This window comes from Panicum hallii, chromosome 8, assembly GCF_002211085.1.
Source record: "Panicum hallii strain FIL2 chromosome 8, PHallii_v3.1, whole genome shotgun sequence".
NCBI classification, from domain to species: Eukaryota; Viridiplantae; Streptophyta; class Magnoliopsida; order Poales; family Poaceae; genus Panicum; species Panicum hallii.
Window position 1 is genome coordinate 13,990,046 of NC_038049.1, and position 71,532 is coordinate 14,061,577.

The 71,532-nt window shown below is 46.1% G+C and overlaps 3 protein-coding genes across 5 annotated transcripts; 2 read left to right on the forward strand and 1 right to left on the reverse strand.

The window, feature by feature from the left end:
- Window positions 1-17,217: 17,217 nt before the first annotated feature.
- LOC112902769 (dehydrogenase/reductase SDR family member 7) lies at window positions 17,218-22,773 on the reverse strand. The gene is made up of 12 exons (XM_025971940.1): window positions 22,504-22,773; window positions 22,295-22,350; window positions 22,158-22,191; window positions 21,422-21,520; window positions 21,175-21,323; window positions 20,962-21,000; window positions 20,801-20,893; window positions 20,620-20,718; window positions 20,370-20,471; window positions 19,780-19,863; window positions 18,305-18,370; window positions 17,218-17,609 (listed from the first exon to the last, which is right to left on the reverse strand). Exons 1-12 carry the CDS (start codon window positions 22,580-22,582, stop codon window positions 17,523-17,525), a joined length of 987 nt encoding a protein of 328 aa, XP_025827725.1. The 5' UTR covers window positions 22,583-22,773; the 3' UTR covers window positions 17,218-17,522.
- Window positions 22,774-37,534: 14,761 nt separating this feature from the next.
- Window positions 37,535-42,160, forward strand: LOC112872433 (cycloartenol-C-24-methyltransferase 1-like). 2 transcript variants are annotated; one of them, XM_025935502.1, is made up of 13 exons: window positions 37,546-37,710; window positions 37,873-37,965; window positions 39,571-39,637; window positions 39,742-39,815; window positions 39,947-40,031; window positions 40,503-40,558; window positions 40,665-40,719; window positions 40,812-40,859; window positions 40,961-41,044; window positions 41,140-41,340; window positions 41,428-41,553; window positions 41,656-41,753; window positions 41,876-42,160. In XM_025935502.1, the coding sequence occupies exons 2-13, from the start codon at window positions 37,880-37,882 to the stop codon at window positions 41,940-41,942; spliced, it is 1,047 nt and encodes a 348-aa protein (XP_025791287.1). In that variant the 5' UTR covers window positions 37,546-37,710; window positions 37,873-37,879; the 3' UTR covers window positions 41,943-42,160. The 2 variants fall into 2 exon arrangements, with proteins under 2 accessions (XP_025791288.1, XP_025791287.1); XM_025935503.1 differs by lacking the exon at window positions 40,961-41,044 and having other exon boundaries at window positions 37,535-37,710.
- A 1,465-nt stretch (window positions 42,161-43,625) lies between these two features.
- Window positions 43,626-47,308, forward strand: LOC112902936. Of its 2 annotated transcripts, XM_025972134.1 has the most exons (5): window positions 43,626-44,178; window positions 45,435-45,719; window positions 45,825-45,916; window positions 46,046-46,636; window positions 46,771-47,308. In XM_025972134.1, exons 1-4 carry the CDS (start codon window positions 43,744-43,746, stop codon window positions 46,611-46,613), a joined length of 1,380 nt encoding a protein of 459 aa, XP_025827919.1. In that variant the 5' UTR covers window positions 43,626-43,743; the 3' UTR covers window positions 46,614-46,636; window positions 46,771-47,308. The 2 variants fall into 2 exon arrangements, with proteins under 2 accessions (XP_025827919.1, XP_025827918.1); XM_025972133.1 differs by lacking the exon at window positions 46,771-47,308 and having other exon boundaries at window positions 46,046-46,698.
- Window positions 47,309-71,532: the final 24,224 nt, after the last annotated feature.

A 71,532-nucleotide genomic window follows, 5' to 3' on the forward strand; every position in this document is an offset into this window, starting at 1 on the left:
CACAACTTATACCAATAGATCATTCCTAACAACTCCTTGAAGAATAATTTTTCAGCACAACTTTAATACATAGTTTTTTCTCAAATAATTTGTAGAGGATAAATTTTTAGCACTTCTATGAGTTGTTATTGTTCTCAGGAAGATTTATCGCACAATCTTTTTACGCACAAGTTCATGGTATAACTTCTAAGTACAGTTCTTGGTGTAGTACGATTTTTATAAAAAAATTGTTAAGAGAACTTCAAACATAATACAAGGTAAGAAGCAAACCCTGAGAAGGAAAAGAAATGATAGCACCTGCTATTACGAACGTAATGGGAAAAATATAGAAATAAAAAGAGAAAAATTTGAATATCTAGTCCGTCAGCCCGTCACGTTGGTGGGGGAGGGCTGCTGTCACGTCGCGTGCCAGGAAGCGCTCTAGCGCGCGAGCGCAGAATTGGATTCAGATCTTGTCGGCCGCACAGAATCTGGGCTTACGAGGCTGCGGGCCTATTGGATCCGGAGACGGGCCCCACCTAGGAGACCAGAGGACCATAGGAGGCCGAGTGTTACAACTGGCCCACTAACCCGTTCCGTGAAACCCGGTCCGACCTGCGGGTCCCAGTTTGGCAGAGAGAGGAGGGAGGCTGACCAGTGGACCCCACGTAGCCTGGTGACCGTTGACCTCGCCAACGTCAACAGTTACATCATCTATGATAGCGACGTTTGCTCATTATACTAATTTTGGCTAAACCAATTGATGGATAGGGTAGCTCACTGACTGATTGGGCGATAACGCCCTGATGAAATACCCTGCCGGAGGCAAAAACAAAAACAAATCTCCAAAGAATGGCCGCGAACTGTCAGCCTTCACGATTTCTGGCACTACATCATGCATCCAGCGACAGCATGCCCTTTGTCACTTAACCACAGCTGTAACACCATAATTTTCAAATTAAAAATCTAAATAAATTTTGCTATAATTTTCAAATTAAAAATCTAAATTTTGCTAGAATTCTTTTAGGATCCATAAAATTTTTATTCCATCATTTTGATTTTAGAGCATTTATCGTAAATTAATATTAATTTACTTAACCATAAAAAAATATATAAGGGAATATAGTTTTTTTTGCATTTCATGCCCATTGCATTATTTTATTATTTATCTTTTATTTGAATTTAAGTTTCAAATTTAAATTCAAATGCATTTGAATGTAATTCGTTTTCTCCCTCTTTTTCTAATCGGTCCCGGCCCACTCTCTCTTTTCTTTTTCCCTCTCTCTTTTCTTCCTTGCAGCCCGGCCCAACCTGGCCTTTCTCCTTCCCTCTTCCCCCCCGCACAGCCTAGCTCCTCCTCCCCGGCCCAGCTCGCTCGCGCGCCCGCTCTCTTCCTCCTCTCGCTCTTTCTCACGCTGACGGGTGGGACCCGCCTGTCAGGGCCGTCCCCGACCTCGAGCCAGACTCGGGCTCGAGACCGAGTCCGGCCGTGACACGGCACAGCCGCCCCGCTGCGCATCGCCCGAGCCCGCACGCCAAGGCCGCAGCCGCCTTATTTAAAGCTCCGCCCTGTGCCCTAGGTTCCGCAAAACTCACAGTCGCCGCATCCCACGTCACGAAGCCCTAGCCGCCGTCGCCATTGCCGCCGCGCCTCGGCCGTTCGCCGCTCCGCCGCTTCTCTGCCGCCGCCGTGGGGTAAGGATCGTCACCGGCCGGTTATCCCCTGTTTCCCCGCCTTCCCATACGCGCCAATCGCTTGTTGTTGCCCCGAGCCGCGTTTCACCGCCGGCCGCCATCTCCGGCCACCGTCGCCTCTTCCTAAGCCGCTAGATGCGCTCCTCTCATCGCTCTCTTGCTCCCAGGCCAAACCCGAGCCTAAACCGAGGCCGGAGTCACGTTTACACGAAACTCCGACGAGCTGCCGCCAGCGGCGGCATCCCACACCGCCGCCCCGCAGCGTCAGCCGCCCCACAGCCGTTAGATCCCGATCCAACGGATTAGATTAGATCTAACCCGAGTCAAGTAAACCAAATACCGGTCAACCCGAGACAATTTTGCACTTTAGCCCTTGAGTTTCATAGAAATCAACCTGCAGTCCACGGTAGTTCAAAAGTATTCACGAATAGATCCTTTTTGTTTTGTTTAGACCCGAGCCTAAACCAAGGCCGGAGTCGCGTTTACGCAAAACTCCGACGAGCCGCCGCCGCTGTCGGCATCCCGCGCCGCCGCCCCGCAGCGTCAACCGCCCCGTAGCCGTTAGATCCCAATCCAACAGATTAGATTAGATCTAACCCGAGTCAAGTAAGCCAGATACCGGTCAACCTAAGACAAATTTGCACTTTAGCCCCTGAGTTTCATAGAAATCAACCCGCAGTCCATGGCAGTTCAAAAATATTCACGAATAGATCCTTTATCTTCTGTTTAGACCCCTATCTTTTCAAAAAATAGAACCCACCATCATTAGCCCTTCTGTTTTGCAATCTAAACCCTAGATCTAAGGTTTAATTATGTTCTAGCCCTCGGTCTCTTTATCCAGAGCCCTTCTAGTTTCAAATCTTCTACAAATAAGCCCCTAGAATCATGTTTAGCCTTAACTTCTCCGTTTTAACTCCGTTTTCATCAATTCTCGCGCTCACGCGACCCTTGCGACATATACAGTAGCTTTATAACATTATTTTGCTCTGTTTATATTGTTTGGCATACTGCTTCTTCTTTATTGTATTATTTGGTTGTATCTACTTGTGTGTTACGATAGACGGTGCGCAGTTCGAGGGTCCGCAAGAGCAAAGCTTTGAAGACGTTCCCGAGCAGCAGCAGTTCTTTGATGAAGGCAAGTGGTCCAGGATCATACTTCAGTCCCAATAACATTATAAATACACACATTTACTATATATGCATGCATGTGTCTAGAATATGATGGATCCCAAACTAAAGATGTGCCTAGTTTCTTTTGAACTTTCTTGATTAATCCTGGATTATTATTTTTATGTTGTAGCTACGCTAGTTGCTATTACTTAGACTTTGGTTGGATAACCTGAAATTATGCTACACTGCTTTACTCATGTTTTGAAATAATTTTATGGTGATAATTAAGATCATTGCATTAATTGGAACATGGAGAACCACCCAGGAAAACAGTGCAACTACAATACTACATGGCTCTGGTCTTGGCTAATTAATTAGAAACTTTAGCTTATGATAATCTTACCAAAAGAGCAAGAGGGATTGCATCGTCGGGGTATAGCTCGGTCCTATTGAGGGTGTGATATGGTCCAGGTTAAGGCGTCTGCCTCATTAGGGAGAGTTATGACCGCTTTGACTTGAAACCTTAGCGGATTGTCATAAGTTAGGGAATCTTTATAAAGGCTTTGTAGTGAATCTCTACCACTCACCTCGGAAGTATTTAAGGGCCTTGCAAACCCGGGCATCGAGGGAAACACGAATTATGGGTAAAGTATACAACCTCTACAGAGTAAAAACTGATATATTAGCCGTGCTCACGGTTACGAGCGGTTTGGACCCTCACATGATAATTGAACTTTAACCTGATCTAAATTTATATTCTTTATTTATTGTTGTTATCATATATCTTTTATTTATTTAAATGTTGGTATATACTTACATTTAGTTAATGCTTGCTAAATAAAATATGACCAACTAAAAATGCTTATCGCAGTCAAACCATGTCAGCTTATCCTTGATTTTGGCCTTGCATGTCATATAATTTACTCCATTTGCTGAGTACCAACCATAAGTGTACTCACGCTTGCTTTATTAAAACCAATGCTGCTCAGAACAAGATAATTGTCCAGAGTTCCCTGAAGATTTCGAAGAGTACTAGGCGTATGTCTTCCAGTCATCTGCCTGTGAAGTTGAAGTCTGCTGCTAGTTATAAACGTTTATTTATTCGCTTAAGATTAAGACTTTCGGTCATATAATAAAGTACTATGATACTCTATTTCGTTAATGCATTGTTTCGGGTATATACTTGTGACGTCTATCATATGTGTGGAACTTGATCCTTACGCACATATGAGATGCATTTGGTTCCCTTTTCAAAACCGGATGTGACAGAAGTGGTATCAGAGCAGTGTTGACTGTAGGACGCTAGCCTAGTTAATAATGGTCGAATTTTAAGGCTATCTTGCTTAGTAACCTAACTTCTGCTTGCTTGCTTTTAAAAAATTACTTAGTTCTTGATTATATCACTATTATCTCATCCTTGACTTCATGGTTGTCTTTCAAGTGTGTTGATATTTTCCAAACTCACTCTTGCTTTAAGGTCACCTATAGCATTTTATAAATATCCTCTATTTTTCGCTATCCTCACTTTTGCTACAAATGGCCAGAACCAGGCAGACCGCCCGCAAGAGCACCCATGGACTGCCTCATCCGATCCATCATCCTCAGGAAGTGCCCGAACAGGAGGAGCCGGAGCAGCCGGAGTACTTGCCCGAGTTCGTGATAGTCGAAAATGACGATGACAACTACTACGGCTACCATGAAGGAGGCTGGGTGGACACTAACACTGAGGAGGAGCTCATGGAGCTGCCTAAGGACCACCTCGATGCCACCAGTGATAGCAATGAGGATGCTGTAGGAGAAGACGGTGCCGAATCAGGTGCCGCAGGAGGGGACAATGCTGAAGATGGTGGTGACGAGGACCCAGATGATGATCCAGAGCCAGCCATTGCAGCAGATCCACCACCACCTGATCCCCACTACGAGAAGTAGATACATCGCCTGGACTTTGCTGAAGGTCCATTCCCAGCACTTCTCTGGAGGGCCATGCAGAGAATCGGGTTCCCACTGATGCCACGTTATGAAGCTTGCTTGTACAAGAATGCTCAGCAGGAGGAGGAGTGGTTAGTGGCAGTGGTGATCAGTGTTCTGAATGAGAAGTATGGCAGCCGGATGGAGTACTACAAGCACTTCGATGACGTGCCCAGAAGCACTTTGGATGCAGGGACTAGTGAAGCTGCTAGGAGAGCGCTCTACTATCTCTGCCATGCTTACCGGGATGAACTTCAGGGCACTGAGTTTCAGCAGTTTCCACGGTGCATGAAGGGTGCCACTTGTGCGCAGATTCCTGCCCCGCCCCCTAGGGAAGGAAGCTTGCTCATGGACACCACACAAGAGTTGGTCGCCGCTCTCAGCACAGACTTGGATGCTGCTGGAGCAGAGATCCAGGAGGTCAAGAGGAAGCTGAGGAAGACTATCAGGGAGAAGGCGATTCTGGAAGCTCAGCTGAGGGGAGATCCAGAGGTACTCTCGAAGTACGACAGCAACGAGTCCATTGAGTACCTGCCAGAGTCATCGCCTCGCAAGCGCGTTCACTACGGAGAGCCCATCTACCGCACCCGCTATTGTTAGAGATGATAGGTCTAGAAGTTAAGTTAGGAGTGTTTCTAAGATAGGAGTTTCTCTAAGAGTCTTTTTGTAATCGCTAGTTCGAACGGTCTTTATAGTTTGTTTAATCTAGTTAATGTGCTTGTGTGCTTGGTTTTGTGAGAACAATATGATTTGGATCTTTGTAATGATTGCGATAAATTGTGGAGTGATGACCACAATTATATCAAGTTTATAATAAAGATAGATAGTTTAATAAAGTTTGGGGTTGTCTATTTTCTTTACTATCTTTATCTTATCCTTGCTCCTATCCTTTTTTGCATGATTAATTTCATGAGTTTCATTTTTCTAACCGATCAGATGGTGAACACTAGGTCCGGGTCAGGAGTTGATCAGCCTGCAGTGCCACGATAGGGAACGAGCAACAGTACCAACCCCGATCCTCAGCAGAGTCAACAGCATCAGGCGCCACCTGCAGGGATGGAGCAGTTTCTCGCCGCCCAGACTCAGCTGCTTACCAACATGGCGAACACTATTGCCAACATGCATGCTCAGATGAACCAAGCTCCACCACTGCCAGCAAGAGACACGCACAGGGAGTTCATGAGCCATAAACCTCACTCATTTTCTCACTCTCCTGATCCTCTGCAAGCTGATGACTAGATCAAGACGGTGGAGAAGATGCTGAACATCGTCCAGTGTACTAATAGGGAGAAGGTCCTTTATGCTTCAGGCAGATTGGAAGGAACCGCTGCAGATCGGTGGGATGCTTACACCGCAGCTCATGACACCCCCAACACCATCACATGGCAGGAGTTCAGGAACAAATTCAGGGAGCAACACATACCCAAGGGTCTAATGAAGCTGAAGAAGCAAGAGTTCCTTGCGCTGAAATAGGGATCAATGTCTATGAGTGAGTACCGGGACAAGTTCATCCAGTTGTCATGCTACGCTCCCGCAAATGTGGCAGATGACGCAGAGAAGCAGGATCACTTTAGGGATGGTCTGATTGGTCCTATCAAATATCAGCTGATGGTGCACACTTTTGAGAACTTCCAGAAGATGGTGGACAATGCCATCATGGTGGAGCATGCTCGCAAGGAGATGGTTGAGCAGAAGAGAAAGTTTGAGTCATCAGGGCAGTTCAGCAGCAACTCCCGCCCTCGTTTCGCACCCCTGCAATGAACACCTTTCCGCACAGGAGGACAGGGTGTCAACTTTGGGCAGAATCAGTACCAGCACCCCAACCAATAGAGTCAGCACCAGCAAGCTCAGCATGCCGGTCAGACGGTGCAACGTCCCAACTTTCCACAGAATCGCCAGAACACCCATATGGGAACACCTGTGAGGAACAATACCCCTGTTTCCACTGGTGGTAACACGTGCTTCCGATGTGGTGAAGCGGGACACTATACCAACCGTTGTCCTAAGGGAAATGCCCAGAACACTCCAGGCCAATTCAACAACAGTGGATAGAGGCAGACTCCGCAGCAGCAACAGCCCAGAAATAACAACAAGACGCCGCAGAACAACAAGGGTCAGCCAAACTTCGTCCGTGGGCGTGTGAATCATGTGGCCGCGGAGACCGCTCAGGAGGCTCAGGACGTTGTGTTCGGTATGTTCCTCGTCAACTCAGCCCCTGCATCAGTTTTATTTGATTCTGGAGCATCGCATACATTCATCTTGCCGAGTACGTTGCTAAGTACTCCATTCCCCTATGTAGTTCCATGCTAGTAAATTCACCTAGGGGAAATATGAGGGCTGTGTATCAGTATCTTGGGGTGAAAATACAGATTATGGGAAGGGAATTCTGTGCGAATCCAATAGTCTTGCAGTCCAGTGGTATTGATATCATTCTCGGAATGGGATGGTTGATGAAGTACGACGCAGTCATTCATTGTTCCAAGCGATCTGTGATTCTCACTAGCTCAGAAGGTGAACGTTTTGAGTTCGTTGCAACACTTCTGTTGGCAGTAGACTGTGCAGGGAATCAGTTGAAGACAGATTCGATTGAGGATATCAGAGTTGTGTGTGATTACCCGGACGTCTTCTCCGATGATTTGCCAGGTATGCCACCTGAACGCGACATTGAATTCATCATAGATCTTTTACCTGGTACTGCACCTATTGCTAAGAGGCCATATAGAATGTCAGTTGGTGAACTAGAGGAACTTAAGAAACAAGTAAAAGAATCGTTAGATAAGCAGTTCATTCATCCTAGTTCTTCACCTTAGGGAGCACCCGTGATATTCGTTAAAAATAAAGATGGTACACAGAGGATGTGTGTTGATTATAGAGCCTTGAATGAGGTTACCATCAAGAATAAGTATCCGTTGCCTCGTATAGAAGACCTATTTGATCAGTTGAAGGGAGCTAGAGTATTCTCCAAGATTGATTTGAGGTCAGGATATCATCAGCTGAGGATACGACCCTCAGATATTGCCAAGACAGTTTTCACTACCACATACGGGCTTTATGAATACACAGTCATGTCATTTGGGTTGGCTAATGCTCTAGCCTACTTCATGTATATGATGAATAAAGTGTTCATGGAGTATCTTGACAAGCTCGTGGTGGTATTCATTAATGATATTCTGGTGTACTCCAGGAATGAGGAGGAACACGAGGGACATTTGAGGCTTGTTCTGCAGAAACTCAAAGATAATTAGTTGTATGCTAAGTTCAACAAATGTGCATTCTGGTTGAAAGAGGTCTCATTCCTTGGTCATGTTATCATAGGTGGAGGTATTGTAGTGGATCCAGGAAAGGTCAGAGAAGTGTTGAATTGGGAACCGCCAACGACAGTGTCAGAGATCCGAAGTTTCTTAGGATTCGCGGGATACTACAGGAGATTTATAGAAGGCTTCTCTAAGATAGTGAAACCCTTTACATCACTACTGGAGAAATATAAGAAGTTTATATAGTCAGAGGCATGTTAGAACAGATTTGATGAGTTGAGAAAAAGGTTGACTACCGCGCCAGTATTGGCTATGCTTGATATTTATAAGAGTTTCGACATCTACTGTGATGCTTCTAAACAAGGTCTTGGTTGTGTATTAATGCAAGAGGGACACGTGATTGCATATGCATCCCGTCAGTTGAGGAAACATGAGCAGAACTATCCTACACACGACTTGGAGTTAGCAGCAGTGGTACATGCTCTGAAGATATGGAGGCACTATTTGTTGGGTCACAGATGTCAGATATATACCAATCACAAGAGTCTGAAGTACATTTTCACTCAGAATGACCTCAACTTAAGACAGCGAAGATAGTTAGAACTGATAAAGGATTAGGACCTGAAGATATACTATTGGCCAGGGAAGGCAAATGTGGTTGCTGATGCATTGAGTCACAACAGTTATGTGAACACGACAATGGTTAGCCAGATGCCTCGGGAGTTATATAAAGAGTTTGAATGACTCTCGAGCAAGAGATACGGAAAGATCAACTTGAGGATCTTAAGATCCAGGAGATAAAGGAGATGATAGAAGCAGGCAAAGCACCTGACTTCACAAAAGATGGACATGGAACTGTGTGGTTCCGAAAGAGGATATGTGTGCCCGATGTGGATCATCTTTGTGGCAGAACCGCCTGAATTATTCTGGCTCAAGTGCGCTAGTCATCGATGTACAGCCGATACTAACTCAACGCACTTCAGACGGAACGGCTCATTGGTCTGTCAGGTCTCCGCCCGATACAACCATGGTTCAACAGGATCGATGTAGGTTTACCTCGCACGTAGGCTAGTTTACAATCACACAACAGCTCACCAAAGTTTAAACCACAGAATATTAAATATTATTACAAACCATTTCAAACTTAAGGTAAACTTATACAAACATTGTTTAAAAACCACAAGCTATGCAAGCTTGTGTAGAGTCACAGCGGAAGAAAATAACACGCGACTATATATGTCGCGAAAGTTGACACCAAGTTCAGCCTGAAACATAGTGTCATTCCGGAGGGTCACTGCCAGCCGGGGACGGATCCCACTTCACGGACTAGCCAAACAGAACAGAAAATGGCCAGGCTGGGCCATCCGTTGGGTTCTCACAGGCTATACCTGAAAAGTAGACTAGCAAGACTGAGTATACTAATACTCAGCAAGACTTATCCGAGATCGGGTATACTTAGCCCATAACTAGACCATGGAGGACTGTGAGGTTTTGGCTTTCTTTTTGCTGAAAAGCAACAGAGAGTATGATCTACTTGCATATTTTAACTTTCAAATTCTAGTTGCATTAACCATTCTAGGTAAGCACCTATACTAAATAAGCAAGGTAGAGATTAACATCCATCACGATTATTCCAGCAATAGTTACTGTTCTTACTCTATGTGGCAGAAGGAATAAGCAGTCTCAATTTCCGCGAGAAACGGACGATTCTGCATCGAGTTTCATAACCTTGCAAGGGTAAACCTAACTCACACGCTTGGAACATCCAACGATCGTTCCAAAGCAACCGTTTGCCTTTCATTCCGACTCGTGGATCAGGGCCACCACAAGCGACTGTAGGACCATACGCACATCCAATGTGTAGGATATACGTCTATCGCGGGACTACATGACCGTACTCCTGTCCGCTGCGCGGAACATACTCCCGCACGTCGGTGCGTGTGAAAAACCAAATTACGAGTGGTGGGAGGTATGTCCACTCCTCGGGCTGATTGGTTACTAGGCTTACCGCTTTCCATATTTCATGGCATGTGGCTAGTACTTTCAAACGCTTAACCACCACTACCACACACCACGACCTTATCAACTTTTATTAACACAGACGGGGTAAATTTCCAAGTCATGATACTGCACATGACCCCGTCCATCATCCTTATAGTGATTGCAGAATAGTAAACATTCAATTCTTATATCGCGCGAGTGATAAGAAATCACCTGACTTCTGCCGGTCCTATTAGCAGAGCATCTACTTGATAAGGACCTAGGCTCAACACATAGGTTCCTAATATCCATGCATCTAGGATTTCATTTCAACTCCTAGACTTAATGCATAATATAGATATATAAGGATAAAACCGTATAAGTGTAGTAATTTCAAATACTGGGTTTGCATTGGGGCTTGCCTTCTTGAGCGGGGCTAGGGTCAAGAATGTCAAAAACTTCCAAACTTTGGTTCGGGGCTTCAGTTATAATCTCGGCGACGTTCGCAGGATCTTCAGAAATCCCTTGTTCGGTTTCCGGGACTAGCTCGTAGTCTCCGTCGTCGAGTGTCGTTGACTCTACATGATATGCAATGATTTAAATTAGATGGTTCTTGAGTTAAGAATTTTATTTTATGATAAAGTTGCAATCCAACCAATTGATAAACATATTTTCATAAAGCAGGAAGTTTGAATTTAAACCCACTAGGTGTACTTTGATTCAATCATCAAATTAATTGATTTACTTAAATTAAGTTAACAAGTTTGATTTTTATTTTTAAAACCACAAAGGCTAGGGTCCTAAATTTTTGTGGGTAAGCTTATTCCTAATGGATGAGCTTACAATGAATTTTTCATAATTTTCTGAAAACAAACACTAAAGCATTTGAATTTAATTGAATTGTCAAGTTTAAATTCAAATCTTAAGCAAAACAGTGTTATAAATTTTTGAAAGATTTACTATGAACTACTCTATTGCAGAAGATCACATGGTAAAAAGATCTAAGCATGAAACCCTTAGTAGCATGCTTAAATAAATTTAATCCATTCCAAACTTGATTTGCATAAGTTTCAATTAATTCAAGCTAGGGTTCAGTACTGCAGGTGAAATTTTTACACAAGCTCATTCATACCCTAAACAGGCTACTCACCAAAATTCACAAATAATAGAACTAATATGCATAAGTTATACTCAAGATACCCTTTTGCTAAACTTTAAAATAACTTTAAAAACATTTTGTTTCATACTGCACTTCAATAACAAAAGTTGTAGAGCTAAAATTCTGGAACACAACAAAACTGGTTTGGTAATTTTGGATTTTTCTACAAATTCCTATGGATTTTACAAGTTGGCTGATTTGAATTAATGGGGGTACTGATTTCCTACAGAAAGGCCCCTGAAAAGATTTAAATCTTTGCAATCGGGTCCTTGGCTCATCGGAACAGAGAGGCTGAGATGTGCCGGCCAAATTCCGGCGACGGCGGTCACCGGCGGCGAGGGGGAACCGGCCAGGAAGGTTCAGGGGACTAGGGCGATCCTAGCTAGGGGTGATGTGCAGGTCGGGGTTGGCCGGAGGGGGTGGAACGGCGGTGGACCGAGGTGGTGGCGATGGAGCTCAACCATGGCGGCGGTGTTCTGGCGTGGCGGCGCACTGGCGGTGGATCGAAGGTTGGGCAGGAGCTCAAGGGAAGCAAGATGGTTCGGTTAAGCACCTTGGCGAGGTTTGGGGTGGTCGGGAAGGTAGATCTCCACGGTAGACCGAGGTGGCGGCGGAGAGGTTGACGATGACGGCGGTGCTCCGGTGATCGATGGCGGCAAAGGTCCTGCACATGAGCATCAGTGAGCCATGAGGGATGCATTGCCACATACAATTGAAGCTAACAGCTACAGGCAGGAGGTGACCCACGGCGACCGTGACGACGGCGGAGGAGAAGAACACCGGCGAGCGTAGGGAAGGTGAAATTGGAGGTCAAAAGTAGTCGAGTGGAAGGCGGTGAGCTTCACAGGATCATGGCGAAGCTGGAGGAGGGGCTGTCGTGGATCGGGAGGAGCTATGGTGGTCTGCCCACGGTGAGCAGACAGGTCGCCGGAGAAGAACTCAAGTGGCGACGGTGGATTAGAACCTCGGTGGGAAATGCGAGTGCAAGAGAGAGCGAAATGGAGGGAGGGGAAGCTACTGAGCATTTTAAACCAGCAAAGAAGGGTGGGGAAGCACGCACGGGCGCTAGGCACGACAGCGGCAAGGTGGCGGCCGGGCAGAACTCGAGCAGAGGCGGGGCGACGTGGAGCGCATGGGAGAAAGCCAGAGGGAAGGAGCTAGAGCGGCGGCCGGCCTGGAGGCAACACGTACGAGCTGCAAGAGCAGGAGGTGGCGCCGGCAGGTCTGCAGCGACGGTGAGCGGCGGCGGATGAGCAGCTCGGGCGGGTTGCAGAACGACGTGGCGAGGCGAGGAGAGGCCAGCGCAGGTCGGGTGTGCGGCGGGCGGGGTGCAGGAGGGGCATGTGGCGTGAAGAGAGGCGGCGCGGGGGCAGCTGGAGCTCGGCACATGGCCGGCGAGGGCGGCGGGGTCGGGCAGAGAGGAAAACAGAGCAGGGGGACTGGAGGTAGATGAAGGCGGACTGATCTGCAATTTGTCAAAAGTGCAGGGACTTCACTGTAAAGCCAGGTTAACTTTCAAACCATAGCTCAAATGAAAATATGCCCAAAAACAAAAGTGTACAGTTTAACAAGATATACAACTTTGCTTTAAGGTTCAGTTTCAAAAGAGCTAAGGATTTGAATTTACTTTATACTAGAAATCCTATTTAAAATCTACACTACACTTGCATCCTTTGGGTAGTTTTATCTCTATTTGTGGTTTAAAAGTAAGTTCTTGACTTTTGCGAAACAACCTTCATATGTTTTGATTTTACCTCCCATTCTCACTCATTTTGCACCAAAGGACCTAAATTTTCCAGAATTATAAAAAGATTCTTTTCCCTCTACATTAAAGTTTTAGCACACAAACAAAAGATCAAACATACACACTTTATACTAGAATCTAGTGTGTTTTAATCCTAAGTACCTGAATGTCACAATCTTCGTGAGCAAATTTTGCAAGAAGCTCATGACTCAGCTCATTCTATCCATCGGGGGCAGTAGCAAGATGTATCATTTGATCTGAAGTAGAGATATTGGTGGTATGGCATGAAGCGTGATGTTGCAGCTCATGTGGCACTGTGTGATGTGTGTCAGAGGGTCAAGGCAGAACATCAGAGAACTGTCGGTTTGTTACAGCCATTGAAGGTTCCAGAATGAAAATGGGAAGAAATTGGTATGGATTTCATCGTGGGATTGCCACGCACACGAGATGGTTATGGTTCCATATGAGTTATAGTGGATCATTTGACCAAAGTAGCTCACTTCATACTGGTGAAGACTACCTATATAGGAGCACGATTAGCAGAGTTATATATCTCCCGAATTATGTGTTTGCATGGGGTACCTAAGAAGATAGTGTCAGACAGAGGCACTCAGTTCACATTTCGGTTTTGGCAGAAGTTGCACGAGTCGATGGACACGAAGTTGAATTTTAGCTCCGCTTATCATCCGCAGACTGATGGGCAGACAGAAAGGACCAACCAAATATTGGAAGATATGCTTAGGGCTTGTGCCCTAAAACACGGAGGCAGTTGGGATAAGAGTTTGCCATTTGCAGAGTTCTCCTACAACAACAGTTATCAGGCCAGTTTGAAGATGGCACCGTTTGAGGCACTGTATGGCAGGAAGTGCAGAACTCCGTTGTATTGGAGTGAGACAGGTGAAAGTCAGTTGTTCGGGGCTCAGATCATTAAAGAGGCCGAACGACACGTACAGGTTGTCCGTAAGAATCTGAAAGTGGCTCAGTCGAGACAGAAAAGTTATACAGATACTCGACGACGAGAGTTGACTTTTGAAGAAGGAGACTTTGTGTATCTGAAAGTGTCACCTATCAGAGGTTTGCGCAGATTCAAGGTCAAAGGAAAGTTGTTACCTCATTACATTGGCCCGTTCAAGATCTTGGAACGGAAAGGCGAGGTAGCTTACCAGCTAGAGCTACCTGCGCGACTATCAGATGTGCACAATATGTTCCACATATCACAGTTGAACAAGTGTTTGAGGGTACCAGAGGAATAGTTGCCACTGGAGGAGTTGAATGTACAGGATGATTTGACTAAGAGGATACGGATGTGTAAGGTTCAGTGGAGTCACCATGCAGAGGATGAGGCTACTTGGGAACGAGTGAACGAGTTATAGGTAGAATTTCCTCAGCTCTTTGCTAGCCCAGCCGAACCTCGAGGACGAGATTTCTATTAAGGGGGTAGGTTTGTAACACCTAATTTTCAAATTAGAAACCTAAATAAATTTTGCTAGAATTCTTTTAGGATCCATAAATTTTTTGTTCCATCATTTTGATTTTAGAGCATTTACCGTGAATTAATAGTAATTTACTTAACCATAAAAAGAAATATAAGGGAATATAGATTTTTATGCATTTCATGCCCCATTGCATTGTTTTATTGTTTGTATTTCATTTGAATTTAAGTTTAAAATTCAAATTTAAATGTATTTAAATGCAATTCTTTTTCTCCCTCTTTTTCTAATTGGGCCCGACCCACACTCTCTTTTCTTTTTCCCTCTCTCTTTTCTTCCTTGCAGCCCGACCCAACCTGGCCTTTCTCCTTCCCTCTTCCCCCCGCGTGGCCCAGCTCCTCCTTCTCCCCAACCCAGCTCTCTCGCGCGCCCGCAGTCTTCCTCCTCTCGCTCTCTCTCACGCTGGCGGGTGGGACCCGCCTGACGGGGCCGTCCCCGACCTCGAGCCAGACTCGGGCTCGAGCCCGAGTCCGGCCGCGACACGGCACATCCACCCCTCCGCGTGTCGCCTGGGCCCGCACGCCAAGGCCGCAGCCGCCCTATTGAAAGCGCCGCCCAGTGCCATAGGTTCCGTAGAACTCGCAGCCGCCGCCTCCCGCCTCACGAAGCCCTAGCCACCGCCGCCATTGCCGCCGTGCCTCGGCCGTTCGCCGCTCCGCCATTCCGCCGCTTCTCTGCCGCCGCAAGCCGCCGCCGGAGCTCCGTCGCGGGGTAAGGATCGTCACCGGCTGGTTATCCCTGTTTCCCCGCCTTCCCATGCGTGCCAATCGCTCGTCGTCGCACCGAGCCGCGTTTCGCCGCCGGCCGCTGTCTCCGTCCACCGTCGCCTCTTCTCGAGCCTCTAGATGCGCTCCTCTCATTGCTCTCTTGCTCCCAGGTCAAAGCCGAGCCTAAACCGAGCCCGGAGTCGTGTTTACGCGAAACTTTGACGAGCCGCTATCGTGAAATCCCGCCGCCGGCATCCCGCACCGCCGACTCGCAGCGTCAGCCACCCCACAGCAGTTAGATCCTGTTCCAACGGGTTAGATTAGATCTAAGTAGAGTCAAGTAAACCAGATATCGGTCAACCTAAGGCAATTTTGCACTTTAGCCCCTGAGTTTCATAGAAATCAACCCACAGTCCACGGCAGTTCAAAAATATTCACAAATAGATCCTTTTTCTTCTATTTATACCCCTATCTTTTCCAAAAATAGAACCCGCCATTCTTAGCCCTTCTTTTTTGCAAACTAAACCCTAGATCTAAGGTTTAATTATGTTCTAGCCCTCGGTTTCTTTATCCAGAGTCCTTCTAGTTTCAAATCTTCTACAAATAAGACCCTAGAATCATGTTTTAGCCGTAACTTCTTCGTTTTAACTCCATTTTCATCGATTCTCGCGCTCACGCGACCCTTGCGACATATACAATAGCTTTATAATATTATTTTGCTCTGTTTATGTTGTTTGGTGTACTGTTTCTTATTTATTGTATTATTTGGTTGTATGCACTTATGTGTTACGATAGACGGTGCGCAGTTCGAGGGTCCGCAAGAGCAAAGCTTTGAAGATGTTCCCGAGCAGCAGCAGTTCTTTGACGAAGGCAAGTGATCCTTGATCATACTTCAGTCCCAATAACATTATAAATACACACATTTACTATATATGCATGCATGTGTCTAGAATATGATGGATCCCAAACTAAGGATGTACCTAGTTTTTTTAAAATTCCTTGATTAAACCTGGGTTATTATTTTTATGTTGTAGCTATGCTAGTTGCTATTACTTAGACTTCGGTTGGATAACCTGAAATCATACTACACTGGTTTACTCATGTTCTGGAATACTTTTATGGTGATAATTAAGATCATTGCATTAATTGGAACATGGAGAACCATCTAGGAAAACAGTGCAACTACAATACTACATGGCTCTGGTCTTGACTAATTAATTAGAAATTTTAGCTTATGATAATCTTACCGAAAGGGCAGGAGGGGTTGCATCGTCGGGGTATAGCTCGGTCCTTTTGAGGGTGTGATATGATCCTGGTTAAGGCGTCTGCCTTATTAGGGAGAGTTATGACCACTTTGACTTGAAACCTTAGCGGATTGTCATAAGTTAGGGAATCTTTATAAAGACCTCGTCGTGAATCCCTATCATTCACCTCGGAAGTGTTTAAGGACCTTGCAAACCCAGACATCAAGGGAAACACGAATTATGGGTAAAGTGTACAACCTTTATTGAATGAAAACTGATATATCAGCCGTGCTCACGGTTACGAGCGGCTTACGAGCGGCTTGGACCCTCACATGATAATTGAACTTAAAGCTGATCTAAATTGATGTTCTTTGTTTATTGTTATTATCATATATCTTTTATTTATTTAAGGGTTGGTATATACTTACACTTAGTTAATGCTTGCTAAATAAAATATGACCAACTAAAAATGCTTATCGTAGTCAAACCATGTCAGCTTATCCTTGATTTTAGCCTTGCATGTCATATAATTTACTCCATTTGCTGAGTACCAACTATAAGTGTATTAACCTTTGCTTTATTAAAACCAATGCTGCTCAGAACAAGATAATTGTTCAGAGTTCTCTGAAGATTTCAAAGAGTACTAGGCATATATCTCCCAATCATCTGTCTGTGAAGTTAAAGTCCGCTGCTAGTTATAAACGTTTATTTTTTCGCTTAAGATTAAAACTTTCATTTCGGTCATATAATAAAATACTATGATACTCTGCATTATTTCAGGTATACATCTGTAACGTCTATTGTGTATCGTATATGTGGAACTTGATCCTGAAGCACATGAGTTACATTCAGTTCCCTTTCCAAAACCAGATGTGATAACAGTGTTCTTTACGAAGGGCAGAGGACGAAAAAAAGATTGAGACTACCGCAACTAGTCGTGATACAACAAACAAGATTCGAGGACAACAACCCTGTGTGGTCAGTATATAGCAATCATCCTGATGAGGGGTTATATATGCTCTGTTTCTTTTCAGTGTGCCAAACACGAGTCCATTTTTCGGTAAACCATAAGGCTAAGCTGTTATATATGCTCTGTTTCTTTTCAGTTTGACCTTGTTTGTATATAGCATACAAGTGACTTCTGGAGGTCGGAGTCCAGAAAGCCTGGTGGCAGGAGGGACGAGCAACTTGGTCATGCTGACTTCTTGCCGCCAAAAATGAGATTCCAACTGTAGGTGTTGCCTTTCTTTGCGGCCGCATCCAGCCGTTTTGCACCAATCTGGACAAATAGGTTAACCAATGAAATACAATAGTAGCAATGATATGGAGGGATGTTTCTTTGGATCCTAAAAGAGAGCTAGAGAGGATGTATATGTTACCCTGCTGTCAGTTATCACTACTGCTAACAAAGTAAACCATTCAGCTGTTCAGATCAAACTTCTGATTGTAGTGTTTATGTTGTACAAAGTGCTGAGTGGAATGTTAGGCATTTTTGGAACAGCATAGTTAAGATAATAAGATAGCTTGTTCCTATATCCAGAGTTGCCTTGTTTTGATTATTCTCCAAAGGCCTTTGTCAAATGATCTTTCTAGGAGTTTCGCAAAAAAAAAATGATCTTTCTAGGAGACCGTGCTTTCCATTTTAGGCTTCCTGTCTCTTAGATACAACACTGCCATTTGTTTCTAGCATGGTACATCTGTGCATGTAACAGAATTCCAACACTGTCGAAGTATTTTCATTGCTAACGTGCTCATACTGTTTGGATGTAACAAACCAATTCAAGAAATATATAGTAATGCCATTGGCTAGAGATAAAATTCGGCGACAGGATTCCTGTATTTAGAAGTTTTTGTGACCTGATGTGTAATTGTGATCAAGCCAATTCACGAGTAAGAGCAGTGAAAGAAAGGAAATAACAGACAGCATCATTCACTTAGCTAACCACAGTAAACAATACAAAATAGAAGAAATACCTTATCCATAAGCCAGTAACCAATTATTGGCATGTATTGCACCAAGTACATAACAGTCAGCACGGGCTGCAAGCAAACAAGCAAACCACAAAGTTCTGCATTTATATTATGACTAAATAACAGACTCCTTGACATAAAGTAGAAAGCCGATATGATATATGCACTCTATTGTACCAATAATATGCAATGCCAGTGTTAGAGCAGATGCAATAACAAGGAGCTGCTGGAATAAGAGTTGAAAAGTGTGCCCAAAAACTATTGGTTGGGTCTGGAGGGCGAAAAACTAGTTGGTTCCTGGTAAATATCCAATTTCTAGCGCACAAATTTTTGGTATTTTAATTAGGCATATCAAATTGATGGATTGCTTTAAACATTTAGTTTAAAAGAGGGGTTTTGGGTGATGAACCAAACCAGGGTTATAGAGCCTGGGCTGATTATTCCAATTTTCAGTGAACCCCGGGTTGTTTCAAAGGGAATACTGATTGCAATCCAATTATGTAATAGATCTTGCCACACAAATTATACTAAAGTATAATGGATTTCACTGTTGTGTGATTAGGTTACAGAGGCCAGCCACCCAGCCCTTCCGAGGGGCAAACCCGCATACACATAGCACCCTGCTTACACTTCCATCCTCGCTTCGTGTAAAAGAGTCAACCCGAAGGTGCTATGGCTGGAGGACGAAGGCTTATAGGTTGGCTCCACCCTTACTTAACTAGTAAGGTGGTACTAAACATGTGCACGCAGCACTCATGGGCCACTACTGGGTCACATCCAAATTGGACCGGGTGTCACATACCCCCCCCCCCAAAGGACCCGACGTCCTCGTCGGTCCAATTCTGCGTCCAAACGTCCAGTGCTGGCGACATATGCCATGCCGTGTGTCCCATCTAGGCCCACACGCGCCATGCGCCATATCCCCACAAACTGACCTGTATCCAGGAACGTCCCCTCTTAGCGCACGGCCGCACGTCCAGTGTCGGCGCCATATGCCATGCCGTGTGTCCCATCCGAGCCCACACGCGCCATGCGTCATATGCCCGCACACTGACCCGTACGCGCAACCGCGAGGGTCGGCTCTGACACCATTTGTCACACCCCGTCCTCCAAAGCCGCACAGCCCCAACCCTTTCTGAGGGGCGGGCCCGCATACACATAGCACTCTGCTTACACTTTCGTTCTCGTTTCGTGTAAAAGGGTCAACCTGAAGGTGCTACGGCTGGAGGACTAAGGCTTATAAGTTGGCTCCACCCTTGCTCAACTAGCAAGATGGTACTAAACATGTGCACGCAGCACTTATGGGCCACTACTGGGCCACATCCAAATTGGACCGGGTGTCACAATATAGAAAACATATGTAAATACGTTGGAATTTTGGAGCACAATTATACACAGAATGCAAAAGGATTTAAAAAAATTAATGACTTCAAGCTTCGCAACTGTAATGCAAACAATCATGTTTAGAATGAATATACCTGATATGATATCCATGCTTCTTTAAGCCCATGAGTTGCTGCAACGATCGTCAGTTCAACACATCTTTCCACTGAAACACGTTTCTGCAGTGAGTAAGATAATAATAAGCAAAAGGAACTGGTTTCCAAATTTTAAGTTTTAACTGCTGGGCCAGCAGATGGTTCCAAGATGTTAAAACCTGAGGAGATTGTGTTGTCACAGGTAGCAGCAAAAATATTGGGCACTAATGCTTTTATTTGGATACAAAATAAATAATCGTGTTGTTAATTGCATGGAAGACTTGAAGAATATTTTCTTTTTGACCAAAGGCACTTGGCCCAGTTTTATTAAAAGCTTAACAAGCGATTACGTTTGGTCGAAGTTCGCCGGGGAAACCAGCAGCATAGGGGCCTTTATAGCTCCCAGCACATATAACAATCCAGGGGACTATCAGCTAACTCGAGCCACAAATGTCTAACTCCACCACTACCTCTTCAATAGTCAAAGAATATGAGTACTACTAACTGAGCAGGTGAAGTTTCCATGCCCTAATTTAATGATCAACCTTTTTTGTTATCTGCAAGATTAAATAAGTGAAACCAGGGATAACCTCAGAAGAATGCCTTTGTACCGAAGATGATGTAGCAGAAGATTGTGGTGTTTCAATTGGTCCAGGGCAGACAACAGTGACCTTAATGCCTTTGGTACACAACTGCAACATATAACAAACATGGCATAGCAACAGTGAAAGAGAGTTATCAATGAATACTTTTCATAGTTGTGGAGCTCTAATGCACTAAAATTAGCATACTGATACAATTTAAGATTACAGTACCAGCTAATATGCCAAATTTTGGTACCTCAGAACGCAGAGAAGCAAAGTATCCATTGAGAGCATGTTTGGATGCAGAATAAAGGGCCTGACCAGGAGCAGGAACCTTTCCGGCTGCACTGCTCATCTGTAGATGGTTAAGCCATATCAATAGCCAAAGTGAAACAGTAATAATCACAAATTCCTTTTGACAGTTGGTTTATACATACCACAACAAAATGACCCATTCCTCTATCCAGCATGTAAGGTGCAAGAAGGCGTGTTAGAGTAATAGTTCCAATGACATTGACATTAATAGTAGCCTGTCTAGCAAGACGTATAGTGTTAGATTGCAGATAAAGACATGGAGAACAAAACAGTGTTAATGTACCTTGAGACCTTCCTCACTTTCTTCCAGTGCCCCCCGTTTCTGCAATTTGATTGAAAATTAATGCATTTAGGAAGCAGACTGATTATAGTAACTAGATTAAAAGGAGGGATACCTAGCAGATAATATAAATGGAAAATTAGTAACAATAAAACTACATGATGTTTATAGGGGAAGGGAGTTGAAATGGTAAAACAAAATAAGGGTCATATTTACAGGACGTTCAAAGGCAGCATTATGGATCATATAGTCAACGCCTGCATTAGAAAAGAGTGATTCTGCCCCATGTACGACTTGTTTTAGAGATTCTTCACCAGCTGATAAATCCATGGGTAACGCTTCAACTCTGCTATCTGGATTCTTGCCTTCGAAAAGTAAATGAAACGTCTTTCAGATCTTCAGATTTCAACTTCCTCTCTGAAGGAAAAATTTAAGCAACATCAGAAATAGTTTCCAAACTTACTGAGAATGTTTTGTTTTACTCTCTCAAGCTCGTCCTTATTACGAGCAGATAATATCAGCTTTGCTCCTAGGTTTGCAAATTGCATTGCAAGAACCTCCCCTGAAATTAAATAAAAAAGTAACATTTATAGCTGGCTTATGGTGAAATACTATGGTAAAACTGGTAACAGAAAAAGACGCATCAATAAAGAAAGAAGACATGTTAACTCTTCAAAATTGATAGTAGAAACCTTCTCAGTATCACAGAAGGTTTAGGCATAAATCTTCACAATAGCATTCGTCAATGAACTAACAAAGGTATAAGGTTCCAACATTCCTCTGGAACAAAACTACAGCAAGGATATTTATCACCTCCTCAACTTCTTAAAGACAAGCATCAACGCATAGCTGAACTTCCACAATTACTCAAAAAGAAAGCAAAGCTTATCAAATTTGGTGAATTTGACACCAAAATGTGCAGTTGATACAGCAATAGAATTGCAAGATAGGGACTTATGGTTATCTTTCCATAAAAGACACACCTTTTGCACTTGGAAAATCTACCGAAAACATTAGCAGGACACTTAGCTTAGCTAAGTGAAGTAATCACCACCAGCTCTTATAACAAAAATCAAATTCCGTGATTCCGCAGTAGAAGTCACACCAACAACTTAGCGTGATACCAGCTACCTAGCAAATCATAACTAAATCTGGTACTAAAAATTGACCAAATTAAAGAGCTGAAGATTCAAACTCACCAATCCCACGGCTCGCTCCAGTAATCCACACGACCTGCAGGGCAGCCAAGAAACCAAAAGCAAAACAGCGGCATCAATACCCACGAGATCGAGCACACCAGCGCCAAGCAGATCAACTGGACCCTCCAAGAACTCACCTTGCCGTCCACCCTCTCCCGTCGCGGCGGGCCGCGCGAAACGAGCGTCAAGTCCCCTGCAGCGCCATCCAAGAACAAGGGGTGTCAGGGCCCCCGACCCAACAGGGGCGAAACTAAAAATCAGATGGAAACAGAGTAACAGGAATCGTCGGGAGGAAGGGCGGCCGGGGGACAGGGTTGTATTGGGGAACCAAATGGGGTGTTAGTACCATCGACGACGGTGGCGAACTTGAAGAGGAGGAAGGCGGCAGCGCCGGCGAGAAGGGCGAAGAGGATGAGGAGGAGCATTTTCTTGGCCGCGCCTGCGTGGCGTCGGCCGATTCTCTTGGGTTCTGCTGAGGTTCCCGGATCGAAGGGGCGCAGGGCCGGCGTGCTGTTCTGCGCTGATGAGCGGGATGGGTGGACAATTTGACGCTGCTAGTGCTTGGGCGCTTGCTTGATGCTCCGCCCGTGCGTGCGTCACTTGGACCGCAGGTTGCTTGCTGCCAGATATCCAGTCGGGTAATGCAATGTTTCTGCTAGGAGTACTCCGTATTTTTAACTTCCCACACGCACGCACTGACAATCGTATGATCTGAGGGAGACCAGATCTCAAGATTTCAAGATCGATAAAATCGTCATAGGACATGAGACATGAGATTCTGAATTTCAATCCACTCTTGGTCTTCTCCAACGACGTCCTCTAATTTGGTGAATTTATCGACGGCCATGGAAATCTACAGGTACGAGATTTATTAAATCATTGCTATTTATCTCATGTCTCTCACCACCAGGGATCGATGGGTTGTGAATTTGATGACGTGTATGGATTCCGCTAATTTACGGTCGCCTTTCAAAATCAAAATTAGTGCTCCATCTCCGACAAATTTATTCCTCATTCTTATTTACTCCCACCTCCCCGCAATTCTCTTTGTGGACTCTGCACACTCCTCAGCACGTGATCCCTATAACCCTGTCATGGTCCAAACACAAAACCTTTACTCTAGCTACAGATGGTCAAAAGGCTCGAGATCTGAGAGCCGGGCACGAGGGCCGATTTTTTGGCACAGCCTGTACACGGCACGATGCCGTGCTAGGGCCACCAATGCAGCACGGCAAGCGGCACAACATGACTCGATATTTAAGACCGGCTGTTAACGGCCCGTGATGGGTCTAGAGATCCGAAGTCCCCAATAAACCCACTTTCCACTAGCATTCTGGCTAGTCCGAGACCGGACGACCATCCTCGTGGGCTGTGACTTCATCCAGATAGCCTGGGCCTATGACCCCAACCGACCGTCCGGTCGGAGAAAACCTGGCTTGCGTCCCCGACCGAGGGGATGCTTGGGCACGGACTCAGATCCCCAACCAGATTCCGCCTTACACACGTCACTATCCCTGACCAGCAAGGCCGAGTCTAGCCGGACCTCGCGTACTGGCGGGCTCTGGGAGCAGGTGCGGCGGATAAAGATTCACGCCGAAGTCAACTTCCCGTACCGGGCCAACCACTCCCCCACGGGGGTTACAGGCCCCCTTGCTGCCACAGCAGGGGACACTATTCCACTTGCCCGTCCTCACGAAGGGATGAGGAGCGACGTCATCATGATATGGCGAACACGCCTCCATCATGACGGAGTGATAGGGCGTAGCGCCGGGGTCGGGATGTGACCGTCATACCGTACTTATTAGCACACGCCCGCACCCTGATCGAAAGAGCACGATGTATAGGGACATAACAAGACGACCACTCCGCGACACAGGACTCGGCCAGTGGCCGCACAAGGACTCCGACTGACGAAGTTGGTGGTCCCGACTGATAGAGCTGACGATCCCGACTAGCGAGGCAAGGAAAAACTCACTCTCTCTCTCTCTCTCTCTCTCTCTCTCTCTACTAGCCCCGTGTAAGGAGGGCCCCCTTGGACTATAAAAGGGAGCGTCATTCGTTTAGTAAAGGGGCATCACTCCATAAGTAGACTCATCGTCCATTCTCACTCGAAAGCTTGTAACTCCCCAAACGCTCAAGAGTACCCGGGCTCAAGCAATAAATCCGACCGACCTCTGACTGGACGTAGGGTATGGTTGCCTGAACTAGTATAAATCTTGAGTCATCGTGTGCTAGGCCATCTCCGACCACAACGCACGACATACGCTTCAAGTAGATTTAGCTGTCAGCCATTTCCGAAACCGACAGTTCGGCGCCGTCCGTGGGGAAGGCATCGTGTGTTCACCATCCCGGTGATCCGATGGCCTTTGTCTTCGGTACCTCCAGCTTTACGAGCCTAGGTGATACGATTCACTTTGGCTCGTTGGAGTTTCCCATGGCCCCACGCGTTGGGCTGTGGGCACCTCCCATTTTCACACCCTTCTAGGCCTTCCGTTTTGGAAGCCTGGACTTCATTGCGGATCGTCTTGGCACACTTCACCTCCGTGAGGAGGACACTCCACTGATGTCGCTCGAGGGAAACACTCCCTCGACTGAGCCGCTAGCTGACCTCGACACTGAGGCGCTCGCGCGCTGCATCGAGCCCATGCTCGGCGCCAACCCGCCAGTAGTGATGTGGACTTGCTCCTGTTCTCGCTGTGCAACGTCTTCCACCAGCTCTCTGGAGGGACCCCGCTGTCCCCACCGCGCAGTTGGTTCCGTTTGGCCTCACGAACGCCGTGAGCGTTTACACTAGGAAGCCCCGAAGGACCATAACACTACCCCCGCTCGCGATCAAGTTCGTGGGCATGACGAGGTATGGTCCCGCCTCATTCCACGATCTCTTCTCCGATGATGACCTCCTGAGCGAAGGGTCAAGCGTCGGGGACATATCGCCCCTTGGTTGTCTCGCGCTGCGGGAATACACCATGGTGGATGTGCAGGGGCAACTGCCGGTCCCGGTGAGATCGAGGATACACACATCCCACCGGACCCGCGCGCAGGCCCTAGCTAATGCCTAGGCGCACGGTGAGGAGTTACGCCTGCAGCGACAGCGCCAACCGCCGCCCGCATCGGTGCACCCCCAGTGCAACTCCGAGCCGAATGCTCGTAACGTTGCGGGCGGCGCGCAGGCACGCGCCTGTAAGTCCAGCAAGCCATCATCGCAGACGCCAACGGCTGTGGCAGAACCGCCTGAATTATTCCAGCTCAAGTGCGTTAGTCATCGTTATCCAGTCGATACTAACTCAACGCACTTCAAACGGAAGAACCCATTGGTCTGTCGGGTCTCCGCCCTATGCAACCACGGTTCAACAGGATCGAAGCAGGTTTACCTCGCACGAAGGTGAGTTTACAGTCGCACAACAGCTCATCAACTTTTAATTCACAGAGTATTAAACATTATTACAAACTGTTTCAAACTTAAGGTAATAAACAAACATTGTTTAAAAAGACAAGCTAAACATGCTTGTCAAGCTCACAGCGGAAGAAAAATTAACACGCAACTACACACGTCGCGAAGGTTGACACCACACTCAGCCCGAAGTATGGCGTCATTCTGGAGGGTCACTGCCAGCCGGGGACGGATCCCACTCCACGGACCAGCCAAACGGAACAGAGGTTGGCCATGCAGGACTATCCGTGGGGTTCTCAAGGGTCATACCTGAAAATTCACTAGCAAGACTGAGTATACTAATACTCAACAAGGCTTACCCGGGATTAGGGTATACTTTGCCCATAACTAGACTCATGAAGGCTCGAAATGGTTCTGGGTTTAATTTCAGCTGAAAAGCAACAAAGAGTATGAGCTAACGTTCATATTTTAGCTTTCAGATTCTAGTTTCATTAACCATTGTAGGTGAGCACCTATTCTAGACAAGAAAGGTAGAGATTATCATCCATCAAGATTATTCCAACAATAGTTGCTGTTATTACTCTATGTGGCAGAAGGAATAAGCAGTCTCAATCTCCGCAAGAAACGGACAATTCCTGAATCGAATTTCAAACCTTGCAAGGTAAACCTAACTCACACGCTTGGAACACCAACAGGTCGTTCCGAAGCGACCGTTTCCCTCATTTTCCGGGTTATGGATCGGGGCCACCACAAGCGACTGTAGGACCGTACGCACACCAATTGTGCAGGACATACGTCTGTAGCGTGACTACATGATCATACTCCTATCTGCTACGCAGAATGTACTCCCACACATCGGTGCGTGTGTACAACAGAAATCAAATAATCGAGAGGTGGAGACATGTCCATTTGCCGGGCCAATCAGGTACTAGGCTTACCGCTTTACCATATTTCGCGGCATGTGGCTAGTACTTTCAAACGCTTAGCCACCACTACCACACACTGCGACCTTAACAACTTTTATCAACACAGACGGGGTAACTTTCCGAGTCATGATATTGCACATGACCCCATCCGTGATCCTTATAGTGACTGCGGAATGGTAAACATTCAACTCCTATATCGCGCGAGTGACAGGAAATCACCCGACTTCTACCAGTCCTATTAGCAGAGCATCTATGTGATATGAACTCAGGTACATTACATAGGTTCCTAGTAACAATCCATCTAGGGTTCCATTTCAACTCCTAGACTTAATGCAAGATATAATATATAATTATAAAATTGTAGGAAATTGAAATACTGGGCCATGCACCGGGGCTTGCCTTCTTGAGCGGGGCTAGGGTCAGTGGTGTCAGAGACTTCCGAACTTAGGTTCGGGGCTTCAGTTATAGTCTCGGCAACGTTCGCAGAATCTTCAGAAAATCCTTGCTCGTCTTCCGGGACTAGATCGTAGTCTTCGTCGTCGAGTGTTGTTGACTCTACATGATATGCAATGATTTGATTAAATGGTTCTCGAGTTAAAAGTTTTATTTCACAATAAAATTGCAATCCAACAAATTAACAAATATAAGCTCATAAAACAAGGGGGTTGGATCCAATTCTACTATTTGTGTTTAATTCATTGTCATATTAATGGAATTACTTTGAAGTAATTTGACAAGTTTGATTTTTATTTTAGAAACCATAAAAGGTTCTGACCTTGAATTTTTGTGGATAAGCTTATTTCTAGTGGATAGGCTTATTATGAATTTTTCATAATTTTCTGAAAATACAAACTAAGGTATTTGAATTTTAGTTCACACTTCAAGTTTAAATGCAAACTTTAAGTAAAATAGTGTTGTAAAATCCTAAAATATTTACTATGGACTATTCTACTGTAGATTATCACATGGTAAAAATATCTAGGTATAAAGCCTTTAGTAGCATGCTTAATTAAATTCAAACCCTTTTCAAACTTAATTTGCAATAGTTTAAACTAACTTAAGCTAGAGTTCAGTACTATAGTTGAAAATTGCACACAAGTTCATTCATCACATAACCAGGTTACACACCAAAAATCACAAGAAAATAAGCTTGTATGCAAAAGTTATGCCCATGATACCCTTTTTGCTAGAGTTTAAAATAAATCAAAAAGTATTTAGTTTCAAACCAGACTTTATTAACAAAAGTTGTAGAATTATACTTCTAGATTCCAACAAAACTAGTTTGGCAATTTTTGGATTTTTTTACAAATTCGTATGGATTTTACAAGTTGACAGCCTTTATAAACAATAACTGAAAGATGAGTTTACAGAGAGGCCCTCGGGTTTAAGCATAAGGGTCCTTAAAATAGAAAGTTAAATTGCAATTGGGTCCTTGACAGCCCACGACGGCGGCCGGCATGTCTGTCGGGTGTGTTCTCACCGGCGGCGAGGTTCTTGGCGAGAAGGAATAGGTCCTACACGGCCTACAGGACCTGCCGTTCTCAATGGTAGGTGATGTGCACCAGGAGAAGTGGTGGAGCACGGCCAGCGGCGAGGATTGGCGGCGGTCGCAATGGCATGCTCATGTTCTCGGCGAGGGGCCGGCGAACGTGGACGGATAAGACACGCATGAGAACCATGGAGATGTGGGGGTGCGATTGCAGTACCTAATTTGGCCGGAGGTGGGGCGGAAGGGGGTCGTCGACGGTGGGGCGGCTCAGGTTTTCACCGGCGGCGATGGCGGCACAGCGTTCTGCTGGCTGGGGTGTCGGAGGGCAGTGAAGGAGTGGCTGGATCGCTTTTGCGGGATGATGTAGTGCTGCTGGTACCCTTGGTTGGGGCTAAGGGACAGTGTGGCGTCGGGTCGACGGCGAGGCCGAGCGGCGGCGGGGTCCGAGCTCACCGGCGCTGCGGGGGACGACGCTCGGATGCAGGAAAGGGAAATTGGGTGGGTTGGTGAGCTACAGGGAGTTGTGATGGTGCTCTAGGAGCTCTAGATCGTGGCTCGGAGGCGGTGTGGGCGGCTAACGACGGTGGCCCGAGGCTGTGGTGGAGGTCCGGCGAGGGGTGGTGCTCAGGAGAGGAAATGCTGTGGACTAGAGGTGCTCGGGTGAGTAAAGAAGATCACAGAGCAGCAGCCGAGCATGTTTTAAGGCTGGGAGAGACACAGCATATGCGAGCATGAGCTGGCGATGCCGGCGCACGCGTGGCGGCTCGGGCGGCGGCGGCGCGACGTGGAGAGGCGGGAGCAGGCCAGCGCGAGGCCTGGAAGGCGGCGGGCAAGGCGCAGGAGAGCACGTGGCACAGCTCAGAGCGGCGCGGGGGCGGTGGGTGCATGGCACATGGCCGGCGAAGCGGCAGCGGGGCGTCGGGCAGAGAAACAGAGGAGGAGGGGCTGGAGGTAGACGAAGGGGACCTGTTTGTGATTTCCCAAAGTATAGGGACTCCACTGTAAAGACTAGATAACTTTCAAACCATAGCTCAAATGAAAAAGTGCCCACAAGCAAAAGTGTAGGGTTTAGCAAGATCTACAACTTTGCTTTAAGGTTCAGTTGCAAAAGAGCTAAGGATTTGAAACTAATATAAAACTTGACAAAGTTTTAAACTTTAATTAAATCCTATTTAAAAACTACACTACACTTACATCCTATAGGTAGTTTCACCTATATTTACGGTTTAAAAGCAAGTTCTTGACTTTTGCAAAATAACCTTCATATGTTTGGATTTTTACCTCCCATTCTCACCCATTTAACACTAAAGGACCTATATTTTTCAGAATTACATATGTGTCCTTTTCCCTTTTGCATTTAAATTTGAGCAAACATACACAAGATCAAATATGCACACTTTATACTAATATTTAGTGTATTTATAATCCTAACACCTGAATGTCACAACAGCTACCAACAATTTGCGCAGGCTGAGCAGAACATCGCCTCCGCAACGATGCTCGTGCGCAAACTGCCCGAGCCCGCGGACCCTCAACAGCAGGAGCTCCACCGTAACATCCGGATGTTGGCGGAGCGTGCCACTATGTAGCAGGCGGAAAGATCTGCGTCGCGCCACCAACACGTGGCCTCCTGCCCAGTCGGGGGATAGGCTCGCAGTAGCCAAACCCCTCAGTCCACCAGCAACAAGGGCGTCCGCCCTTGGCGGGTCGCGTCCTTCAACCAGAATTCACACTTGTTGAACTTGGCATACAATTGATTATCTCTAAGTTTCTGCAGAACAAGCCTCAAGTGTCCCTCGTGTTCCTCCTTATTCCTGGAGTACACCAAAATATCATCAATGAATACCACCACGAACTTGTCAAGATACTCCATGAACACTTTATTCATCAGATACATGAAGTAGGCTGGAGCATTAGCCAACCCAAATGACATGACTGTGTATTCATATAGCCCGTATCTGGTAGTGAAAACTGTCTTGGCAATATCTGAGGGTCGTATCCTCAGCTGATGATATCCTGACCTCAAATCAATCTTGGAGAATATTTTGGCTCCCTTCAACTGATCAAACAAATCTTCTATACGAGGTAGTGGATACTTGGTCTTGCTGGTAACCTCATTCAAAGCTCTATAATCAACACACATCCTCTATGTACCATCTTTCTTTTCAACGAATATCACGGTTGCTCCCCAAGGTGAAGAACTAGGACAAATGAACTGTTTATCTAACAATTCTTTTAGCGGTTTCTTAAGGTCTTCTAGTTCACCAACTGACATTCTATATAGCCTTTTAGCAATAGGTGCAGTACCAGGTAGAAGATCTATGATGAACTCAATGTCACGTTTAGGGGGCATACCTGGCAAATCATCAGGGAAGACGTCCGGATACTCACAGACGACTCTGATGTCCTCAATCGAACCTTCCTTCAACTAATTCACTGCACAGTCTGCTGCCAACGGGGTGTTGCAATGAACTCGAACCGTTCACCTTCTGGGCTTGTGAGGAGCACTGATCTTCTGTCACACTAAATAACTGCATCAACCTTGCTCAGTCATCCCATCCCGAGTATGATATCTATTTCCTTGGAATCCAACACCACAATTCACGAAATTCTGTGCCCACAATTTTGAAACTGACACCTAGGCACTGATACATAGCCTTCATATTTCCCCGAGGTGAACTAACTAGCATATGGTTGGGCATGGAATGCACGGGAATGCCATGTTTTGCGACAAACTGAGCAGAAATAAATAAATGCGATGCTCTAGAATCAAATAAAACTGATGCAGGGGCTGAGTTGACGAGGAACATACCGAACACAATGTCCTGAGCCTCCTGAGCGGTCTCCGCGGCCACATGATTAACACGCCCGCGGATGAAGTTCTGCTGACCCTTGTTGTTCTGCGGCGTCTGGTTGTTGTTCCTGGGCTGTTGCTGCTGTGGAGTCTGCTTCTGTCCACTATTATTGAACTGGCCTAGAGTGTTCTGGACATTTCCCTTGGGACAACGATTAGCATAGTATCCCACTTCACCATATCGAAAGCATGTGGTATGACTAGTGGAAACAGGGGTATTGTTCCTCATAGGTGTCCCAGTAGGGGTACTCTGGTGATTATGCGGAAAGTTGGGACGCTGCACTGACTGACTGGCACGCAGAGCTTGCTGCTACCGCTGAACCTGTTGGTAGGGGCGTTGGTACTAATTCTGCCTGTAGTTGAAGTTCTATCCACGTTCTGTCCTCCTTGGCGGAAGGGTGTTCCTTGCGGGGGCGCGAATCAGGACGGGAGTTGCTGCTGAACTGCCCTGATGACTCAAACTTTCTCTTTTTCTCACCCATCTCCTTGCGAGCATGCTCCACCATGATGGCATTGTCCACCTTCTAGAAGTTCTCAAAAGTGAGCACCATCAGCTGATATTTGATAGGACCAATCAGACCATCCCTGAAATGATTCTGCTTCTCTGCGTCATCTGCTACATCACGGGAGCGTAGCGAGACAACTGGATGATCTTGTCCCGATACTCACTCACACATATTGATCCCTATTTCAGTGCAAGGAATTCTTGCTTCTTGAGTTTCATCAGACCCTTGGGTACATGGTGCTCCCTGAATTTGTTCCTGAACTCCTGCCAGGTGATGGTGTTGGGGGTGTCATGGGCTGCGGTGTAAGCATCCCACCAATCTGCAGCGGTCCCTTCCAATCTGCCTCAAGTATAAAGGGCCTTCTCCCTGTCAGTACACTGGACGATGTTCAGCATCTTCTCCACCGTCTTGATCCAGTCGTCGGTGTGCAGAGGATCAGACGAGTGAGAGAATGAGGAAGGTCCATGGCTCATGAACTCCCTGTGCCTGTCTCGAGCTGGCGGTGGTGGCCGTGGTGGAGCTTGATTCATCTGAGCCTACATGTTGGCGATAGTGTTCGCCATGTTGGTAAGCAGCTGAGTCTGGGCAGCGAGAAACTACTCCAAAATTGTGGTAATCATGGAAAAAAGGTAGGAGCAAGGATAAGATAAAGATAGTAAAGAAGATAGACAACCCCAAGTTTTACTAAACTATCTATCTTTATTGTAAACTTGATATAATTATGGTTATGACTCCACAATTTATCGCAATAATTACAAAGAACAAAACCAAGCACACTTTGACATTAATCTAAATTAAACAAACTATAAGACTGTTCGAACTAGCGATTACAAAAGACTCTTAAAAAAACTCCTACCTTAGAAATACTCCTAACTTAACTCCTAGATCTATCATCTTTAACAATAGCGGGTGCGGTAGCCGGGCTCTTTGTAGTGGACGCGCTTGCGAGGAGGTGATTCTGGCAGGTACTCAATGGACTCGTCGCTATCGTACTCCGAGGATAGCTCTGGATCTCCCCTCAGCTGAGCTTCAAGAATTGCCTTCTCCCTGATGGTCAGCTTTCTCTTGACCTCCTGGATCTCAGCTTCGGCAGCATCCAAGTCCGTGCTGAGAGCGGCGACCAACTCCTGCGTAGTGTTCATGAGCAAGCTTCCCTTCCCCAAGGGGTGGGGCAGGAATCTGCGCACAGGTGGCTCCCCTCTTGCGCCGTGGAAACAGCTGGAACTCAGTGCCCTGAAGTTCATCCTTGTAAGCATGGCAGAGATAGTAGAGCGCTCTCCTAGCGGCCTCACTAGTCCCTGCGTCCAAGGTCCTCCTGGGCACATCATCAAAGTGCTTGTAGTACTCCATCCGGCTGCCATGCCTCTCATCCGGAACACTGTTCACCACTGCCACCAACCACTCCTCCTCCTGCTGGGCATTCTTGTACAAGCAAGCTTCATAGCGTGGCATCAGTGGGAAGCTGATTCTCTGCATGGCCCTCCAGAGAAGTGCGGGGAATGGACCTTCAGCAAAGTCCAAGCGATGTAGCTGCTTCTCGTAGTGGGGCTCAGGTGGCGGTGGGCTTGCTGCAACGGTTGGATCTGGATCATCATCTAGTTCACCATCACCACCATCAGGTGCAGCTGAGTCATCATCACCATCTTCATCCTTGTCTCCGCCTGCGGCACCTAGATCGGCACCGTCTCCTCCTGCAGGACCCTCATTGCTGCCACTCGAGGCCTTAGGGTGGTCCTTAGGCAACTCCATAGTCTCCTCCTCAGTGTCTGTGTCCACCTAGCCTCTTTCATGGTAGGCGTAGTAGTCGTCTTCGTCGTCTTCGACCATCACAAACTCAAACTCCAGATGCTCGGGCTCCTCCTGGTCGGGCACTTCCTGCGGATGATGGATCGGATGCGGCGGTCCACGGGTGCTCTTGCGGGCTGTCTACCTAGTTTTGGCCATCTGTAGCAAAAGTGAGGACAGCACAAGATAGAGGATATTTAGAAAATGCTATAGGTGACCTTAAAGCAAGATTGCATTTTAAAAAATACCAACACACTTGAGAGACAAGCATGAAGTCAAGGAGGAAATGATAGTGATATACTCAAGATATAAGCGGTTTTCAAAAGCGAGCAAGCAGAAGCTAGCTACTAAGTAAGATAAGGCTTAAAATTTAACCATTACTAACTAGGCTAATGTCCTACGGTCATCACTGCTCTGATACCACTTCTATCACACCCGGTTTAGAAAAGATAACCGAATGCATCCCATATATGCGCCAGGATCAAGTTCCGCACATATAGTAGACGTCACAAGTGTATACCCGAAATAATGCATTAACGAAATAGATTATAATAGTATTTTATTACATAACCAACAGTCTTAATCTTAAACGAATAAATAAACGTTAATAATCTAGCAGCTGACTTCAACTTCACAGCTAGATGACTAGGAGACATACGCCTAGTACTCTTTGAAATCTTTAGGGAACTCCGGACAAATATCTTGTTCTGAGCAGCATTGGTTTTAATAATGCAAGTGTGAGTACACTTATGGTTGGTACTCAGCAAGTGGACTAAATTATATGATATGCAAGGTTATAATCAAGGAAAAGCAGACTTGGTTTGACTACAGTAAGCATTTTTAGTTGGTCAAGTTTTATTAAGCAAGCATTAACCAAGTGTAAGTATATACCAACCCTTAAATAAATAAAGAGATAAGTTAACAACATAAATAAATAAATAAAGAAAGAATATCAATTTAGATCATCTTTAAGTTCAATTATCATGTGAGTGTCCAAACCGCTCTTAACCGTGAGCACGACTGATATATCATTTTTCACTCTGCAGAGGTTGTACACTTTAATCACAATTCGTATTTCCCTTGATGCCCGGGTTTGTAAGGCCCTTAAACACTTCCAAGGTGAGTGGAAGGGATTCACTACGAGGCCTTTATAAAGATTTCCTAACTTATGACAATCTGCTAAGGTTTGAAGTTAAAGCGGTCATAACTCTCCCTAATGAGGCAGACGCCTTACCTAGGACCATATCACACCCTCAAGAGGACCGAGCGATACCCCGACGATGCAACCCCTCTTGCCCTTTCGGTCAGATCATCATAAGCTAAGGTTTCTAATTAATTAGCCAAGACCAGAGCCATGCAGTATTGTGGTTGCACTGTTTTCTTGGGTGATTCTCCATGTTCCAATTAATGCAATAATCTTAATTATCACCATAAAATATTCCAAAATATGAGTAAACCAATGTAGCATGATTTCAGGTTATCCAACCAAGGTCTAAGTAATAGCAATAACCCAGGGTTAATCAAGGAAGTTCAATAGAAACTAGGCACATCTTTAATTTTGGGATCCATCAAGTAAATGTGTGTATTTATAAATTTATTAGGACTGGAATGTGATCAAGAACTACTTGCCTTCATCAAAGAACTGCTGCTGCTCGGGAACATCTTCAAAGCTCGGCTCTTGTGGACCCTCAAACTGCTCACCGTCTATCGTAGCACACAAGTACATACAAGCAAACAAATACAATAAATAAAAACAGTACACCAAACAATATAAACAGAGCAAAATAATGCTATAAAGCTACTGTATATGTCGCAAGGATCGCGTGAGCGTGAGAATCGTTGAAAACGGAGTTAAAACGGAGAAGTTATGGCTAAAACATGATTCTAGGGACCTATTTGTAGAAGATTTGAAACTTGGAGGGCTCTCACCAAAGAAACCGAGGGCTAGATTATAATTAAACCTTAGATCTAGGGTCTAGATTGCAAAATAGAAGGGTTTAGAATTGCGGTATCTATTTTTGGAAAAGACAGGGGGCCTAAACAGAAGAAAAATGATCTATTCGTGAATATTTTTGAACTACCATGGACTGCGGGTAGATTTCTATGAAACTCAGGGGCTAAAGTGCAAGATTTCCTAGGGTTGACCGGTATCTGTTTATTTGATTGTGGTCTAGATCTAATCTAGACCGTCGGATCTGGATCGGACGGCGTGGGACGGTGGTGGCTTCGGGGCGGTGGCGCTAGGCGTCGGCGGCGACGGATAGGCGGCGGCGGACGGCGGCGGCTCATTGGACTTTCACGTAAACGTGACTCCGGCCACGGATTCGACACGGGTTTGGACAGGGAGAACGAGAACGAGATGGGGAGCGCGTTTACGGGGTTAAGACGAAGCGCTGGTGACCGAGAAAGGCGCACAACGGCGGCGTGTGGCACGGCGGCGACGGTGAGGTCGCGTGAGCGCGAGAAGGTAGGGGGAAGAGGGAAAAGCAGCTGGCAAGGTTCCTTACCCCACGACGGAGCTTCTGTGGTGGCTTGCGGAGGGGAAGAAGCGGCGGAGCGGTGAGCGGTCGAGGCACGGCGGCAATGGCGGCGGCGGAAGCTTCGGGCGCTAGGGTTTCTTGAGCGGGAGGCGGCTGCGACTTGGAGGAAAAGCTAGGGCATGGGCGGCCACTTAAATAGGGCGGCCGGGCATCTAGGCGTGCGGGCCCGGGGCTCCGCACAGCGGGCGTCCGCGTCGGACTCGGGTGCGAGTCCGAGCTGGACTCGCGCCAGAGGTCAGGGACGACCCCGACGGACGGGCCCCGCTTGTCAGTGAGAGAAGGAGGGAGGGAGAAGGCGGGCCGCCCGGGAGGAACTGGGCCGGGGAAAAGAAAAGGAGGCTGGGCCGCGGGGGGGGGGGGGGGGGAAGAAGGGCGCCGGTGGGCTGCCAGGCCGAGGAGAGGGAGAGACAGGCCGGACTGGGCCGGACCGTGCAGGAGGAAAGGAAGGAAAAGAGAAGGCTGGCTGGGCTGAGCTGCAAGGAAGAAAAGAGAGAGAAAAAGAAAAAGGAGAAGTGGGCCGGGCCCAATTAAAAAAAAGAGAGAAAAAGAATTGTATTCAAATGTATTTGAATTTGAATTTGAAATTTAAATTCAAATGGAAGATAAACAATAAAACAATGCAATGCGGCATGAAATGCACAAAACCTATAGTTCTTTATATTTCTTTTTATAGTTAAGTAAATTACTATTAATTCACGGTAAATGCTCTAAAATCAAAATGATGGAATAAAAACCTTATGAATCCTAAGAGAATTCTAGCAAGATTTATTTAAGTTTCTAATTTGAAAATTAGGGTGTTACATTAACCATGACTAGTTAGGATAAATAGAAATACCTTTTATAATAGATATTTTAGGATAAATAGAAATAAGCAAATTATGATCTCGAAGAAATCAGAAGAAAAATGGAAAAAAATATCTCACTCATTTCCTCAGCCTAGCAAAAAAGATATTCATGCCTAATTGTTTTTTTTTGAAACGAACTCATGCCTAATTCTTACAATCAAGTAATCTGAAAATACATTCAGCCACCTAATTTATGGCCGGCTAGCGATAGTCACCTAATTCTTGACCGATCTGGACCTCACTTAATGCACACGCAAGTGCGTGCAGTGTTTAGACATGATAGCTTCGTAGAACTCAATTATTTATGGGTAAAAGACAAGAGACTTTCTCCTGGATCTCCTCCGCACAAATTAATGTGGTTGTTGGCTGATGATCGGTAAGGTTGACGGTGACGAACGCGGGCAGCGCCGTGCCCGGCCGACGCACAGACGCAGACAAAGGGCTGCGATGGCAGACGCAAGAGAGACAAGGATCGGACGTCGTGCTTCCGGCGGAAACGGTAGCGTTTGTGGACTCTTTTCTGAAAGCAGGTGCGTTCGTTTCCTTCTCTAAAGTTTAGATCCGTCACATCAAAAAGAATCTTGCTATTTAGAAGTATTAAATAAAATCTGTTTATAAAGCTTTTTGCACAGATAGGTGCTAATTCGCGAGACAAATTTAACGAGCCTAATTAATCCATATTTTGCTATAGTGATGCTACAGTAATCATCCACTAATCATGGACTAATATACCTCATTAGATTCGTCTCGCGAATTAACCCTAAGGTTCTGTAATTAGTTTTGTATTTAGACTTTATTTAATACTTCTAAATGATAAGATTCTCTTTGATGTGACACCTTTTTAGAACTTAGGAAATGAACACAACCTCGTACGAAGAGTGGGTTGGGGGTTGGGAAGGCGATGCGTTGATCACGTCCAATCTGAAACTGATCACGAAATGGATTACTACGGGCCTACTTTAATTAGCTTCTTGCATTGTTTGGGATACAACGGCAGCAGATGGGTACTGAACTGCACCGCAACAGGGACGACGATGACGAGAGACAACCGAGTATTTGTTGAAAGAATTTCATCGAGTTTCAGGCCACCACGACAGGCTATAAATACACGCTTCTCAGGGCCACCATTGCAAGCAGCTCGATCGGCGTGACCAGCTACCACTGCGGAGCGTAAAAGGAAGTGTTTTGAGCGACAGGTCGAGGCTCGTGGTGATCAGGTCGTTCTTACTCTCACTCTGCTCACGCACGAAAGGGGAAATACTAGTCGATCAGAACCCTTTCTTGTGTCTTTTCACCGTGTATTCTGAGACTATCTCGCGTTTTGCATTGATACCATAGTTTCTTATGATTCTTATGATCGAGAATGCAACTTTCTGCAGAATAACAATGTCACAGTCTGGGGCCTTGCATCTTTCTACGGGCTTGCAAGGGAAAAACGTCGACAAGGATCAACTTGAATCGACCGTTGAACAGTTCTCTCTCGCCCCCCTCCCCCCCCCCCCCCCCCCCCCACCCCCGTCGCTGCTGGTTGTCTATACGAAGTTAGGCCATGTTTGGAAATTAACACATGATTTAAGAAATATAAAAATTATGAATTGGGTATTTATTACCATTATTAGACTAATAAGGGGATGAATTCATTCCGAATCAAGAAGTGACAGCCACAAACTGGTTTTATTTTTTTTTTACAATTTACCATGGCAGAAGGTACTCTGAGAGTTATTAATTCAAAGTCATTAATATGTGTGATGACAATAAGTGGTGATTACTGATTGATGTCTTGCGATATTTATACATATAGATACTCTTTCTGTTTTTATTTATATGTGTCCTAAGTCAAACTTGATTAACTTTGACCAAGTCTATAGAAAAATATTGCAACAACTGTACAACCCAACCTATACACTGTCAATATATATTTCATGGGGGATTCAATGAACAAATTTAGTATTGTAAATATTATTATTTATTTCTATAAATTTAGTCATAGTTGGCCAAATTTAATTTAGGACAAACCTAATTCGATATGTAAATAAAAATAGAAAGAGTATATACCATGTCTTCAGAAAACCACGTGATTGGAGCAAATGGGTTATTTGCTAGGCTATAAAGTTGAAGCAGTTAAGTGAGTGATAGCTAGATGGGTTACTTTTGGACGCGTCACTATTTTATGACAAGTGAGGGACGACACCACCATGCCTTAGAAAATAGAGAAAATAAATAGGAGAGAAGAGAGGGTGGTCTGGACTCTGGAGCATAGTTATTAGAGCCGGAGCAGCCGGTCTGATCAGGTAAACCACAAACCAGAGCCCTCTTCAGTCCATTTGAGATAAAAGACCGGTATGCAATCGAACCGGACAAATCCCCGTCCAACAGCTGGCTTTTCCATGAAACTGTCCGTTTTTTCGTATTTGAAACTGGAGCAAACCCAGCGGGCTCTAGCTGGCAAGTACTCGAGGTGCGAGGGGGTGGGGGAAAATGGAATAAACGGTAAAAATAGCATGCAGAGGTGTTCGAAGGTGATCTGCTGCTCTATATATAGCATGTTTCCTTACCACCACTCCACTCCACCAAATGCGTTTACTATAAATTATATACCCTATTTAGACTGTTTCGAACCGGCTGTTCAATCGGTCGAACCAATGAACCATCGAATCAAGGAGATGAGCGGTTAGATCACCCTGTGGAGGTAGTTGGTATTAAACGAAGCAGCTGATCTAGATAGTTGGATGGAGATCCAATGGTTAAAAAAGTAACAAAGACAAATTCAATATCTCACACAACTGAAAATAAAATAGATGCCCAAACTCTTTTAACAATGACAATTTGAGGAGAGCTATTTGTGAATTGTGATAGATATCAATTAGAATCTTTTGGTAGCAGCGTGCATCTTTTATTAATTAATGAATCCATAGATTACTACACTTACTTCCATATGATGTAGGAGTATCTTGACATTAGACTTACTGTCAGTACAATCACTGGATGTCGCCATGTTAGAATAAATTTTGTTCTAGTTTTTCTTTGTTTATTAAAATCTTCCTCTTAGCCGCTCCTGAATGTTCAATTTGCTTCAGATATGCAAAGTATCATGACCTGCACGGAGGTGATGAGGAATTCAGGAAGTCGAACTATAGTGACTTGGTAAATATAGAATTATTTTCTTTCAAGCTGAAGTAAAGTACTTACTCAGATGTTTTAATTCTGTTTGGGACTCAAATCTGCATAATTTTTCACTGTACAATCAGGTAAACAAGTATTACGATCTTGTAACCAGCTTCACTGAATACCACTGGGGTCAATCATTCCATTTCGCCCCAAGGTAATAAAATGTGAACCTCGCTGCAGTTACAACTTATTGCTAAACACCTTCATTTTGTCTACTGACTTTTCTACTTCACAATCGTGTTACATTCATTTAACTGAACTCCATTTATATCTTTTAATTATTAGATGGCATGGAGAAACACTTCGTGAAAGCATCAAGAGATTTGAGCATTTTATTGCCCTTCAATTGGGGCTCAAGAAGGGGATGAAGGTTGGAAGAGAAAACTGAACTGCTTTGTTAATTTAGCATGTTAGAGATTATTATGACCCTAGGAGCTACCCAAATTGCAATAATGGTACGATCTAAATCTGTCATAAACAATTGTGATGTATACATATATTTAAATAAACTATAGCACTCCTTTGCAATTTGTTTTAGCCATCACCGATAAATAGGCAGCCACGAACCTATCATACACTCATTAACTGCTAGTGGTACTAACACTGAGTTGGCTTTTTGTGCAAATAAAATTTTGGATCCATACAAATTCACGGCAAACATTGTTCTAAATGAGTTCGACTTAAATCATATCATGTGGTGTCTTGTTTAGCCACATTATTGTAATTTGTTGTCAAACATGGCTTTTCCACTTGAATATGTTGGTAGATACAATTCTATCAACAGTTCTGCCACATTTAGTTTTCTTGAATTCAGCATCATATGATCCTTATTGCATTGCAGGTCCTGGATGTTGGATGTGGAATTGGGGGACCCTTAAGAGAAATCACCAGATTCAGGTACTGAGCCAAAAATTCCGTTGCTAATCATTTGAGCCTGTGTGATGAAATTTCTCAGACATGTAAATATATTAGCAGTCTCAGTGCTATTTAATTATCATTTTAGCTCAGCAGAGATAACTGGGTTGAACAACAATGCTTACCAGATATCAAGGGGCAAGGTTTGTTTTTTTACGTCTTTTTCCTGGAATACAATAAAAAACATTGTGAGCATACTTGTGTATCAGTTGTAAAATGGGTTATTGGATTTCAGGAGCTCATTTCTTTGGCAGGCTTGAGTGACCGGTGTAACTTTATAGAGGTGAACTTTCATCCTTATCATGAGTAGTCTATATTATGCTTTTCTTTGGGTCTAGACCATTTTTTTTTCTAACTGTCCTTAACTCTAATTGGCCATCGTAGGGAGACTTCATGAACATGCCATTCCCTGATAACACCTTTGATGCAGCCTATGCAATAGAGGCCACAATTCATGCACCTGATGCAGTATAACCCACACCATAAATTCCCAATTTCATTTATGTTTTTGAACCAATAATTCCAGAGTTGCTAATTTTTTTCCTTCTACCCGGTAATTGCAGCTAGGCGCCTACAGGGAGATATACAGAGTGCTGAAACCAGGCCAGTATTTCGCACTAGATGAACTGTGCTTGACTGATAAGTTTGATCCAAACAACACTAAACATAAGGACATCAAGGCAGAAATTGAGCTTGGCAGTGGCCTGCCTGACATCCGTAGCACTCGCGAGTGCATCCAAGCGATGAAAGATGCAGGATTCGAGGTTATGAACAAAAATCATCATGCCATGGTTTAGTTTGAAGTACCTTGCATGCTAAAATAATGACTCGGTTCTTCTCTTTTATTTCAGGTTATCTTCGCGAAGGATCTTGCTGAGGACTCCGAGTGCCCTTGGTACCATGAATTTGATCCTAGCCGTATCTCATTGAAGACAATCAGTAACTCACGTGTCGGACACCTCCTCACTCGTGCAATTGTAATCTTAGAAGACTTGTTTTGGACATGTTTCTAGGTAATTATAACCTGCAGGTTTTGGTCTTCAGATATCTTACTGTACTGCTTTACCATGTTTTTGCAGGTTGGCACACTTGAGTTCCTCCGTATTGCCCCCAAAGGCTGCAATAGACTGTTCAGCATCCTGCAGACTGCCTCCCACGGCCTGGTGACTGGCAGCCGGTATGTCTTTTCTTTGCTTATAGAAGGAAATTTTAATCGCCTAATAATTGGAATCACACAAGTGAGCAACAAAATACCAATTAAATGGAACTAATGGATCTTGCATGATGCCATGATCTCAGGGAACAGATTTTTACGGTGACCTTCTTTGTCCTGGGCCGGAAACCTCTCAAGGAGAGCGACATTTAAAGCAGTGTATGCCGTATGTAGTATGGGCTTTTACTCAGGAGCCAGGAGCCCAGGACTAAAAAGTTGGCTGTGATCCGTGTACTGTACTAAAGTATTGCTAGTCTTAAAGTTCTATAAAAGATGCTGGGCTTGTTCCCATGCTTGGTTGTATGCTGGTACTGAATTACTGGTTAAGATTACTATCTGGAATAAACTTATTTGTATCATCCGGATACTGAGTATTCTCTTAAATGTTCGCAATATCTCTGTATAAACATATTCATCATTGGCACCATATCGCAAGCAAGTGCTTCAGCACTTCGGTTTATCCACTACAATAAAAATACTTATAGGAGACTCAGTCTCATACTCTGCTGTGTTAAGACAAGGCAATACGCTGAGCAGCAGGACTTTCATACACACCTTAATCATAATATTAGTCCTAATAATCATAATAATACAACTTTATGCATGTATGTGTCTTAAATTGACGGGTTCTGACTAAGGATATGCCTAGTCTTTTGATAATTTCTTAATAGCTTGGATTTTATTTAATTCTTGTTGGGTACTAATGCTAGTTCTTTATACATATAAGGGTCATGGATGGTTTTCCCTCAAACAATGATACACTTGTTTTTTATTTATGTTTATGCTTGGTTAATCACAAGATCATCTATTTAATCATAACATTGAGAACCACCAAATAAAATAGTGCAACCACAATACTATATGGTTTGTCTTTTACCGAAAGGATGGGAGGGGAGGCCTCGTTCCTCTTGAATAGTAGTCTTTGCTAAGTTACTGTACAACCTTTTTGATCTGAAAGCTTAGCGGATTCTTACGCGTTGGAAATGTTTGTGAATGCCTCGTAGTGAATCCCTACTACTCTCCTTAAAAGTGTTTAATTCCTTTGCAAACCCGAACATTAAGGAAAATACGAATTGTGAGTATACATCCCTGAATACTTAGGATTTGCCTGTGAAGATTTGGATTTCCGCTGCTAGATTAAGATGTTCCTTGTTTGCTTAAGTCAAGACATTTGGTCATGTAATAAAGTATTTGATTCTTTCTTTCCTTGTAACACAGTTATTTGATTATTACTGAGGATATCATCGTATGTGTGTAAACTTGATCCTGATATACATATTAGATGCATTTGGTTTTGCCTTTAAAACCAAAACCAGGTGTGACAATGGTACACCCTCCATTTTTCTAGTTCTTATTTATGTTTAAGTTAGATCGTGAATTAAATATAAACATGAGCATGCTAACTATTTTAGAAACAACATCTATTTTGTCACCTCTAGGATGAAGGAGAACCAAAACTCAACTCCAGAAACAGCACACCATCACCCCTACTCCTACCCACAAGGAAGAACATTGAATGCTCCCAACAGAGTGCCATTGAAGACTAAAGTTGGAAAGAGCAAGTTTGGGAGTTTTCAACTGTTTCCTCTGCCCTGCTTGTTGAGGTTCACTCCATGCAGTAGCTTATGCCTGAATTCTGATACAGAGTCACACAATTACCCTTATAATCTGCTTATAATAATGCTCCAAGCTTCTCCAGCCACCGGTCGCATTTGATTAATGATTACCGCACCTGCCTGATGCTAATGATTGTTAATAATGCTATTAGAACGTAACCACTGGTTGGCTATAAGTACTATCTCAATACTGACGGCAGATCATTGCTCCGGAGGCCCTGACCGCCCACCATCATCCATCCTTAATCAGTCCTACAAATCACAGCCTACTTATCCTTCATAAAACCTTATAAAGCCAAGCACATAGTTTCTCCAACAACCGGCAATTGTGAGTTGACATGGACAGATCCAGGAAACCCAAATCAAACTTAGGATCACAGAGGCGATTCGAGCTACTGGACTTGAACAAGTCGTCGTCCTCGCTGAACATGTCGGCATCCTCTCTAAGGAGCGTCGGCGAGGAGACCAGGAATTGCGGTAAGGTGGTCAAAGGGAGCAGGAGGGCGACCATGGTGAGGTTTGCCCCTCCTCCACTGTCGGCGGCAGCAGCAGCGCCGGCGAAGGCAGTGGCAAGGCCTGCGACTGCAAGTGGAGCACGCCCGGGTTCTGCCTCAGGGCAGAGGTGCAGGACATCAGCGGGGAGGTTGCCGGAGCCGGGGCCCAAGGCGATGAGGAGGAGTTGGGGGTGGACAGGTGACGTGGATGCCAAGGAGAAGGGCGGCAATCCTGTAGCGGCGAAGGTCGTGGCAAAGACACAGCCCAGGAGCAGCTCGGTGAGTAGTTATTCGATTCCAAACATCAGTCTCGTTTGCTGGATGGGTAATTCTGACATCCAGACAAATCAGTGTTTTCTGTTTGCATTATAAGCAAGACTGCTTGGAAAGTTTCAATATCAACTCTTGAGAATTTATTTCAGTCACACCGTGGCATGATAGAATATTCCTATGATGTTCAGAACTTATTTTGCTGGTTGCATTGGTTCACTGTGCGGTTCATTTGAGTCCATGGCAAACCTACATCGATTGCACGTTTCGTTGAATGGTAGTTAAGTCAAAAATGAATAGTGACGAGAGATCATGTACTTTATGCCTTCATTACCATTAGCACGGACAGGATTACGTTTGCATTTTGGCTCTAAAACAGCAAGTTTGCACGAGAAAGGAATTACATGAAAAATTGTATCCATTAATTTGTATTTTTTTCCTGATACCATATTTCACAAGAAGTTCTTGTGTCTAATATTCAATGATTCTTGAACAGATCATTTTGGTGAAGTGCATTTGCATCTTTTGCGCGCGCCTTTGCTCCGCTGCTGTTATACGCTACGATTAGCAATATCACGTCAACCACTTTCTTTTTTTTTATGCCTTCATTACCATGCATCGCCACATTGGCAGTGCTAGCTGACGCATGTAACTTTCATTGAGAAGGACATCTGAACCGATTTCTCCAACCACGGCAATAGAAAGATTCAAATAGTAATTTTCAAATACTCATAGCTGAGTGAAACGTAAAAGGCATTAGGTGCACCTAATTAGATCTCATGGTTCTATGTCAAATCTCTGCCTTTTGTAGCCGATTATTGATTGAACCACTAGTGATACCTTTTACTCTCATGTGGCTGTAAAAATCATGTGAAACTAGGTGTTCACCCTACATTAAAACTTAAAATATTACTAGCTAGCACTCCTTCCTTGCACCATGTGCATGCATGAAACTAATGATTCAGGAACTTTATGTTGTGCTAGTGTGGCCCATTGGCGAAGTGGGCTACTATAATAATCGACAATTTTGACTTGAATATTCAGTATTTAACCATTTATCATTTGTAGGAATGCCCAAAAATATAAGACGCATCCATTTATCATTTGTAGGAATGCCCAAAAATATAAGACATGCGTAAAGCAGTTTTGGGTCATGTTGAAAATTTTCAGCTGCGATAAAAAATAAACTAGCTAACATTTTGTGCGCTGATCTCCTGATCACGACTTCTGAAACTTTAACACTACGTACACAACAATCTATTCAGGTCCCAAGAAGGTTGCCACCACCTGAGGACAAAGAGAAACCATTGACAAAGAGAGGCAGTAAGATCATGACAAACTCTACGACGGAGACAAACCCGTGCACGCCTCCGAAAATGGAGACGGAGGGAAGCATAAGCCCCCCTGACACTGCAAGGAAGAGCATGAAGGCTCCCAACAGTGTGTCACTGAAGAACATGGACATGGTCTCTCCTCCCACAAGAACATCGGTGGCGACGATCGGCACATCCTGGGATTCACTTCCATCAGATCTCCAGAACTTGGGCCTGGTAATAGTTCAAATATTTGTTCACAGAGATTTCGCACGTGTGATCTCAGCTACGCGTGCTGACTTGTATCAGTACATATGTTGTGCATGATCGATGTGAGTGCAGGAAGTCATGGGGTACAGGGATGATGTAGAGGTAGCTGCTGTTGAGGCATTGAAGGAAGCCTCGGCTGCTGAGATTTTGCTGCGGTGCCTGAGGTTGAGCCATCCTAATGTCACCACTTGAAGAAAATTTTTTCTTAATTTATTCTTAGTTAACTACTTAACCGCTTCTCCATTTTTTCTGACATATATATTCAGAACTGACTGCAATTGATTTTTTTACAGCGCCTTCGCGGAGCTGACGTCCGCCGCGGCCAAGCAGTCTCCGCAGCAGACCGTCGACGCGTTCCTCGCGCTCCACACGGCCATCAAAAGCTCCGACGCCGCCATCCCCGGCGACGACAAGCAAAACCGCCACGCAGGGGATTGGCTGCGCACCGCCGTCTCCACGGAGCTCGCCCCCTTCTCCCTCTACTCGCCATTGAGGAAGACCAGCCACACGGCAGGGTCGCCGGCCTCCTCCCCGCCACCGCCATCGACACGATGGCCCGTGGCGGCTGGAGCAGTCGCCGCCGCGGAGGAGACGTGGCTGGAGGCGGCGCGGAGGCGGCTCGGGCAGGAGATGCGGGCATGGTTCCTCGGCCACGTGGAGCGGCTGCTCGACGGCGACGTGGCCGGGACGCTGGGGCAGCTCAAGAGGGTGAGCGACTGGCTGGACGCCGTCGGGCTGGAGCCGGAGTCGGACGCCGTCGAGCGGGTGAGGAAGAAGATCTACGGGTACCTGCTGGACCACGTCGAGTCGGCGGTGGTCGCATTGAACGGCGGCACTGCCCCTGGTGGCCGGAGGAAATAATCCTGCTATTCCAGTGTACCATGGTTGAGCCTCTTTGATACCTGTCCTAGTTTGAACTAATACAGTTGGTTCATGTCAAAAGAAACACTCCCTGCTGAACATGTGCTCTGCTATTTTGTGGAGTTTATGGAAACTGAGAAACTTGATGTGTTTTCAGGGCATGGTTTGGTCGGATGTACGTTTGGTGGTGGCCAAGGCGGCTGGAATGCTGAGAAGATGGGGTTCCTTTCATGGTTTTAAATAGTCGGGCTACAAAGGGCAGCCGCCACGGCATTTAGTCCGCTAAATCCGGCTATAGCCGGCTACCGCTAAATGCCTTAGCCAGCCATTTAAAACAATGGTCCCTTTGCAAAGAAGCAGATCGCCAATAACTGGAGCAAATCATCAGAGGACCGGAAGCCAGGGTGAGGGAGCCACCACAACTCACGCAGGGGGAACCAACTACGACCTCACGGACGACACAACAAGCTGGGTCGCTTCTTCAGCAAGCCTGGAGGACCTTTTGTGCAGCACTGGCGTAGATCCTCCTGAGTCGAGTGAGAGCTTGAGCTCTGTTTCTGGAAACCATGTACTGAGAGGCGGGCGCGCCTAGAACAATACGCTTTGCTAAAACTCGTGTGACTGGACGTTTTATCTCCTTTGGAATAAAACGGGGGAACACTTTGTCTAAAAAATACAGTTGGTTCATGCCACGAGCTGAGGATAATTAGTTGACATATATACTCACTCTGACCAACAGTATAATGACTTATGCTGTTTAAGTTTTGTCAAAAAATATAAGGCCTTTGAGTGTCAAATGAAGAGTTTGACAATCTAGAGCTGGTCCGGCCATTAATTGCACCAATCAGAAGATAGCCCAGATACTACTTTAACTTGGAGGAGCATGTAAATTCTTTTCCCTCGCTTAATATGTTACAAAATTATAAGTACACCTGGTGATCCGAAAGTATGCCCTTTGCATCCCGAGCCATGAAGTACAACTAGATGTAAGGATATTAGTATATATATCATTAGAAGACTCACGTGTACTAAGAATTAATTCTACTACTACAGAACATGTAATTGCAAATGCTCATCACCGCCAGTTCCGGCGGTGATGCATTCACCAGCCTAGCTATTTGTCTCTCCCTCTCTCTCACTCCTCTCCCTTTCATTATGCTCTACCAGTCTTTTCTCTCCTCCTGCCTCCCCTCCTCTCCTCTCCCAAGCTGCCGCCTCCCCTCCCTTCCCCCGCCGCCGCCTCCCCTCCTCTCCCACTGCCGCCGTCTCCCCGCCTCTCCATGGTGGTGCGCGAGACCGTGCAACACGACGCACAGGACCGCAGCGCATGGAGCAATGGCGCAGAGCTGGTCTATATTTTATTTCTTTTTGTTTTCTGAAAATGACATCACCGCTAGTTCTAGACCCAGCGGTGATGGCCCAACCTATTACCGCCTTCCCTGATCCAACGGAACTCGGAACTGGCGGTGATGGTGTTGTTGACCCGGCAGTGATGGCTTATGTGCAGTAGTGTTTGTGCTGTCTTGAAGTGGCTCAATCCAACATCACGTTCCTAACACATGTCTACATTGTTGGTGCGGACGTGCTGTATTTGGTGTCCAAACACATCACCAAAAGCATGCATCTAAATAAACAGAAAGAGAGGCAAAGACATGAAGCCGATTAGAACACCATAGTTAAGGTTTGCACGATGCAATTTATTCGTGAACTTTCAATCCCCTGGAAAATTAACGAAGGTCTCCAACATACATCAAGCTTAGTCAATGCGTCAATGGTCCACACGCACTGGTTCAGCAACATATCTATAGGGCCAGCTACTTCCGAGCACTTGGTGTAGCCGGCCACGCGGTTGTACATGCCCTCCATCACGCGCACAAGGTTTACCACCCTCATGAGCATTGGAGCTGGTACCATATCATTGCTAAGGAACTCCTGATTGATGCTCCTCCACTGCTCCAAACGCTACCTTTGCTTCGCCAACCGTCACACCATGCTCTTTCACGTAGCAGTCTACTGCGGTAAAACACTTGCTTGTTTCTTTGTCATTCTGTCAAAAAATTAGAAATAAATACAAATGTGTGTATAGACAAATCATAATCCAAGGTATACACGCTCATATATATGATGGCAAAATATCTGGCTGAATGAGTCACTACCGGATTCAGGCCCTTTGCCGAGTGTCCCAGACGCTCGGCAAAGACACAAACACACTCAGCAAACGATTTGCCGAGCGTAACACTCGGCAAAGGGTACTCGCCAGCGATTCCATCGGCAAAGAGGTCTTTGCCGAGCATCTTTTTTCGGGCACTCGGCAAATCCTTTACCAAGCGTCAGGGGCGGCACTCGGCAAACGAAATTAACCGTGACGGCGTTTGGGGCCGTGACGGCGTCTTTGCCGAGTGTCTGCGACGCCGCGCTCGGCAAAGGGCTAGGCTCTTTGCCGAGGGCCGGATCCGTGGCGCTCGGCAAAGAAGCAATCTTTGCCGAGTGTCGGGGCGTGGCGCTCGGCAAAGGCTAGGCTCTTTGTCGAGGGCCGGATCTGTGGCGCTCGGCAAAGAAGTAATCTTTGCCAAGAGCCGGAATCGAGGCACTCAGCAAAGGTTCTTCATACCAGATTTTGCCGAGTGCCAACACTAGGCAAAGTAACCAATATTACCCATTTTAATCTATTTTTTTCTATTTCATCCACACATATATATCGCAAAAACATATATCATCACAAAGACCACTACAAGTTTTACAAGACTTTAATGACGAAATTAATAAGCATTGAAAAATAGTTTTACAAGAGTTCAACGAATAAATTCACAAAGTTCACGAACAGTTGTCAAATCCAATGATTACAAGTTCTCAACAAGTTCACAATAATAGATAATTTGACTAATTTCGAAAACCATCACCAAGTTGGCTAATTACTTTGATTTTGAGATACATGAGGGTCATTTGAGGCCGCCGATTGATTCTGCATAAAATAGAAGAGATTACATGTGAGACAAGAAAAATAACGTTCATACATGACTAAAACTTATCCATACTCACAGGAGTAGAAAATGGATCAGAAGGTGGAGGTGGTGGTCGAGGTGGAGAAAACAACGAAGCTAGCGGAGTAACACCCGTTGCGGTGCCAAGGCTCTGCATGTAAGCAAGAATCTCGCTCATCCTCAGGCGCTTGGCCTCACGCTCGACGCTCATCCTCGCCTCCAAGGCCTCACGTAGCCTCCTCTCTTGTTCTAGCTAGTCCTGCAAAATTTTCTCCCCAATATTACAGTAATGCAAAGAAAAGATATATAATAATCAATAAACGACATATAGAGAAATTTTAACCTGGAGTTCCTGTATCCGGTACTATGAAGTGTCCTGCCGAGGTCGTATGGCTGGGCTCGCGCTGGTACTCCTTGCTCTAATCTGAGATAGAGTAGGAGTAGAGGACGCGTCGATTGCGCCATCGGCAATCCAGTACCGCCCATGCTTCTTACCTCCTCCGACCCTCATGATGACTTCATCATCAAGGTCCTGGGTGGTCGGATCAAAATCTGGACCATGGACCTCCCTTGCCATCGATGTGTACTCACTGAGGCGGCTGTGGGCGGTCACGTTGCTGTATGCCTCTGGCCCGTCCGCCGGGTTGTAGTTGACATCGGACGTCGCCTTTCCCTTGTGGGCCATAGCAAATGCCTTGAAGAGGGTGCAAGGCTGGCCACCATGTGACGACGATTGCGAGAAAACCAGCAAGTCAGTTAGAAATCATGCATAAGTGTTGGATTAAATAAACGAATTCGCGTACCCATGCTTCTGCGTATCCGCTGAGGCTGCGGCTGCCTTGATGGTGTGGTTTACTAGGCATCAGCATACGCCGCTCCCGGCACGCGTTGTGCGACACCTCCCACTCGTTGGAGCACCACTTTTGCACCATCTGTTGCCAGCACTTGGGATGCGCAGCGCACCAGTAAGGAATCATCTACAGGACAATAAGTAGATGACATATTAGAAAATTACATTAATCGTATGTAATGTAATGTCAAAAGGAATGAATACTTAATGTAAAAAGAATAAACATTAATATTCTATATTTACCTGCAAGTACTGCTCCTCAGTCAACGACATGGTTCTTGCGTCCGTTTTGGTGACCTTCTCTCCAAGGATGGTGGCGTGGAAACTTATAATGGCCTGGAGACGCGCCTCATAGTGCATGTCCACGACTAGTTTCTTACAGCATCTGGTAGCCACCACATCAGTCTTGGCCTCAAACCCATCCTAGCATTTGAAGAAATCCTGCATGCAAACACGATTACCATTCATTATTTCAAGAATTTGCAATGATTGCGATGTATGTAGCACTTACCCATAGCTCCTGCTTCACCCGCTCCGCCTTATTGTTGAATACTCTGCCATCCCGATCTTCAGTATCGGGTGCGGCGGCGTATTGCTCGAACGTATAGGCCGGCCCCACAACTCCAGCGTACTCAACCAGGCCAGGAAAGTGATCCCTGCATAGAAGACCGAGGATGCCATTGACGGAGTGTCTGTGAGCAACACCTGCACTCTCCACAATCTTCCAGGACCTGCACAAATAATTAGGCATCACTTTTAGTTTATAATTTGAATTTGAACATAGGCAATGAAAACATAAAAGTTTACTTACTTTTGCCCGTTGGGTCGAATCAACGGTCTTCTCTCACTAGGTATCGGTCGATTAGGCAGACTCGCGGGACCTGCACAAGTGATTAAGAAAAATTATTAGTTTATACTTCGAATTTGAATATATAACATCAAGAGGCCATAAAAACATATAAAGTTACTTACCTTGCGAGTAGACGCGAGACGAACCAGAGGCCGTCTGCTCCGCCTCGTGCTCCTCCTGCGCCTCCTCGTCCTCCTCCTGCGCCACGTGCGCATCCTCCTCCGTGTCGTCCTGCGAGGCCACCTGCGCCTCCTCCTCCATGGCCTCCTGCAGGGGCAACTGCGTCGTCCCCCTCCTCCTCTCAGACGACCCAGCTTTAGCGGACCTAGCCCTCTGGTTAAGCGACCTAACGCTCCTCATGCCACCCACCATCTTTATTCAATCACCTGCAATTAAGAAGAGTAAAGCAATAAGTCAGATAAACAAGATGTAGTTAGAAAGAGATGCAACATAAATTAAACATAATTACATAATAATTTAGTATTACATTAATTAAAAATAATCTTCATAATCGGGTGCAGCTGGATCATAAGTCTCATCATCACTATCAACCATGTCATAATCAACACTATCTGAAGAATCAACGTCGTCATTAGAATTGCCTAAATGTAATCGTTGTAGTATTTGTAAGTCCTTCGCATTCTGCACCTCATCCTCATCATCCTCCCCAACAACCGTTTCAACTTCCATTCCGTCCGCTTCGGTTACGTCTATCTCAAATCGTCCTTCTAACCCCTCTTCTTGAAAGAACTCTCCATCATATGTGTTGGGGTCTAAGTTATAATCTTCATCATTTGGGACAGGTACTTTACCGTGCGGTAACACCTTGTGCACAACATACCAATCCTTAAGATGCTCTTTGGTTTGGCACGCATATGGGAGATAATAAACTTGTATGGCCTGTTGGGCCATAATATAGACATCGTCTCCTGGTAAGACGGAATCCTGTTGAATTTCGACTAGGCCAAGATTAGAATATGTCCGTCTCGTTACTTCAGGATCAAACCAATGATATTTGAATATGATAGGATTAAGAGGTTTGGAACCATAAAAACTGAGTTTGTATATTTCTTCAATTCTTCCATAATACTCGACCCCATCAAGGCCAGGAGTAAAAACTCCAGTATTTATGGTCTTTCGATTGGGTCAACTTGCCTTGTAGCCTGTTGTAGAAAAACGATATCCATTCACGTCATAAATAGAATATGACCTGACCCTATAGGCAAAGCCATCAGCAACCTGTCTCAAATTGGCACTCACCCTATGGCCCTGTTGTTTGAACCAAGAAATAAAATCGGGCAATCCATTTCCCGCACCCCATCTAAGAAGGGTATCACATTCCTGCTGGGTAGGATCCCTTGATCGATGCCAGAATTTATGAATAAATTGCTCCATGTACGGCACCACCTCGTCAAGGTTGGTCAACACATATAGCATGATCTGGTGCCACTCTTCATGTCTCAATGTCTTGGTGCTCGAACCACTTGCACTTCCGAGTTGCCCTCGAAAAAGGCTGAGGTTCGATTCATTTTCGCTAGCATTGTAACGAGGTGGTGGATTATGCACGCTAGGGAGGTTGTCACCATAGTATGTTGTTGTGAAGTTCGACACAGAATGTATGCCTCTGCAATGGAAGCCTCAATTTTGCATTTATTTCCATATTTCTTCCGAAGAACCTTTAGACATCTCTCGATTGGATAGCACCAACGACCCTACACGGGACCCCCCATTTGTGCCTCATACGGGAGATGCAAAATCATATGCTCCATCGGATTGAAGAAGCCGGGTGGAAAGATCTTCTCCAACTTACAGAGCAGCACCGGTGCCATTATTTCCAAGTCTGCAACCACGGTCCTAGATAACTCCTTGGCACAAAGCTGGCGGAAGAAATAGCTCAACTCTGCAAGCACTAGCCAGACATTCTCATGGACATACCCTCGAACCATCGCCGGAAGAAGCCGCTCAATCCATATGTGGTAGTCATGACTCTTCATCCCTAAGACTCGCATAGTAGATAAGTTGACCCCCCTACACAGATTAGCTGCATACCCATCAGGGAACATCAACGTCTTGATCCATTCTAGTACTTCCCTCCTTTGGGGCTTGGTCAAGACGAAATCGGCCTTAGGCTTTCTCCATGTCTTACCGCGACCAGGAGGCTTCATCTGTAGGTTTGGTCTATCACACAACGTTGCCAGATCCACTCTAGCCTTAACGTTGTCCTTTGTCTTACCGGGAATGTCCATGATTGTTGCCCAAAGTGCCTCAGCCACATTCTTTTCAGTGTGCATCACATCAATGTTGTGTGGAAGGAGAAGATCATCATAATAGGGGAGCCGAGTCAAGCCTGACTTATGAGTCCACATATGGTGCTGGCTATATCCCACAAAGCCACCTTCTGGATTGACCACGAGATCGTCTATCTGTTGACGGACCGCAGCACTAATCTTCATCGGAGGTGCAAGATCTGTCACCGCGACACCTTTCGTAAAGTTCTTTTGGTCTTGTCTGAATGCATGGTCACGAGGGAGGAATTGCCGATGTTTGTCGAACATCGAATACTTGCCACCCTTCTGCAACCAAATGAACCTAAGACCTTTCTTGCATACTGGGCATGGGAACCTCCCGTGAACACACCAGGCGCTGAATATCCCATAGGCTAGCAAGTCATGCATTGAGTATTGGTACCAAACATGCATTCTGAAGTTTGTCTTTGTGGCCCGGTCGTACGTCCATACCCCTTCCTCCCAAGCACGGACCAATTCATCAACTAGAGGCTCCATGAACACACCCATATTATTCCTCGGATGTCCTGGAATAATCAATGACAATAATATGTTCTGTCGTTGAAAGCATACGCCTGGTGGGAGATTGAGGGGGATAACGAATATGGGCCAACATGTGTACATAGCAGCCATCATTCCATAAGGATTGAACCCATCTGTTGCCAACGCAACGTGTACATTACGAGCCTCTCTGGCTTTCTCATGATGAATGTTGTCAAAGTGGGTCCATGCTTCACCATCGGACGCATGAACCATCTTGTCAGGTTTGTATCGTTTGCCATTTTTTTGCCATGTCATCTGTTTCGCGTATTCCTCAGTCATGTATAACCGCTGGATCCTTGGTATGAACGGAAGGTGACGTAGGATTGTCACAGGGATGTCAAGCTGCCTCTTGCGGCCATCACCAGAGGCTACCTCCATGAACCTAGAGGCTTTACACTTTGGACAGTACTTTAATTCCACATATTCTTTCCTAAACAGGACGCACCCCTTCGGACAAGCATGTATCCGGTCATACGGCATCTTGAGTGCACGAAGGAGTTTCTGTGCCTCGTACATGCTCTTTGGTAGAATGTGATCCTCCGGAAGCAGGCTACCAATAACTGTCAACATGCCATCGAAGGCGTCTCGACTCAAGCTATATTGCGACTTTAACGCCATTATGCGTCCAATGGCATCCAGTTGAGAAACCTTTGTCTGTCCGTGAAGGGGTTTCTGTGCCGCAGCAAACATGTCATAGAACGCCTTTGCGGTTGCCTCTGGCTCCTCCTCCGTACGTCCTTCAGCGAACTATGCCTCGTGATAGTCATTTAGCATGTCCGCTACCCCAGCATCGGCATCATAATCCTCCACGCGTGGTCTCACCACCTCCTCTCTCATACGACCATCTTCACCGTGGTAGACCCACCGGGTATAGCCTGCCATAAATCCATTCCACCAAAGATGTTCCCCCATTATCTTCTTTGTTTGTCTCTTCCTATTTACACATTTGCTGCATGGACAGAATAATTTACTCGCTCCTTTAGCTGCTTCACCAAACGCCCGTTCCAAGAAAGCATCGGTCTTGTCGATCCATTCATCGGTGACCTGACCCTGACCTAAGCGGCCACTGTACATCCACTCATGGTCTTCCATACTCTAAACCTATACACCCGGGCGGCGGCGGCGGCCGAGGCGGCGGGGGCCCTGGATTAACTACAGCATAAATCAGAAATGCGGTTCTAATTCTGTGGTGTATCAGCTAGTTCAGGTAAAACGTAGTTGGTTCTATTGACCATATATCTATAAAATTCATTAGGATATTTCAAAATGATTACTGAGACCTCTGAGAAACACTTACTTTAAATTTGTACAAGTTGAAGGTAATCTGGCCGGCGCGGCGGCCGGGGGCGCGGCAACGAACAGTGGTGCGGCGGCGGGGCGGGGGCAGTGGCGGGGCGGGGGCAGGGGCGCGGCGGGGGAGGCGCGGCCGGGTGGCGGGTGCAGGGGCACGGTTGCAAGGCGGGGGCAGGGGTGCGGCAGCGGGCGGGGGCGGCGGAGGGGGGGAGCATGGGCGCGGCGGCGGGCGGGGGCGCCGGGGGCAGGGGCGCGGCGGCTGCGGGGTCCGGGCTGCAAGGGTAGGGGCACGGCGGGAGGGACGCGAGTGTCTGATGCGGGCTGTGAAGGAAGCGCACAAGTCTGAGAATAACTTGTGCCTCTTTGCCGAGTGTCAGATTGCGGACACTCGGCAAAGATCTCTTTGCCGAGTGTCCCTGATCTGACTCTTGGCAAAGAGGCACAAGTTATTACTATACGCATCAGACTTGTGCGCTTCCTTCATAGCCATAACGACATTTGCGCCCCTCCCACCGCTTCCCTGCCCCCGCCGCCACCCGCCCGCCGACACGCCCGGCCCCCCGTCGCGCCCCTGCTCCCGCCGCCGCCAGCCCCCGCCCGACAACGCGCCCCTGCCCCCGCCGCCCGGACCCCGGCCGCCGCGCCCCTGCCCCCGCCGCCGCCAGCCCGCCTGTAAGCATCTAGGCCCTCAAGGTATGTTTCGGTGATTAATGACAACCATTATTGTGACTAATGAGATTGTGTAGCTTAATAAATCATTATCGCTCATTTGGTCATATGTCAAAAGAGGCCCCTAATTCTCTTTATTCAAAAAGGTGATCTCGGCATTCAACTCAATAATATGTCAAGACTAAGGATCTTTCTAGTCCTAAGTGTCATAAGGTTGAGAAGGACACTTAGGTTAGTATAGGTTTTATAGTTTTGTAGTGATCGCACTATTAAGAGGGGTTTAGGCCAAGTAACTTGAGCATGGACATGATCATTTGAAAATGGATGCACACAATGGTCACTCAGGTTTCTAGAAGCTCAAATAAGTGGTTCTCAACTCATATCTCAAGAATAATTGGATTTCATTCAAGACTCAAGTCAGCAAAGGAAAAATCAGAAAAATCCTTAACACCGGTTTAACCGACGCCTCAACTTTTCTATACGTCGGTTAAACAAGGTCAGCAGAGTCTGGACAAGTCAATACACCGGTTAAACCGACGATATTTGAAATTGGACGTCGGTGCAGTTGTCCAGAGACTTGGTTTTTCAGTTGATCAATGGATGACTACACTCACCGGTTAAACCGATGATACGACGGTTAATCTGCCCAAGCTGTAACGGCTAGTTTTCAGAAGGGGTAGTTTACATTCACCGGTTAAACCGACGATGACTATTGGAGGGACGTCGGATTAACCGGCGCTACGCAGTTTTCTGGCAGCTTTTTCTCCAACGGCTCTATTCGTGTGAGCTGCCTATATATACCCCTCCAATGGGTCATTTTACTACTCTTGACACCAGGCAACATCCAAACACTCATACTATAGTCAAGAGCCACCTTGAGCTTCATCATTTCATATACTTGTTCATTCAATCATTCAAGAAGCAAGATTAAGGACTTGAGTAGAGAGAAGCTTGTGTGCATCCGTTCTTGGTGATCGGTTCTTATTCAAGTGAAGGCCTTAGCTTGTTACTCTTGGTGATTGGCATCACCTAGGCGATCTTGGTGATCGAGGTGATTCTCGCGGAGCTTGCCAAGGATTGTGGGAGCCCGGAGAAGAAGATTGTACGTGGCTTGATCTCCACCACACCGGGATGGTGAACGGAGACTCTTAGTGAGCGCCCTCGTCTTGGTGACTTGGGAGGTGACAATACTCTTTGTGAGTGTCACAACGTGGATTAGGGGTGTGTGCCAACACATCGATACCACGGAAAAAAAAATCCGGTTGTCCCTTGTCCACTTTACTTATTCAAGCATTATCTTTCTTGCAATATTTTCATGTGCTTGATTTAGGAATCATTACTTTGATCTACCTTGCTAGGCTTTACCTCTTTTCATCTTTACTAGCTTGCGTAGGTAGTTTAGTTACCCGGTTGGTTAATTGGTGCGTTTCTAGATGTGCATAGGTTAAGGTTGCTTTATCTTGTTTTAGAAATTGAAAAAGGCCCAATTCACCCCCCCTCTTGGTCCATCGATCCTTTCAATTGGTATCAGAGCCTCGTTACTCATTTGGATCATTAGGCTTCACCGCCTAGAGCTATGGCCAAGATGGGTGGTTCGCCGCCTCACTTCGAGGGTAAGAACTTTGCTTATTGGAAAGTTCGCATGGCCGCATACCTTGATGCGATTGCCCCCGAAGTGTGGTCGGCAACTAAAGTCGGGTTCACCGGAACTCCCACCCCGGAACAATTAAAATGGAATGCTAAAGCTAGAAATGCAATTTTTGAAGCTATTAGTGAGGAAGTCTTTGCTAGAGTTAATGGCATGGACTTAGCAAGTGATATTTGGAAGGAGCTCATTGAAATTCATGAAGGTTCCACTAAAGTTCGTGAGCAAAAATATCACTTGTTTAGAGCTAAGTATGATTCCTTCAAAATGCTAGCTCATGAAAATTGCAATGATATGTATTCTCGCTTGAATGTCATTGTCAAGGACATTAACGCACTTGAAATATCCAAAATTGACAGTGCATCCATCAATCGCAAGATCCTTATGCTCCTCCCGAAGCCCAAGTATAACATCATCAATGCTATGCTTCAAAAGGAGGATCTTGACACAATGGAAGTAGGAGAACTTGTGGTGGAAATTCGCGCTCATGAAATGAGCATTCTTGGTATGTCCGAAGAGCCAACTTCAAGCAAATTAATTGCTCTAAAGACCAAGACAAACAGATCCCGCAAGCTCAAGATGATCAAGCAAGATTCAAGCTCAAGCAATGAAGAAGATGATCATCATGAAAGCTCATCCGATGTTGAAGATGATGGAGAACTGGCTCTCATGATGAGAAAGTTCACACGCTTAAACGAAAAGATCAATAAGAAGGGTTTCAACTTTGACTCCAAAAAGGGAATGTTCCGGCCAATGGATGTCAAGAATAAGATTTGCTACAATTGTGGCGAAAAGGGTCACATCCGTCCAAATTGCTCCAAGCCGGACAAAAGAAACAAGGACAACAAGAGCAAGCATCGCCATGATTCGAGCGATGATGAAGAAGAGGAGAGAAAGAATAAAAACAAGAGATTTGGGAAGAAGAAGACTCATGAAAAGAAGACCAAGCTCTTCCCAAAGAAGAAAGGGCACACCAAGAAAAGTTTCTTGGTGGAAAAACAAGAGTGGGTGACCAATGTCTCATCAAGCGAAGACTCAAGTGATGAAGAAGACATCGTCACCATCGCCCTCACCAATGAAGAACCATCTCTACCTCCGCCTCCTATGTGCCTCATGGCAAAAGGTAACACCAAGGTATGTGAGGTAGATAGTGAAGATGATAGTGATGAAGAGCTTGATCCTAATGAATTCACTAACCTCATCAATGAGTATACATCCGTCATCAAGAGGGAAAAGGGCAAAGTCAAAATTCTTGAGAGCACTCATGCCAAGTTAGAGCTTGCTCACTCCGACTTACTTGGTAAGTACAATGACTTGCTCAAAAAGCACAATGAGTCACTTGTACTTGCTAAGCAAGTTGAAGAGATCCACAAAAAGCTCAAACAAGAGCATAGGGAGTTGGCTCACAAGTATCAAGAACTTGAATTTGCCTATGAAGTTATTGACCCAAGTCTTGAGAAATTTGCTCATGAAAAGGTCAATGCTTCTACTTCATGTGATGACCTACTCATTGATGCAAATGCCACTAATATTGTGCCCAAGCTTGCCTCTTCTAGGGAAAAGGAATTGATGGATCAAGTGGCAAGCCTCAAGAGTAGTGTGGAGAAACTCTCAAGAGGAGAATACATCCACAAGGAGATTCTCTTCAACAATGCCCGTGACTATGGCAAGAGAGGTCTTGGTTCATTTCCGGAGCCAAACATGGCTACAACTCCTTCTCCGGAGATCAAGACAAGCTTCATCAAGAAAGTGGGTTCATATTGCCAACATTGCCAAGTCACCGGGCACCACACTAGAGAGTGCACTTTGCCATCATGTCCTCTTCCTAAATTACCCAAGAATTACTCATCAATGTTCCAAAATAACCATTTTCTCTTGAGTAAAGTGAAGGGCAAGGTGAAGGCCAAGTTCATTGGCAAAATTGCTAAGGAGTCGAAGAAGAAGCTCCCCAAGCAACTTTGGGTCCCAAAAGCTCTTGTCACACATGTGCAAGGCCCAAAGCTTGTTTGGGTTCCTGAAACTCAAAAATGAATTCTCATGTGTGTAGGTGAACTACAAAGCCGGTGGAAAACATTAGGTACTTGATACCGGTTGCTCTCAACACATGACTGACAATGATAGCATGTTCACCTCTCTTGAAGACCCCGGCGATCATGAACATGTCACCTATGGTGATAACTCAAACGGGAAAGTCTTAGATTTGGGTAGAATTGCAATTTCAAAAGATTTATCCATTTCAAATGTTTTGTTTGTAGAAGCACTTAGTTTTAATCTTATTTCTGTTGCACAATTATGTGATCTTGGACTAACGTGTGCCTTTGACAAGAATGGTGTTGTAGTGACTCATGAAAAAGACAAGTCATTGGTATTCACGGGGTTTAGGCATGGCAATATCTATTTGGTGGATTTCTCTTCAAAGCAAACAAGCACCATGACTTGCCTCTTCACCAAGTCGTCTCTTGGGTGGCTTTGGCATAGAAGAATTGCTCATATTGGCATGAGCAACCTCAAGAAAGCCCACAAGAAAGGAATGATCACCGGCATAAAGGACGTCACTTTTGACAAGAACAAGCTATGCAAAGCATGTCAAGCCGGGAAGCAAGTTGCAACTCATCATCGCATCAAGACGATGTTGTCTACCTCCAAACCGCTCGAGCTACTACACATGGATCTTTTTGGTCCAACTTCATACAAGAGCATTGGTGGTAACCTCTATTGCCTAGTAATTGTTGATGATTTTTCACGCTACACTTGGGTCATGTTTCTAGGCGATAAGGGTGAAACTCCGGAGATCTTCAAGACATTTGCAAGAAAAGCTCAAAGGGAATACAATTCCCCAATCGTGAAGATCCGGAGTGACAACGGCACCGAGTTCAAAAATATGAAGATTGAAGAATGGTGCGATGAAGAAGGAGTCAAACATGAGTTTTCCGCCACCTACACGCCTCAACAAAATGGAGTGGTGGAAAGAAAGAACAAGACACTCATCACCCTAGCAAGAGCAATGTTGGATGATTATGGCACGTCCGAGAAGTTTTGGGCGGAAGCAATCAACACGGCGTGTCATGCATCCAACCGAGTATATCCTCACCGACTCCTCAAGAAAACTCCATATGAGCTCATCACCGGGAGGAAACCAAATATATCATACTTTCGAGTCTTCGGTTGCAAATGCTTCATCTATAAGAAGAAAAGGCTCGGTAAGTTTGAAAGTAGATGTGATGAAGGTTTCTTTCTTGGTTATGCATCAAACTCCAAAGCATATAGAGTATTCAATCAAACCTCCAGGTTAGTTGAAGAAACATGTGATGTGGAGTTTGATGAATCTAATGGCTCCCAAGAGGAGGTTGTTGGCTATGAAAATGTAGGTGATGAAGAGATTGATGAAGCCTTGAAGAATATGTCCATTGGGGATATCAAGCCGGAAGAGGTGCATGAAGGCAATGATCAAGGGGGAGGAACTTCCTCATCTTTACCAAACACCTCCACGGCACCCCAAGTGGATGAAGATCAAGATAAAGTTGATCCACTACCTCAAGAAAATGTGTCAACGCCAACACCCCAAGTCCAAGAACAAGAAGAGCAAAATGTTCCACCACAAGCACAAGTCACTCATGATCCACCCCAACAAGCATCCACGCAAATACTGCTAGTGAAGCATGGTCGCATCTCCAAGGATCATCCAATTGGTCAAATCATTGGTAGTCCTTTCAAAGGAGTAAGAACTCACTCTAAGCACGCTTCATTTTGCGAACATCACTCGTTTGTTTCTTGTATTGAACCCACTAGCATAGAGGAAGCACTTGAGGACTCAGATTGGGTGATGGCCATGCAAGAAGAATTGAACAATTTCACCCGCAATGAAGTTTGGGTCCTCGAAGCTCCTCCGAAAGACAAGAACATCATCGGCACAAAGTGGGTTTTTTGAAACAAGCAAGATGAACATGGGGTGGTGGTGCGCAACAAAGCAAGACTTGTGGCAAAAGGGTTTTCTCAAGTCGAAGGTTTGGATTTTGGTGAAACTTTTGCTCCGGTCACAAGACTTGAAGCTATCCGCATCCTTCTTGCTTACTCTTCACATCATAACATTAAGTTATATCAAATGGATGTGAAAAGTGCATTCTTAAATGGCTTTATTAACGAACTTGTTTATGTTGAGCAACCTCCCGGGTTTGAAGATCCGAGGAATTCTAATCATGTTTATAGGTTGCACAAGGCACTCTATGGGCTCAAACAAGCTCCAAGGGCTTGGTATGAGAGGCTTCGTGACTTCCTAATCATGCAAGGCTTCAAGATCGGGAGGGTGGACACCACCTTGTTCACAAAAGACGTCAACGGGGATCTTTTCATTTGTCAAATTTATGTTGACGATATTATCTTTAGCTCAACTAATGATTTACTAAGCCATGAGTTTGCTACCATGATGTCTAGGGAATTCGAGATGTCCATGATTGGCGAATTGACTTTCTTCCTTGGTTTTCAAGTCAAACAAATGAAGGAAGGGACATTCATCTATCAAGAAAAATATACTAAAGATATCTTGAAGAAGTTCAAGATGGATGAATGCAAGCCAATTAAGACACCCATGGCTACAAATGGGCATCTCGACTTGGATGTGGACGGTAAACCGGTTGATCAATCTCTCTATCATTCTATGATAGGGTCTTTGCTTTACCTTACCGCATCTAGGCCTGATATAATGTTTAATGTGTGCTTGTGTGCCCGTTTTCAAGCTAACCCTAAGGAATCACACCTTTTGGCTGTGAATAGGATCTTTCGATATCTCAAGCACACCCCTAGCATAGGCTTGCGGTACCCCAAAGGCGCTAGCTTAGATCTCTTGGGATACTCGGATTCGGATTTTGCCGGAAGCCGTGTGGATCGCAAGAGTACCTCCGGGGGTTGCCACTTGCTTGGGCGTTCTCTAGTTTCTTGGTCAAGTAAGAAGCAAAATTCCGTGGCTTTGTCCACCGCGGAAGCGGAATATATAGCTGCCGGTGCATGTTGTGCCCAAATTCTATATATGAAGCAAACCCTTTTGGACTTTGGTGTGAAACTAGACAGGATACCACTCCTTTGTGACAATGAAAGTGCCGTAAAAATTGCCAAGAATCCGGTTCAACACTCTCGCACAAAGCACATTGATATTCGCCATCACTTCTTGCGTGATCACGAAGCCAAGGGGGACATTTCCCTTCAAGGTGTGAGATCCGAGGAGCAATTAGCGGATATTTTCACAAAACCTTTAGACGAGAGTACTTTTGTTAGGCTAAGAAATGAGCTTAATGTGTTAGATGCGGCAAACATCATGTAAGTTGCCATGTCATATAGAAAAATGCATACATATAGGACACTTGTCTAACCATGGTAAGATAGTGATGAGCAAGGGTTTAGCTAGAGGTGGTGGTTCACTTGTTTCTCCTCTAGGCTTGTAGAAAGGCTCATCAAGATGAAGCTTTCCGTGGGATCAAACTTGACAAGTAGAATTTAAATTCTCGCTATGCATTTCTTGTCATATAGATGTGCACTTCATGATTACCTTTCTTTCGCATGTGGTTGTAGCTTGCACCATCATTGCATGCGTAAGGATCACAAAGGAGATCACTTGATGAAAATGAGACTTGTTTTATTTACAAGATCTTAATTCATGAAAAGTGAAAAGAGTAAAGTGTTAGGTGCGTTATTGCCTAGTGAGCAATGTCGTGTTGAGTATGAAGCTTTCCTTCTTCAATATTCCTACGACATAGCTCATACATTTTAATTTGGCGCTTTGTCTCTCTTGCGACTTTTCCTTGATTTTGAAAAGATAAAATTACTTAAGCTAGTAAGCAATTCTATTTATTTTGAGGGGTAAAGTCGCCTATGCAAGTCCATTAACTTGAGTTTATTTGAATTTTATAAGTTCATTGGACTTAGCATAGAAGAGTGAGCTGAGAGAGGGTTTTTGGCTTCACCGGTTAAACCGACGTTCAACGGACCTATACCCATCGGTTTAACCGGCGTTACTAAGTTTCAGGTTCAGCTCAGACATTTCAAGCATTCAACCGGTGTATACAAAGATTGCACCATCGGATCAACCGGTGAACAGATCACAAATTTGACCTAAAAATCAACTGTTATTTGCATCGTTCAACCGACGAGTTCATTTGTGGAAGCATCGGTTCAACCTGCGTACAGATGCAAATTTGGCAGAGTCCCTGGTAAACTACACCGACGCAATCAACCGGCGTTCGAAACCTAAGCGTCGGATCAACCGGCGATAAGAAAATCTGCGGGGTTCACATGTCATATTACTCTCTTACCTGTTCGCTGCCGCCCGCTCGTCTTCAGTCTTCACCGCCCCCTCACCTTCGCCCTCACCGCCGTCGCCTCCGCCACCGTGCTGCGCCGCCGGCCGCCGTCCGCCGCCGTTCGCCGCCCGCGCAACCGCGCCGCCACCGCCGTCCGCCGCGCGCGCAACCGCTCCACCGCCGCCTTGCGTCACTCGCGCCACCCCAGCCGCGCCCGCACGCCGCCTGCACTGCTACCGCGCCGCCGCCATCCGCCGTCCGCGCGCCACAGCACCAGCGCCCTCTGCGCCACCGCGCCTTCTGCGCCGCACACGCGCAACCGCATTGCACCACCACCGCCCGTATGCGCCGCCGCATTGCACCGCCATCGCCACTAAGCCGCCGGTGCATCACTGTATCGCCTACACGCCACCGCGTTGCCGCGTCCTTGTTACTCCCAGCATCGAGATGGGTCGTGACAAGAGAAAGGGAAAGGAAGTTGTGGTCGAGGAGCCCGCTCGCAAGCGGACCCGTGCAGCGAGAGAGGCCGAGAGGGCCGAGATGGTGGCTAAGGCCGCCGAGGAGCAGGCGTCTGGCCGTGCTCGTCCGTTTGTGATCCGTGATACGCCAGCCAGAGGCAGAGGCAGAGGCAGAGGCATGGGCCGAGTCAGAGGTGCCAGGGCCACCAGAGCCGCGACAGCAGCAGCAGCAGAGTCAGATCAGTCACATTCAGCGGCAGAGTCGGATTCAGATTCAGATACAGAGCAGTCCGAGCAGTCTCAGGGGCAGAGCACACAGTCACCAGCTCTACGACGTTCTGGCCGCACCCGGCAGACGTCCCCCGCAGGTGACACTTCACCAGCGACCGAGTGTCGCACCAGACCGAGGACGCGAGGAGGTCACCAGCCACAGGAGCCTCGCAAGTCCACAGCAGCAGCAGCAGCTCGTCGAGCCGAGGCCCTAGCGGCCGAGCGTGCAGTGTTCCGCATGGACACTGTCGTGCGTCTGGAGCCAGGTGTGCTGCTCCAGAACTTGACCAAGGCCAATGCGGCGAAGGTCAAGAGGCTCAGGTGGAGTGTACAGGAGGAGGAGTGGTTCCCAGTGACACGAGACAGCAGGGTCGATCGTAGATTCTGGACACTTCTTCAGGCCAGTTTCTACGAGACCTACCAGAGGCGGGGCCACCGGATCTTCCCGCACAGGGTACTTGACTGGGTATCTTTGAGGACCGCCGCAGGGGGAGCAGATGTCAGGGAGCACTTTGCTCATTTCAGGGGACTGCCCAGGTTGCTTTCGATTGAGAGGAACAGATATATCGAGGACTGGGTCAGGGTTTTCTATGCCACAGCTTGGATAGCCCCAGAGTGCAGAGCTGTACATTTTATGTTTGGAGGCCAGGTCTTTGGTCTGTCCAGGGCGACACTAGCAGGAATTCTTGGAGTTGACTTGGTTGACGTCTCCCTGCACGAGATGGTCTATGGTGATGCAGATCCACCACGTAGAGCCATGATAGGCGGGATTGCACCTTCTCACGAGGCGATCTCACAGTGCTTCCGCCAGCCCTTCCCGGCCTCCTACGACAGAGTCCCTAGCCTGCTGACCCCAGAGGCTTACGCAGTTCACATGGCACTTCGGAGGACTTTGCTCCCGAGGAGTGGCTATCCAGAGGGGTTCACAGGTCTGCAGCAGCTACTGCTTCTTCACATCCTTACTCACGAGCCGTTCGACATTGTTGACTTTATTTTGGCTGAGATTGAGGATGTCATCACTGACGGGATGGGTGTCGTGCGTCAGTTTCCATATGGTCACTGGATCAGCTTCATTTGTTCTATGATTGTGCCAGCTGAGTCACCCGTCAGTGCAGTCTACAGACAGGACGAGGTTCCATGGTTTCCCGTCTACCGTCCGACAGCACCCTCAGACCGGAGAAGAGGCAGGCAGGCTGATAGAGCTGCCATGGCACGCCTGTCACCTGAGGTACATGCCCGAGTGGCCCAGGAGGATGAGGCGTTACAAGCTGCCGAGGCACAGCTTCCAGGAGGAGAGGATGAGATTCACTGGTCCGATCTTGAGTCAGACTCCTCCGAGGACGAGGAGTACTTCCCTGTACCTGCTCCAGCTAGTCATGATCACGAGGCAGGGGGGTCCGGAGAGCCAGCTCCAGTGTCAGCTGCTGCCGCTACAGTCTCAGAGTCACAGGTGTCTCAGCCATCTGAGCTCACCGTACTTCTGCAGCAGCTGGTCACACAGCAGAGAGAGGACCGTCGCGCACAGGAGGAGGCTAGGAGAGCTCATGAGGCCCAGCTTGCAGTGATACAGAGAGAGGCCGCCCGAGAGCGAGCTGCTACCGAGGAGCATTTTGTCGGTCTCATTGATAGAGTATCTCAGAGGACTGACGCTCAGTTTCAGCAGATGCAGCAGGGCATGATGGCGATGTTCGGGATGATCTCACAGCTGTACTCTCACACTGGACTTGCCCCGCAGCAGCCAGGACAGTCAGGCCTTCAGGGCGTTGGAGCACCACCTCTTGCAGTCACACCAGCTCCAGCCTCTACTGCTCCAGCTACCTCAGCGACCCCGGAGATCATGTTCTCGTTGTCCGCACTACTCGGGTCTGTAGGTCGTCCATCCTTCTCTCCACTGCCAGCGACTTCACTCTTCCAGGAGTCACCTCCAGCAGTGCAGTCAGTCGGCCTCCCCGTTGTACCACAGCCACTACATTCAGGGGGAGGCGGAGAGGTGTCCTTGCTTCAGCAGTCGTCACAGCCGGCAGCGTCAGCACTTACTACTTCAGATATTGACACGTCTTCTGCTGAGCCGGCTACTACTTCCACGGACCCTCTTCCTGGCAGTGCCAGCACACGAGCCTCCACCACAGCTACTCCTCCAGTCAGCTCAGCGCCAGCCGGCAGTTCAGATCAGCAGCTCCCATCCGTCACCGAGGATCCACCGTCTGACGACGACGACGATGATGACCCGGATCGTTTCCTCGCCGTCCCGCGACTACCGGATCAGTAGCTCGCCTTTTTGGGTGCTTTGATGCCAAAGGGGGAGAGGGAGTTGGAGTCAGGGGGAGGGTAGAGTTAGAGAGAGCTCATAGTTATCAGGACTTTGATATTTTGTATCTCATTTGATGTTAGTTCATGGATATGTACATTTGTCACTTGAGTGTGCTGCGTTTTGAGACATATCTATGGATTTCATTTGAGTCTTTGAGCTCTTTGGTTCTTTTATTTCGAGTTTGTTTGTGTTCATTATTGCCTTATCTTTTTACTCTCTCGATTATTTATGGTTATGTTGTCATCAATCACCAAAAAGGGGGAGATTGTAAGCATCTAGGCCCTCAAGGTATGTTTCGGTGATTAATGACAACCATTATTGTGACTAATGAGATTGTGCAGCTTAATAAATCATTATCGCTCATTTGGTCATATGTCAAAAGAGGCCCCTAATTCTCTTTATTCAAAAAGGCGATCTCGGCATTCAACTCAATAATATGTCAAGACTAAGGATCTTTCTAGTCCTAAGTGTCATAAGGTTGAGAAGGACACTTAGGTTAGTATAGGTTTTATAGTTTTGTAGTGATCGCACTATTAAGAGGGGTTTAGGCCAAGTAACTTGAGCATGGACATGATCATTTGAAAATGGATGCACACAATGGTCACTCAGGTTTCTAGAAGCTCAAATAAGTGGTTCTCAACTCATATCTCAAGAATAATTGGATTTCATTCAAGACTCAAGTCAGCAAAGGAAAAATCAGAAAAATCCTTAACACCGGTTTAACCGATGCCTCAACTTTTCTATACGTTGGTTAAACGAGGTCAGCAGAGTCTGGACAAGTCAATACACCGGTTAAACCGACGATATTTGAAATTGGACGTCGGTGCAGTTGTCCAGAGACTTGGTTTTTCAGGTGATCAATGGATGACTACACTCACCGGTTAAACCGATGATACGACGGTTAATCTGCCCAAGCTGTAACGGCTAGTTTTCAGAAGGGGTAGTTTACATTCACCGGTTAAACCGATGATGACTATTGGAGGGACGTCGGATTAACCGGAGCTACGCAGTTTTCTGGCAGCTTTTTCTCCAACGGCTCTATTCGTGTGAGCTGCCTATATATACCCCTCCAATGGGTCATTTTACTACTCTTGACACCAGGCAACATCCAAACACTCATACTATAGTCAAGAGCCACCTTGAGCTTCATCATTTCATGTACTTGTTCATTCAATCATTCAAGAAGCAAGATTAAGGACTTGAGTAGAGAGAAGCTTGTGTGCATCCGTTCTTGGTGATCGGTTCTTGTTCAAGTGAAGGCCTTAGCTTGTTACTCTTGGTGATTGGCATCACCTAGGCGATCTTGGTGATCGAGGTGATTCTCGCGGAGCTTGCCAAGGATTGTGGGAGCCCGGAGAAGAAGATTGTACGTGGCTTGATCTCCACCACACCGGGATGGTGAACGGAGACTCTTAGTGAGCGCCCTCGTCTTGGTGACTTGGGAGGTGACAATACTCTTTGTGAGTGTCACAACGTGGATTAGGGGTGTGTGCCAACACATCGATACCACGAAAAAAAAATCTGGTTGTCCCTTGTCCACTTTACTTATTCAAGCATTATCTTTCTTGCAATATTTTCATGTGCTTGATTTAGGGATCATTACTTTGATCTACCTTACTAGGCTTTACCTCTTTTCATCTTTACTAGCTTGCGTAGGTAGTTTAGTTACCCGGTTGGTGAATTGGTGCCTTTCTAGATTTGCATAGGTTAAGGTTGCTTTATCTTGTTTTAGAAATTGAAAAAGGACCAATTCACCCCCCCTCTTGGTCCATCGATCCTTTCACCGCCGCCGAGCCCGGCCACCGCCGCGTCCGGCCGCCGCGCCCCTGCCCCCGCCTCCCGGCCGCCGCCGCCAGCCACCCGCCACCAGCCCGCTGCCGCGCCCGACCCCCGCCGCGCCCCTGCCCCCGCCTCCCGGCCGCCGCCGCTCGCCCACCGCCGGCCCCACCCCCACCGCCCGCCCGCCAATGGCCCCGCCCTAGCCACGCCAGCGCCCACCGCCGCCCCAGCCGCGCCCCTGCCCCCGCCTTGCCGCCGCGCCCCTGCCCCCGCCGCCCGCCCGCCGCTGCCCTTGCCCCTGCCTTGCCGCCCGCCCCACCCCCGCCGCCCGCCCGCCAATGGCCCCGCCCCAGCCACGCCCCCGCCCGTCGCCGCCCCAGCCGCGCCCCTGCCCCCGCCTTGCCGCCGCGCCCCTGCCCCCGCCGCCCGCCCGCCGCCGCCCCTGCCCCCGCCTTGCCGCCGCGCCCCTGCCCCCACAGCGCCCCTCCCACCGCGCCCCGGCCGCGTCCCCGCCCGGCCGCGTGCCTGCCCGCGGCACCCCTGCCGGCCCCGCCGCGCCCCGCCAGCTGTGGCCCCCCCGCCGCGCACCTGCCGCGCCCTGGGCGCCGCGGTCCGACCCCCGCGGCGCCCCGCCGCCCCGCCGCCGCCGCCGCACAATGGACCCCACATGATCATGGTACCTTGCAAGTAAGAAAAGATGAAACTAGTTTGTTCACAGAAAACTGACATAGGAGTATTAGAATTACCTGATGCTTTCTTCCTATACGAGGAAATAGTTCTAACCAAGTGTAGCCTACAATTATAGCAAACTTTCAATATTATTGAACCACAGTAATAGTTATGTGTAAGTTAAGTTCACAAAACTTAAAGCAGTATCACCGCATCACATTTTGCTCCTTACTGATAATTTCACAAACTCATCACAAAAAGACAACAATTTCAAATAAAATGATGCATCATGCTTCAGTACCAACAGATTGCTGAATATTTGATTTGTTTGCTAAGGTTACCGTGGCTATCATCATGCAGGACAACATAAGATTAATGCACTAGGAAATATGAAATTGAAACATCAATGATAGATCGATAATACAATAGATGACAAATCTCTACAATTTGTAAAGCAAGCATTGATTCTCTATTTTGTCAATTGGAGTTTTAATCAGAATTCGGATGATTGTATGTCGAGTTAGGGGTTTGAAACCATTTAGAATTAAGTTTGGTGAGTAAAATAGTTAAAGACTAAATTTCTGGACCGACCCGTACTATGTTATGATAAAATACGTACCGTGTATAATATATACATTTTATATGCTAATCATTTCATTTATATGGATGCCTGTAGTAACGCACGGGCATATTTGCTAGTACGTCTTAATTACATTACAGTTTTACCTTGCTGCCTATGCTTGGATTTTCTATAACTGAAAACTTGTTTTTGTTCACATATCATTTGATAACTTTTTACTATCTTATCAACAGCATCACCCTCCGCGATGAATCCTCTGATACCGCCCCGCTCTCTGAGTGCACCGCCTTGGAGATCACGGCCGTTGCCACCACCGGGACATCTGCGGCGCCTCCTCGGAGACCGCCACCAGTGAGCTTCTACCGAAGCGCGCCGACACGGGGACCAGAGCGTCCATCACCACCAACATCCCCCACGCATCAGGATCGGGTACCCACCAGTGTTACATGCATTTGCTGGAATCGTCGCATTCTTCCTGTATCTGCATCAGGAAACCAGGCGTATTCATGGGCGAAGTTTCTCTTTGTTTGCTTTAGTGGTAGGGTTGTATCGATTTCTTTTTTCTCACAAAAGCCGAGCTGGTCAGCATAGATGAAGTGGCCGGGGTGGTCGAAGCTGTTTAGCTGCTTCGGCGGCTGCCTCCCCTGCAGCACCTGCAATACCAACGTAAACTGCTGTGGCACGATAAACAACAACTACGGGGGGCAGGAATCAGAAAGGGAATCAGAAAGGCAAGCTAACCCTAGTAAGCCAGCTCAAATGGCTGATTTAATATCTATGCAATCATTAATGGCGCTGTAATGTAATGTCTGTGAACTTTGTGAATTTGTCCGTTGAACTCTTGTAAAACTATTTTGCAGTGCTTGTTAACTTCGTCGTTAAACTCTTGTAAAACTTTTGGTCGATCAGCTTGTTTGATGCCTCTGTTTACATATATTACCTCCATTTTGAAATTATAAGGTGTATTTCGTTTTGTGAGGACAATACTTTGACCAAAAGTTACTCTATTAATATTTTATTTATGTGATGCAAAAGTATCTTCAAATATGAATCTAATGCATCAGCTTTGTGTCATAAAAATTATGTACTACAATAGGCTAATTGCTAGTCAAAGGCTTGTCCTCAACCAATTATATATTAAAATTTTAAAAGGAAGGAGTAGCTTGTTCCCTAGAGGAATGCGAGATTCCGAAAGCTTTACTTTTTTATGTAGGCAGGGGCAGATGATTTACTTCTGTGTCCGTGATCAATCAGGTCTAACATAATGGTATTTTTGTTAAAAAGAGGAATACATGAATTTGCGTTATTTATTATAACAAAGTGTACATGACAAGAATTCATGAAGTGCGGGGCTTCAGTAAGATTATCGGCATGAGTAAATTTACTTTATTTCAAGCTTACTTTGCACAAATTTAAATGAGTTCAAGTTAGAGTGCAGTACTTGTT

Coding starts and splice junctions, on each gene's coding strand:
- LOC112902769 (XM_025971940.1), bottom strand. CDS start 22,582: ATGCTCCTCCTCATCCTCTTCGCCCTTCTCGCCGGCGCTGCCGCCTTC. Junction 21,521..22,157: donor TGGAGCGAGCCGTGGGATTG/GTGAGTTTGAAT, acceptor ATTTAATTTCAG/GGGAGGTTCTTGCAATGCAA. Junction 19,864..20,369: donor TACAAAGGCATTCTTCTGAG/GTTATCCCTGGT, acceptor TACTCACTGCAG/AAACGTGTTTCAGTGGAAAG.
- LOC112872433 (XM_025935502.1), top strand. CDS start 37,880: ATGTCACAGTCTGGGGCCTTGCATCTTTCTACGGGCTTGCAAGGGAAA. Junction 39,638..39,741: donor AGTCGAACTATAGTGACTTG/GTAAATATAGAA, acceptor CTGTACAATCAG/GTAAACAAGTATTACGATCT. Junction 41,341..41,427: donor TGAAAGATGCAGGATTCGAG/GTTATGAACAAA, acceptor CTTTTATTTCAG/GTTATCTTCGCGAAGGATCT.
- LOC112902936 (XM_025972134.1), top strand. CDS start 43,744: ATGGACAGATCCAGGAAACCCAAATCAAACTTAGGATCACAGAGGCGA. Junction 44,179..45,434: donor CACAGCCCAGGAGCAGCTCG/GTGAGTAGTTAT, acceptor CAATCTATTCAG/GTCCCAAGAAGGTTGCCACC. Junction 45,917..46,045: donor ATTTTGCTGCGGTGCCTGAG/GTTGAGCCATCC, acceptor ATTTTTTTACAG/CGCCTTCGCGGAGCTGACGT.